The sequence below is a fragment of the Hordeum vulgare genome, chromosome 7H, assembly GCF_904849725.1.
Source record: "Hordeum vulgare subsp. vulgare chromosome 7H, MorexV3_pseudomolecules_assembly, whole genome shotgun sequence".
In the NCBI taxonomy this organism is placed as follows: Eukaryota; Viridiplantae; Streptophyta; class Magnoliopsida; order Poales; family Poaceae; genus Hordeum; species Hordeum vulgare.
Genome location: NC_058524.1, coordinates 43,483,134 through 43,554,932, shown reverse-complemented (window position 1 = coordinate 43,554,932; position 71,799 = coordinate 43,483,134). Strand labels below are relative to the sequence as shown.

The window sequence follows — 71,799 nt, the reverse complement described above, 5'->3', positions numbered from 1 at the left end:
CGGTGTCCTCACCCACTGACATAGTAGGGGTAGCGAGCCACGTATTTTATTGTTGCCATCAAGGATAAAAAGATGAGATTTTCATCATATTGCTTGAGTTTATCCCTCTACATCATGTCATCTTACTTAATGCGTTACTTTGTTTTTCATGAACTCAATACTCTAGATACAGGCAGGAGTCGGTCGATGTGTGGAGTAATAGTAGTAGATGCAGAATCATTTCGGTCTACTTGACACGGACGTGATGCCTATATGCATAATCATTGCCTTTGATATCTTCATAATTATTCACTTTTCTATCAATTGCTCGACAGTAATTTGTTCACCCATCGTATTATTTTCCATTATGAGAGAAGCCTCTAGCGAAACCTATGGCCCTCGTGTCTATTTTCCATATTATACTTTCAGATCTATAAACCAAAAATACCAAAAATATCTTGCTGCAATTTATTTACTTTTGTTTCCGCAATCTTTTCTATCTATCTCTATCAGATCTCATCCTTGCAAATAACTATGAAGGGATTGACAATCCCTTTTTAGCGTTGGGTGCAAGTGTTTGATTGTTTGTGTAGGTAGTACGATTGGGGCCATGCTTGTTCCTCCTACTGGATAGATACCTTGGTTGTCAACAAACTGAGGGAAATACTTATCTACTTTGCTGCATTATCCTTTCCTCTTCAAATGAAAACCAATGCAGGCTCAAGAAGTAGCAGTCGTCGACAATCTCTCCCGCTTCCGCCTTTGTAGGAGATCTTCACCGAAAGTAGGGTAATTATCTCGCCCTTCTTTGCGCTCTCTAATCTGATTCTTGCGCGAATAGGTTAAGGCCATCTATAATCCACGTTTGCAATGCTCCTATCCAGAAGAAATCTCCATTATATTAGAGAACAAGAGGTTTTTAGGTTTAATCGTCTGCAAACTGAATCTCGGTGTCACAAAGTCAGAAAAATCGGTCTGGTCGATTTATGTTTTAGGGCTACAGAGAACAATCTCGGTGAAACCGGGTTGCTCTTTTCGGTGAAGGCTGCCAAGTTTCTGTTAAGGAGGTTGTTTGTCTTGGTGGCTCGGAAATTCTTGACTGAGTGGTCAATCCCCCTCCGGGAAGGTACCGGAACGGAGCTCCAGATGGGATCACCATAGAACAGAGACTTGTGGCGGCGGAAAATGTGTTTCGCGATCGTCCTTTAGGGTTTTCAGAATATATGTGAAGTTATAGGCCAGAGAACGGAGGTAGAGGGGCCACGAGGGAGGGACAAGCCATCAGGGCGCGCTGACCACCCTGGTCGCGCCTTGTTGGCTTGTGCCTCCCTCGTTTGACCTCTTGTCTTCTCCTGTGGCTTCCAGATTTTATTTTGATCTAGAAAAAATCATAAAAAAGTTTCGGAGCAATTGGACTTCGTTTGGTTCTGTAAACCTGAAAAGTAAAAAACACGCAGAAAACAACAACTGACACTTAGCACTCGGACAACATGTTAGTGCTAAAAATAATATAAATTAGTAAATTACTACCCAAAAAGTATCCTAGGTTGATAATATAACAACATGGAACAATAAAAAAATATAGATATGTTGGAGACGTATCATCGGGGTGGCTCTCAGAATCAAATAAAGTTACATTAGAAACTTGGTGGAATATGTGTATTTCGAGAAGGAGGGAAGGATGGGATTATGTGATTTCACTGTTTTAATCAAGAAGTGTTGGCTAAACAGTGTTGGAGACTATTATATGAGCCTGACTCTTTGTGTGCTCAGATTGTCGGGGAACGTCGCATGGGAAACAAAAAATTTCCTACGCGCACGAAGACCTATCATGGTGATGTCCATCTACGAGAGGGGATTTCCGATCTACGTACCCTTGTAGATCGCACAGCAGAAGCGTTAAGAAACGCTGTTGATGTAGTGGAACGTCCTCACGTCCCTCGATCCGCCCCGCGAACCATCCCACGAGCCGTCCCGCGATCCGTCCCACGATCCGCTCCTATCTAGTGCCGAACGGACGGCACCTCCGCGTTCAGCACACGTACAGCTCGACGATGATCTCGACCTTCTTGATCCAGCAAGAGAGACGGAGAGATAGATGAGTTCTCCGGCAGCGTGACGGCGCTCCGGAGGTTGGTGGTGATCTAATCTCAGCAGGGCTCCGCCCGAGCTCCGCAGAAACGCGATCTAGAGGCAAAACCGTGGAGGTATGTGGTCGGGCTGCCGTGGCAAAAGTTGTCTTAAATCAGCCCTAAAACCCCACTATATATAGGAGGGAGGGAGGGGAGGAGGCAGCCTCAAAACCTAAAGGTTTGGCCGAAATTGGAGGTGGAGGAGTCCTACTCCAATCCTACTTGGAGTAGGATTCCACCTTCCCACTTGGAAACTCTTTCCACCTTGTGTTTTTTCCTTCTCAAACCTTATGGGCCTTAGTGGGAACTTATTCCAGCCCACTAGGGGCTGGTTTATCTCTTCCCATAGCCCATGAGACCCCTTGGGGCGTGACACCCCTCCAGATGGTCCCCGGCACCCCTCCCGACACTCCCAGTACACTACCGATGAGCCCGAAACTTTTCCGGTAATGCACGAAAACCTTCCGGTAACCAAATGAGGTCATCCTATATATCAATCTTCGTTTCCGGACCATTTCGGAAACCCTCGTGACGTCCGTGATCTCATCCGGGACTCCGAACAACATTCGGTAACCAACCATATAACTGAAATACACATAAAACAACGTCGAACCTTAAGTGTGCAGACCCTGCGGGCTCGAGAACTATGTAGACATGATCCGAGTGACTCCTCGGTCAATATCCAATAGCGGGACCTGGATGCCCATATTGGATCCTACATATTCTACGAAGATCTTATCGTTTGAACCTCAGTGCCAAGGATTCATATAATCCCGTATGTCATTCCCTTTGTCCTTCGGTATGTTACTTGCCCGAGATTCGATCGTCAGTATCCGCATACCTATTTCAATCTCGTTTACCGGCAAGTCTCTTTACTCGTTTAGTAATACAAGATCCCGCAACTTACACTAAGTCACAATGCTTGCAAGGCTTGTGTGTGATGTTGTATTACCGAGTGGGCCCCGAGATACCTCTCCGTCACACGGAGTGACAAATCCCAGTCTCGATCCATACTAACTCAACGAACACCTTCGGAGATACCTGTAGAGCATCTTTATAGTCACCCAGTTACGTTGCGACGTTTGATACACACAAAGCATTCCTCCGGTGTCAGTGAGTTATATGATCTCATGGTCATAGGAACAAATACTTGACACGCAAAAAACAGTAGCAACAAAATGACACGATCAACATGCTACGTCTATTAGTTTGGGTCTAGTCCATCACATGATTCTCCTAATGATGTGATCCCGTTATCAAGTGACAACACTTGCCTATGGTCAGGAAACCTTGACCATCTTTGATCAACGAGCTAGTCAACTAGAGGCTTACTAGGGACAGTGTTTTGTCTATGCATCCACACATGCATTGTGTTTCGAATCAATACAATTATAGCATGGATAATAAACGATTATCATGAACAAAGAAATATAATAATAACTAATTTATTATTGCCTCTAGGGCATATTTCCAATAAAGATACCATGTGTGAAGTATTATGTGGATGGGGACCTTTTCAAGGCTGAGCTAAAAAAAAGTCCTCGTTTACATGATGTAGTATCATGTTAGGACTTTAAACCCTAAGGATGGGTTTTATTTCGAGATCATGCAATGGGGGAAATAACAAGATTTGGTCTCATATATTGATCCTTGCGGCCCATGATAGGCTTGTGATGACCTGTCGCGGCGGTGTAGGATCTTATTGATCCCAGTACAAGCGAGTGGGATGTTCAGTTGTTCCATGACATTTTTTGGCCTATTCACATAGAAGGATTTTGCAAAATCTGTTGCTGCTAATCCAATAACGAAAGTTTCGTAAGGGGACTGGAGCAGGCTACCATGAGACAAAAGATCCTCTTTCTAAAGTGATTCGATTCGGAACTCTTATATGTCCAAGGTCAATATGGAAATTCTTCCAAAGGTTTTTCCTTACTTTGTCTGTGTCAACAAACAATTTGAAATACCTTGACTTTTTCAAAACAGGTCCGAGTCAAATAGCAATGATTCGAAGCACTTCTTTTTTCATTACACTATTTCAGAAACCTAAGGACTCGATCGTATGGATATGGAAACTATGGGATTTGAAGATCCCCCAAGGTGCATATTTTTATTTAGCGAAGTCTCCATGAAATTGTGCCCTGCTGTTGTACCTTGGCGAACAAACATGTGTAGATTCCGGTGACATATCGGTGTGAAAAGTAGACCCTGAATACCTTAATACTCTCTCCGTTCCTAAATATAAGTTCTTTTAAATGGTTCACTAGAAGACTACATACGGATGTATATATACATATTTTAGAGTATAGATTCACTCATTTTGCTTCGTATGTAGTCTGTTAATGAAATATCTAAAAAGACTTATATTTAGAAACGGAAGAAGTAGTATGTTGTTTGTTTGCCGACGAGCTTAGGAGATCTGGTCGGAATTGGGTTTTGAAGAGGATGTGGCGGCACTTGAGGGCACAATACATATCTGGGTCAATGATTCTTGATGAGATTATATGCTTCAGTTTATCAGGAGGTGTTCTTCCCCTTGGAGAATGCAGTAGAAATGGCGGCGTGCTGGTATATCTGGTTGGAACATCGTCAAGTGGCACATGAAGAGAGGATTATTACAACAGTACGATCAACATTACAAATTAGAGGCGTTATTGCTAATTGTGTTGTGGATAAGAAGCCGTTTACAGCACAAAAATTAGCTATTCTAGGGTGTATTAGACTAAATGTCGATGCTTCCTTCTTTTTGGATTCGGATGCACGTGCATGTCGTGCAGTTCTACGCGACTCAAAAGAAGGCTTCATCGTTGTTGCGATGGAATTAAAAAAACATGCACTCGATGCTCCTACGACGGATGCATTTGCGGTGTTACTAGGACTAGATTAGCTGAAAAGCTTAGTATTTTCTATATATCCATCGAGAGTCACTCTATGAAGATTGTCGAAGTTCTTGTGAACCTCTCAAAGTATCGAGCTTCGCGAACAGTTATCACTTATTAGTGATAATTGTCAAAAGTTGATTTGTTATTTTGATGAGGCGACTTTAAATTATCGTGGAAGGGAAGCAAACGAGTGTGCCCGTGTTCTTGCTTGTTTTAGTTTTTTCATGCAGGAATCAGGGATGTTGCATGGTCAACCTTCAGATTTCTTGGTTCCTCTCATTATAAAGGATATGATTATTAATTAAATAAATTCGCTTGCTGGAATTTAGATTATTCTCCTTATTTCTGACGACTATCGATTCTCCAGAAATATTATGTGGATGGGGACCTTTTCAAGGTTGAGCTAAAAAAAGAGTCCTCGTTTACATGGTGTAGTATCATGTTAGGACTGTAAACCCTAAGGTTGGGTTCTATTTCGAGATCACACAACGGGGGAAAGTAACAAGATTTGGTCTGATATATGGATCCTTGCGGCCCATGATAGGCTTGTGACGACCCGTCGTTGCGGTGTAGGATCTTATTGATCCCAGTACAGGCGAGTGAGATGTTCAGTTGTTACATGAATTTTTTTGGCCTATTCACATCGAAGGATTTTGCAAATCTGCTACATACATCGGGTGTGGAAGTTACTATGGGATTTGAAGATCCCCCAAGGTGCATGTTTTTATTTGGCGAAGTCTCCATGAAATTGTGCCCTGCTATTGTACCTGGCGAACAAACATGTGAAGATTTCGGTGACATAACGGTGTGTAAAGTAGACCCTGAATACCTTAATAGTATGTTGTTTATTTGCCAATGAGCTTAGGAGATCTGGTCGGAATTTGGTTTAGGAGAGGAGGTGGTGGCACTTGAAGCACAATACATATGTGGGTCAATGATTCTTGATGAGATTATATGCTTCAGTTTATCGGGAGGTGTTGTGTTCCCCGGGGGAGAATGCAGTGGGGATGGTGGCATGCTGGTATATCTGGTGCGAACATCGTCAAGTGGCGCATGAGGAGAGGATTATTACAACAACACAATCAACATTACAAATTATAGTCGTTGTTGCTAAATGTGTTGTGGATAAGAAGTCGTTTACAACACGACAAATTAGCTGGTCTAGGCCGGCTTTGGGCTGTATTAAACTAAATGTTGATGTTTCCTTCTTTGTGGATTCGGATGCACGTGTGTGTCGTGCATTTGTACGCGACTCAAAAGGAGGCTTCATTGTTACCACAATGGAATTAAAACGACATGCACTCGATGAGCCTACGATGAATGCATTTGCAGTGTTACTAGGACTGGTTTTGCTGAAAAGCTTGGTATATATCGATCGAGAGTCACTCTATGAAGATTGTCGAAGCCATTATGAACTTGTCAAAGTATTGAGCTTCGGGAACAATTATCACTTATCATTGGTAATTGTCAAAAGTTGATGAGTTCTTTTGGCGAGGCGACCATAAATCATTGTGCGAGGGAAGCAAACAGAGTGTGCCTATGTTCTTGCTCATTTTAGTTTTTTGAGGCAGGAAGGGGTGTTGCGTGATAAAGCTTGAGATTTCTTGGTCCCTCTTATTAAAAAGGATATGATTATTAATTAAATAAATTCGCTATTCTTCTAAATTGCTGGAATTTAGATTATTTTCTTTATTTTTAACAAGCATTAATTCTCCAGAAATTCTTGGTATTTTTTTTTCTTGCCATGGAACCAGCTAGTGCTATTTTTAGTCGAAGCTATTATGAACCTGTCGAAGTACCGAGCTTCGGGAACAGTTATCACTTACAGTGATAATTGCCAAAAGTTGATCTGTTATTTTGGCGAGGCGACCTTAAATCATTGTGCGAGGGAAGCAAACGAGTGTGCCTATGTTCTTGCTCGTTTTAGTTTTTTTAGGCAGGAATCAGGGATGTTGCATGGTCAACCTTCAGATATCTTGGTTCCTCTCATTATAAAGGATATGATTATTAATTAAATAAATTCGCTTGCTGGAATTTAGATTATTCTCCTTGTTTCTAACGACTTTCGATTCTCCAAAAATTCTTGGTATTTTTTTTCTTGCCATGGAACCAGCACAGCAGGGGCGCTCACCAGGCACACGGATCGCGATCCGCGCGACGGCCGCCAACCCGAGTCCATACCGTCCATTCTCCCACGATCCGACGGCGCCCGTCCCACCCACCCACCATCCGCCGCCCGTCCCGCCTGGCCGAAACCCGAATTGCCAAATCATCGCGTGCAAACCGCAGAGCATCCCCCGATCCCCTTTAAAATCCACCTCCACTCCTCCACGATCCACCACCGCCAAACACCAACCAGAGCGTAGCAGCAGCCGGATCCTTCCTCCCCCGCCGCCTCCTCCATCCCAATGGCCCGCACCAAGCAGACTGCCCGCAAGTCCACCGGCGGCAAGGCGCCGAGGAAGCAGCTGGCGACCAAGGCGGCGCGCAAGTCGGCGCCGGCGACCGGCGGCGTCAAGAAACCCCACCGCTTCAGGCCGGGAACCGTCGCGCTCCGGGAGATCCGCAAGTACCAGAAGAGCACGGAGCTGCTCATCCGCAAGCTCCCCTTCCAGCGCCTCGTGCGGGAGATCGCCCAGGACTTCAAGACCGACCTCCGCTTCCAGTCCTCCGCCGTCTCCGCCCTCCAGGAGGCCGCCGAGGCCTACCTCGTCGGGCTCTTCGAGGACACCAACCTCTGCGCCATCCACGCCAAGCGCGTCACCATCATGCCCAAGGACATCCAGCTCGCCCGCCGCATCCGCGGGGAGCGCGCCTAGGCTCTGCATGCGCCCTGTGATGTGTCAGCTGCGCCTGAATCCTGCTAGATGTTTATGACTCTGTAGTTGTTTGCTCCTCTTGTTGTTTCCCCTGCTTGTATGTCCGATGGATGCCATCAAATGTTCAAACCTCTGGTTTGATAAATGGAAATGAAGCATCTTTTATGATAGATCCGCCCACGTTGTTCTACCTTTTCTGTGCAGTTAGATCTTGTGCGTGCTGGTCCGACTAGGTGGGTTCACTGTGTGTAAGAATCAAATCCCCTGTTTGGTTGCTGCAAGCCTGCAACTACGAATTTCTTGGGGATTTTGTTCCTGGATTCTCTGGCTGGAACTGTTGGTCTGTACAGTTTAGGAGCACATCCAGGTCAAGTGAAATTGCAGATCTGTTGTTCTGTTTTGAGCAATTAGTAATCCCCTACACATTTGATCGTCTAAACAGATCTGCTACTTGCTGCAGATTCACTACTTGCTGCAGATTCGGTTATAATAATATGTATGCAGAAATGACAATCTGCTACTTTCTTGTGCAGCTACCAATCAATTCTGAAACAGCTCTTTCAGGAATTCAAATGGAAAGATGGAGTAGGTCCTGAGCTGGCTTGTGTAACCATGAGTACTAAGCACTAAATTGGATGCAAAATCAAAACAATACAAGGAGCCTGCATTTTTGCACATGCTTTTGATAAACAGCACATTCACTATAGTGTTGAGTCTGTCCGCAGGTATGTTCTTTATGAAGTAGTAGTACAAGCAAAGTCACAGTAAGTTTAGTAAGTGTATGAGTTCAGTCTAATGCTCGTTTCCCTTTCTTCCAGATCAGAAGCCAAGGATTTGTCAAGCGAGGACTCGTAGGCATCAAAAGATTGGACAGTAAAATGCAAATCAATATAGAATGATTGTTCAGCAGGAAAACTCTGGCTTGAGCGTGTTGTAATTGCAGAACATTCCTTTTGGCATTGCATAGAAACTGACAGCAAACTCGCAAAACAAAAATAAAAATAAAGAAGTGGAATGAATAAATATTCATCTGCATAGCCTTATTCTAGTTTGTTCGAATGTTGCAAGGCCCGGCTTCATCAGGAGGTAGTGGTCAGGTAACACAGGAGCTTCAACAACAGCTGCGAAAGAGAGGTTTGCGCATATGGACTGACAAATATTTCAGCATACCAGTTTCATCGTGAAGCTCCATTACTTCACTGAAAACTGTTTTCCCCTGTTATGCAATCAGATCCATCATCCATATCTTTCAATGTGGTATCTGAAGAGATTTATGAAAAGCAGCGTGGCTGGTCTGCTGTCTGTTCCAGATTCAGAGTTGCGCGAATCACCGAGACTTGTGGTTGCAGAAATTTTGTTGCCCGCACACAGATCTTGGCATGTACTATATTTTTCTTGACACAGCACAACAATCAATTCTGATGCACAAACCAGGACCTCAGGATCATGTCAGCACTTGCTCAGACTTGCTTGTTTCGATTCTTTTGTTTTGTTTTGTTTTGTTTTGGGGTTAACTAGATAGATGCCACTGCAGCTTTCGTCTTTTCAAAAATACCACTGCCATTCTGCATACATCTACAGATGCCACTAGAGCTACTTAAACGCATATACAGTGAAGATTGGAGGTAGGCGAATTTCCAATGCCGCCATGGAGAGGCGATGAGCGGAGGGGGATGCTCATTTTTTCGAGAGACAAGAAGGGGAATGCTCAGGAACTGCACTGAAATTTCGATCACCTCGCGTATGCTCCCTTTGCTGTCAGTTGGGCTGATCAAAGGCCTTAGAAATATGTTACTTCTCCTTTACTAAATATAAGATCTTTTAGTGATTTTACTACGAACTACGTATTTTACATACACAATCTTTAAAAGGTCTTATATTTAAGAATGAAGGAAGTACTTGTTGATTAGCACATTGAATTCTTTTCTTTCCTTTCCGAATTGATGAGGAGCAGTCGCCCCTGATTTTCATTTCCAAAAACCTGATAAGACAACGTTGTTCAGGATTACAATCCACTCCATCAGGGCGGCGTCATGACTAACCACCCAATCATCACGTTCTTGAATAGTAGACAACATCGACCATGTATGACTACAAGTTTCTCAGAGATCAGTGACAGAGCACAGATCACACATAACTACACGACTAAGGGCATGGCCAATGCATAACCCTCTCATGATGCCTCACAAATCATGTAGGATTGAATGTCAGGAAAAGAATTGCAACTCGCATCATGACCGGAGCATGAACTTGCTGAATACACCTTTAGAGCATGTACAACCGGATACGCCTTTAGAGCATGTACAACCGGACCTTTCATATATGTATCAAACGTCTGGTCACTGACAGGTCACAAAAACACGATTCAATCGGACCTCTTAAACCCGTTTCAAACGTTCGGCTGACTGACACCCCTCATATCCAACTCAAATCTAGGGCGGATATATGGCGGTCCGGTTATGTCTAGGCGTGTCTGTCACGTCCTAGCTAACAGGCCCAACCCATCACCGACCCCATAGATGTCCCACAAACACACTAAACCGGATGCCTCGCTCCGAACCCAAGCTCACTCTCTCTCGCTCCGTCCTCTCCTCTCCATCTCCAATTCCGATCCCATCCACTCTGATGTCCAGCTCTGACTCCGACCTCAACTACGACGAGGAGCTGCCCATCCGCATTGCCTTGGAGCGGTCTAAGGTGGACACCAGCGACAACTCCGGATCAGGAGTTTTGGCGTAGCTCCCGCGCATGTGCGGGGCGGACGCCGGAGCTGGAACCCCCGACCAACGCGCAGCTTTGCCAGGACAATGCAGTCCGCACCGTCTCCTTCCCCCGTTGGCCGCTCCTTCACGCGGGCAGCTGTGGGTGCTATTACCCGGCCCGCTGCCCCGTACGCGCACACCGGAATCGGAGGCGCGTGCCACCCGACGCAAGAGGCAGCGGGCAAGGGAGAGGGACGCGCCGGAGCAGTCTGCGTGCCGTCGCCGTGGGATGCAGGCGGAGTGCGATGAGGACGAGCGGCTCCTCACATGGGTCTACCGCCGGTCCCTCACGACGGCGGAGACAGACGATCGGTGCCTCCGACATAAGAACACCGAGGCGCTCCAGCTTGCTATTAAGGTGGGGTTCATCGGCTATCCCTCGGTTGGACATGGATAACCAATTTTCTAAGGGATGCCATCCGTTTGGTTTAGAGGGATGAGAGGATAGGGATAGCCAAGATGCTGAGAATATTCGTGAAAAAATTGGTTGGCAAGAGCGAGCAAAATAAGGCGGATGAGGGCAGCCACGTTGAGGTCCTCGTCTCCGCTAGCTCCTCCCCGCCTCCGCTAGCTCCATCGGCGGCCACTCCGGCCCCGACGTCCATCTACGCTGCTACTCGCCCCTGGCGCGGCCCCATGGCCTCTCGCTCCCCGATGGACTCCAGCCCGCCGCCATCGGACCAGTCCTGCGTAAGCTCCCGCTCCTTCCGAGATGTGCTCTGCGGCCCTCCCTTGTCGGAGCCTCGTGCTCCTCGACGATGGCCGCCATGCAATCAAGCTTTGTGTGCCTCTGCTAGGTTAGGTTGCGGTGGGCTCAATGCCTCTCATCCTTTGAACTAAACAACAAAACATGGATATTAATTCAACCAATCCAATCCCACCCAACCAAACAACGAAAAATGATTATCCCTAACCAACTCGTTGAGGATATCCTTAGCCAACCTAGTCTCGCCATCGAACCAAATGCCACCTAAGCAATTGGAGCGCGAGGCGAAGGAAACAGCGGCTCGGCGGCTCGGGCCGCCAAGTTTAAGCGGGAGCAGGGCAGGGCGGTCCGTCGGATGAAGGGCATCATTGTCCTCTCCGACTCTGATGACAGCGGCGAGGACAACTGCACCTCCTCCACCTTCAGGTTCTTTTTTCTTTATCTGGCTGAGCATCTACGTGAACGTGATCATTCTCATTATCACTAGATGCACGTTCACTACCAGATTATGTCTCCGCATCAGAAATAGAAACATCATTATGCTTCTTGACAAATTTTCTACAACAGGTTCATTAAAAGTATGCAAAGTCCTATCACTTTCCTTTTTCTTTCTCTTTTTAGTTGAACTAGGCGCATCTTCATCAATTCTCTGAGAATCTTGTTCTATTCTTTTAGGATGACCTTTAGGATAAAGGGGTTCTTGAGTTACTCTACGTCCTCTAGTCATTACTCTAACACCATAATCATTCTGTTTATACCTGGCCAAACGGACCGGGCAAAACAGGCCAGCTCGCGGGCAAGCTGGCACGACCCGGCATGGGCGAGGCACGACACGACCTAAACGGGCCGTGCCCGGCACGCGCCATGCCTTGGGCCGTGCCTCGGCCTGGAGGCTGGGCACACGGGCCGGCACGACACGAACCTTTTATTATTTTTATATATTTCCAATTTTTTTAATATATAGATACATAATATACAACCCAATATGCCAAAAATTAGCCAACGAAGCTAAAAATTGCGGCCCAACATGCTAAACGGGCCAACAGGACGACCTGTTTAGTAATTGGAGCCCACGGGCTGGCACGACACGGCCCGATTAGTAAATGTGCCTCGGCGGGCCAGGCACGTTTAGCATAGGCCGTGCTCATGGCGTGTCGGGCCGCCCGTTTGGCAAGGTATGTTCATGTTATCGTTCAATTCAACAAGAAAATCATTTTGTGACATAACAACTTTGTTTTTGAGGTGTGACATAGTAACTTGGTCTAGTTGAGTGTGGACCATAGAAGCATATTTACCTAAACCTATAACATCATTAGCAATTCTAAACATCAAGTCACCCAAGCGATCTATCATCATAGCATTACGTTGTAACTGATCTTTAACATAATTATTAAAGTGCTTTTGCTTGATAACGTAATTTTCAAATTCATTCATGCATTGACTAGGAGTTTTAGTGTAAGGTATATCACTTTCATTAAATCTATAGAGATAATTTACCTCTACCACGCGTGTCTGGGTATCAAGTCGATGTATTTTTTTGATAAGTGATATATTCTCAACGTCTTCATATTTAATACCTTTATCCTTCATAGTTCTCTTAGCTTCTTACATATCTTCTGGACTGAGGAATATAATGCCTCTTTTCTTTTAAATAGGTTCCGGCGCCCGTGGGTTCACGAAGCGTCCAATTATCAGCATTTTGTAATATACTATTCAATAATTCTTCAACTTGTCCAACAACTCGTTTCCTGAAAACACAACTAGCATAACTATCTAGGTAGTCCCTAGAAGGATCAGTTAGTCCATTATAAAAGATATTAAGTATTTTATTTTTTTCAATAGGATGATCAAGGAAAGTACTTAGTAGCTGGAGAAGCCTCCTCGAAGGTTGAGGGATATTCTCTTCTTCAATTTGCAAAAAAATAAATATTTTATGTAAAACAACTTGTTTTTTATGAGGAGGAAAATATTTTTTTAGAAAAGTAATATATCATATCCTAGGGCGACGCACACAACGAGGAGCACGATTGAGGAACCATTTCTTAGCATCATCTTTTAGCGAGAAAGGAAAAAAGCTGAAGGATATAGTAATAACGCATTTTTTGCTCATCAGTAAACAAAGTGGCAATATCATTCGATTTAGTAATGTGTCCCACAACTGTTTCAGTTTCATAACCATGGAAATGATCCGATTCTACTATAGTAATAAACTCAGAATCGACAGAGAATTAATAATCCTTATCAGAAACACATATAGGAGAAGTAGCAAATTTAGGATCATGTTTCATTTTCTCTGTCATAGGTTTTCTGTTAGTTTGCATAGCAGTTTCTTCAAATCATCTCTATCATTACAAGCAAGAAAAACTCTAGCTATCTCCCCATACATAACATAACCCTTAGGTACATCAGGCAATTCATATCTATTAGGCGAGGTAGGTACAATACGTGATTCATAACCTTTACCAATTTCAGAATTTTCAAGTTCCCTAGCTATTGCAATATGAGCCTGCTATCCCACAGACAACAGTGCCAGAAATTGACACGTTGACAGAGGCTGGGCTTGCGTTGATTTTTCCCTTGAAGAGGAAAGGGTGATGCAACACAGGAGCAGTAAGTATTTCCCTCAGTTTGAGAACCAAGGTATCGATACAGAAGGAGGGTCTCGTCAAGTCCACAGTACGTGCGCAAACACAAACAAGCTTGCACCCAACGCTTCAAAGGGGTTGTCAATCCCTTCAAGATTGTTTGCAAAGTGAGATCTGAAGGCGGAAAGTGCAACGAAGTAAAATGTGTAAGGCTGAAAATATGTGTGGAGTAGACCCTGGGGGCCATAGTGTTCACTAGAGGCTTCTCTCAAAATAGCAAGTATTACGGTGGGTGAACAAATTACTCCCGAGCAATTGATAGAACTGCGCAAAGTCATGACGATATCTAAGGCAATAATCATACATATATGCATCACGTCCGAGACAAGTAGACCGATACTTTCTGCATCTACTACTATTACTCCACACATCGACCGCTATCCAGCATGCATCTAGTGTATTGAGTTCATGACGAACAGAGTAATGCTTTAAGCAAGATGACATGATGTAGTGGGATAATCTCAAACCAATGATGAAAACCCCATCTTTTTACCCTTTATGGCAACAACACGATGCATGCCTCGCTACCCCTTCTGTCACCGGGTGAGGTCACCGCACGATATGAACCTAAAACCAAGCACTTGTCCCATTGCAAGAATCATAGATCTAGTTGGCCAGACAAAACCCACAACTCGAAGAGAATTACAAGGATATGAAATCATGCATAAGAGAGATCAGAAGAAACTCAAATAAGATTCATAGATAATCTGATCATAAATCCACAATTCATCGGATCTCGACAAACACACCGCAAAAGAAGATTACATCGGATAGATCTCCATGAAGATCATGGAGAACTTTGTATTGAAGATCCAAGAGAGAGAAGAAGCCATCTAGTTACTAGCTATGGACCCGTAGGTCTATGGCGAACTACTCACACATCATTGGAGAGGTCATGGTGTTGATGAAGAAGCCCTCCGTGTCCGAATCCCCCCTCCGGTAGGGCACCAGAACGTGCCCCAGATGGGATCTTGCGGAGACAGAAGCTTGCGGCGACGAAAAAGTACTTTCGATGATCTCCTGATTTTTTTGGGATTTTTAGGGAATATATAGGCGCAACCCCTCGATCAGGGGACGCTCAGGGGACCCACAAGCCTGGATGGCGCGGCCTCCCCCTCGCCGCGGGGTGGGGGCTTGTGGGGCCCCTGGGGCTCCCCTGCTTTGGCTCCCAAGCTCCCCGATCTTCTTCCGTTCCAGAAAAAATCTTTTTAGGGATTTTCTTCCGTTTGGACTCCATTTCAACATCTCCTCTGAAAGGGGTCAAAAACATGGAAAAAACAGGAACGGGCACTTGGCACTGAGTTAATAAGTTAGTCCCAAAAAATAAATAAAAGGCATGCAAAACATCCAAAGTTTGACAAGATAATAGCATGAAACCATCAAAAAATATAGATACGTTGGAGACGTATCAAGCATTCCCAAGCTTAACTCCTACTCGTCCTCGAGTAGGGAAGTGAGAAAGAATGACTTTTTGATGTGGAATGCTACCTAGCATAGTTGTCCTTTGCAACTTCTTTCATGTGACATGAATGTTCAGATCCGTATGATTCAAAGCAATAGTTTGCTATTGACATGAAAACAATAATACTTCAAGAAAACTAGCAAAGTAATCATGAACTTTCAAAATAACAAGGCGAAAGAAAGTTATCCCTACAAAATCATATAGTCTGGCTATACTCCATCATCCTCACACAACTAATGTAAATCATGCACAACCCCGTGACATGAATTGGCCAAGTAATTGTTTTCACACTCTTACTTTCTCAAACTTTTTATAACTATCACGCAATACATGAGCGCGAGCCATGGATATAGCACTATAGGTGGAATAGAGTCTGGTGGTGGTTGTGAGACAAAAAAGGAGGAGATGGTCACACTGACTCGGCGTATCAATAGGCTATAGAGATGTACATTAATAGATATCAATGTGAATGAGTAGGGATTGCCATACAAAGGATGCACTAGAGCTATAAGTATGTGAAAGCTCAAAAGGAAAACTAGTGGGTGTTCATCCAACTTGCTTGCTCACGAAGACCTAGGGCAATTTTGAGGAAGCCCATCATTGGAATATACAAGCCAAGTTATAAAATGAAGATTTCCACTAGCATATGGTAGTGACAAAGCAATAAGCTCTCAATCATGAAGAACATGGTGCTAACATGAAGCACAAGTGTGGAAAAAGATAGTAGCATTGTCCCTTCTCTCTTGTTCTTTTTTTTCATTTGGGCTCTTACGCCTTTTTTTTCCTTTCTCTTTTTTTGGGCTCTTTGGCCTCTTTTTTTATTTCCTCACATGGGACAATGCTCTAATAATGATGATCATCACACTTTTATTTACTCACAACTCAAAGATCACAATGATGATGACTCCATAGGAAATGCCTCCGGCAGTGTACCGGGATGTGCAATGATATAGCATGGCGTATGACGTTGAAACACATCGCTAGCTATCTTACGATCATGCAATGTCAATATGAGAGTGACGGCACAAGTCATGAGATAGAACGGTGGGAGTTGCATGGCAATATATCTCGGAATGGCTATGAAAATGCCATAGTAGGTAGATATGGTGGCTGTTTTGAGGAAGGAATTTGGTGGGTTTGTGCATCGGCGAGAATTGCGCCGCACTAGAGAGGCTAGCAATGGTGGAAGGTGAAAGTGCATCTATACCATGGGCTCACATTAGTCATGAAGAACTCACATACTTGTTGCGAAAGTTTTTATTAGTAATCGAAACAAAGTGCTAAACGCATACTCCGAGGAGAAGGGTTGGTAGGTGTAAACCATCGCGCGATCCCGACCTCAACACAAAGGATGACAATCAATAGATCAATTATGCTCCGACTTCCTAACATAGCGGTTCACCATACGTGCATGCTACGGGAATCACTAACTCCAACACAAGTATTTCTAGATTCATAACATCCTACTAACATAACTCTTAATATTACCGAATCCATGTCTCAAAACTAATTAAGAGGAATCAAAACTTCTATTTCTACTCAATGCACATGAAGATGCAGGTTTTTGCATCCTCTTTGGGTACCTAGCACATTTGGGACTACTTTCATAGCATAAGCCAACTACCAAATCATGCACCGCCGTGCTCTAAAAGATATAAGTGAAGCACAAGAGCAAAAGTATCTAGCTCAAAAGATATAAGTGAAGCACTAGAACATAAGTATCTAGCTCAAAAGATATAAGTGAAGCACTAGAGAAAAAGTATCTAGCTCAAAAGATATAAGTGAAGCACTAGAGCAAAAGTATCTAGCTCAAAAGATATAAGTGAAGCACTATGAGCATTCTAGCAAAATCACGATGAGTTCATGTCTCTCTCTCTAAAAAAAGGTGTGCAGCAAGGATGATTGTGACAAAAAAAAGACTCCTATGATACAATACGCTCCAAGCAAAACACATATCATGTGGTGAATAGAAATATAGCTCCAAGTAATGTTATCGATGGATTGAAGACGAAAGAGGGGATGCCTTCCCGGGGCATCCCCAAGCTTAGGCTTTTTGGTGTCCTTGAATTTGGCTTGGGGTGCCTTGGGCATCCCCAAGATTGAGATCTTCCCACTCCTTATCTCTTTGTCCATGAGAACATCACCCAAAACTTGAAAACTTCACAACACAAAACTTAAACAGAAACTTGTGATAACATTAGTACAAGAAAACAAACTACCACTTCTTTTGGTACTGTAGCAAACTTGAATTCCATATATATTGATGATGGGCTACCGTATTCTCACTTTTCCATGGCTAGTACCACCCGATACTAACCATAGTTTCATCAAAACAAGCAACCAACTCAACAAAAACAGAATCTGTCAAAAACAGACCAGTCTGTAGCAATCTATATACTTCGTATACTTCTGGTACCTCAAAAAATCTGAAAACTTACGACGGCCTGGGAACAAAGCATATCAATCAGAAGCAAAAAGAATCAAATCAAAAGCTCTTTCTGAATAAAAATGAAAAATCATCTCGTGAGCGAAAAGTTTCTGTCTTTTTCCAGCAGGATCAAACAACCATTACCAAGACTAGTCATAAAGGCTTTGCTTGGCTCAAACACGAAAAGAAACACAAAAAACACAATCACAACAGAATTATGGAAGTGTGGAGGCAACAAAACAGAAAGAAAAAGATAAATTCATTGGGTTGCCTCCCAACAAGCGCTATTGTTTAACGCCCTTAACTAGGCATATAATTGATATAATCACGTATCGTCGTCTTTGGTGCTCAAACCATAAGTGGCCCTCATTATCTTAAGGTTTTCATCTTTCTTGCTAGAAGATTCACCACTACTTTTAGGAACAAAAACAGACTTGGTGATTTTATTGTGGGCACAATTTGGAGTATTCTGCATAGCGGCAAAAGCGGAACCCAAGTTGGTTATTGTTGGGGAACGTCGCATGGGAAACAAAAATTTTCCTACGCGCACGAAGACCTATCATGGTGATGTCCATCTACGAGAGGGGATGAGTGATCTATGTACCCTTGTAGACCGTACAGCAGAAGCGTTAGTGAACGCGGTTGATGTAGTGGAACGTCCTCACGTCCCTCGATCCGCCCCGCGAACCGTCCCACGATCAGTCCCACAATCTAGTGCCGAACGGACGGCACCTCCGCGTTCAGCACACGCACAGCTCGACGATGATCTCGGCCTTCTTGATCCAGCAAGAGAGACGGGGAGGTAGAAGAGTTCTCCGGCAGCGTGACGGCGCTCCAGAGGTTGGTGATGATCTTGTCTCAGCAGGGCTCCACCCGAGCTCCGCAGAAACGCGATCTAGAGGAAAAACCGTGGAGGTATGTGGTCGGGCTGCCGTGGAAAAGTCATCTCAAATCAGCCCTAAAACCTCCGTATATATAGGGGGAAGAGGGGGAGCCTTGACTTGGGGCTCAAGGAGCCCCAAGGGGGTCGGCCGAACCAAAGGGGGGAAGGTCTCCCCTTCCAAACCGAATCCAACTTGGTTTGGAAGGTGGAGTCCTTCTTCCCTTTCCCACCTCCTCCTTTTTTTTTCTTTTCTCTTTGATTTTCTTCCTATGGCGCATAGGGCCTTCTTGGGCTGTCCCACCAGCCCACTAAGGGCTGGTGCGCCACCCCCAAGGCCTATGGGCTTCCCCGGGGTGGGTTGCCCCCCCCCCCCCCCGATGAACACCCGGAACCCATTCGTCATTCCCGGTACATTCCCGGTAACTCCGAAAACCTTCCGGTAATCAAATGAGGTTATCCTATATATCAATCTTCGTTTCCGGACCATTCCGGAAACCCTCGTGACGTCCATGATATCATCCGGGATTCGAAACAACATTCGGTAACCAACCATATAACTCAAATACGCATAAAACAACGTCGAACCTTAAGTGTGCAGACCCTGCGGGTTCGAGAACTATGTAGACATGAACCGAGAGACTCCTCGGTCAATATCCAATAGCGGGACCTGGATGCCCATATTGGATCCTACATATTCTACGAAGATCTTATCGTTTGAACCTCAGTGCCAAGGATTCATATAATCCCGTATGTCATTCCCTTTGTCCTTCGGTATGTTACTTGCCCGAGATTCGATTGTCAGTATCCGCATACCTATTTCAATCTCGTTTACCGGCAAGTCTCTTTACTCGTTCCGTAATACAAGATCCCGCAACTTACACTAAGTCACATTGCTTGCAAGGCTTGTGTGTGATGTTGTATTACCGAGTGGGCCCCGAGATACCTCTCCGTCACACGGAGTGACAAATCCCAGTCTCGATCCATACTCACTCAACTAACACCTTCGGAGATACCTGTAGAGCATCTTTATAGTCACCCAGTTACATTGCGACGTTTGATACACACAAAGCATTCCTCCGGTGTCAGTGAGTTATATGATCTCATGGTCATAGGAACAAATACTTGACACGCAGAAAACAGTAGCAACAAAATGACACGATCAACATGCTACGTCTATTAGTTTGGGTCTAGTCCATCACATGATTCTCCTAATGATGTGATCCCGTTATCAAGTAACAACACTTGCCTATGGCCAGGAAACCTTGGCCATCTTTGATCAACAAGCTAGTCAACTAGAGGCTTACTAGGGACAGTGTTTTGTCTATGTATCCACACAAGTATTGTGTTTCCAATCAATATAATTATAGCATGGATAATAAACGATTATCATGAACAAAGAAATATAATAATAACTAATTTATTATTGCCTCTAGGGCATATTTCCAACAGTCTCCCACTTGCACTAGAGTCAATAATCTAGTTCACATCACCATGTGATTCCAACGAATCCAACACCCATATAGTTATGGGGTCTGATCACGTCTTGCTCATGTGAGAGGTTTTAGTCAACGGTTCTGAAATTTTCTGATCCGTGTGTTCTTTACAAATCTTTATGTCATCTTATAGATGCTGCTACTATGTGCTATTCGGAAATACTCCAAATATCTACTCTACTATACGAATCCGTTTCACTACTCATAGTTATTCGGATTAGTGTCAAAGCTTGCATTGACGTAACCCTTTACGACGAACTCTTTAACCACCTCCATAATCGAGAAAAATTCCTTAGTCTATTTAGTTACTAAGGATAACTTTGACCGCTGATCAGTGATTCAATCCTGGATCACTCTGTGTACCTCTTTAACTGACTTGCCGCAAGGCACACATCAGGTGCGGTACTCAGCATGGCATACTTTAGAGTCTACGGCTAAGGCATAGAAGACGACCTTCGTCTATTCTCTTTATTCTGTCGTGGTCGGGTTTTGAGTCTTACTCAAATTCACACCTTACAACGCAACCAAGAACTCCTTCTTTGCTAATCTATTTTTGAACTCCTTCAAAACTTGTCAAGGCATGCATCTTGTTGAAACTTCCATTAAGCGCTTTCGATCTATCTCCATAGATCTTTGATGCTCAACATTCAAGTAGCTCAATCCAGGTATTCCTTTGAAAACTCCTTTCAAACAACCTTGTATGCTTTACAGAAATTCTACATTACTTCTGATCCACAATATGTCAACCACATATACTTATTAGAAATTCTATAGTGCTCCCACTCACTTCTTTGAAAATACAAGTTTCTCATAAACCTTGTACAAACCCAAAATCCTTGATCATCTCATCAAAGTGTATATTCCAACTCCGAGATGCTTGCACCAGTCCATTTAAGGATCGCTGGAGCTTGCATACTTGCTAGTATCTTTAGGATCGACAAAACTTCATGGTTGTATCTCATACAATGTTTGCTCAAGGAAACCGTCGAGGAAACAATGTTTTGACATCCTACATGCAATATTTCATAAATAATGCAACAACTACTAACATAATTCTAACAGACTTTTAACATCGCTACGAGTGAGAAAGTCTCATCATAGTCAACTGTTTGATCTTGTCGGAAACATCTTTGCGACAAGTCGAGCTTTTCTTAATAGTGACTTATCACTATCATCGTCTGTCTTCCTTTTAAAGATCCATCTTTACTCAACAATCCTATGACCATCAAGTAGTTCTTCCAAAGTCTACACTTTGTTTTCATACATGGATCCTCTCTCGGATTTCATGGCTTCCAGCCATTTGTCAGAATCTGGGCCCACCATTGCTTTCTCCATAACTCGTAGGTTCACTGTTGCCACAACAACATGACCTCCAAGACAGGGTTACCGTACCACTCTGTAGTAGTACGCGACCTTGTCAACCTACGAGGCTTGTAGTAACTTGATCGATGCTCGATGATCACCATCATCAGCTTTCACTTCAATTGGTGTAGGCGCCATAGGAACAACTTCCCGCGCCCTGCTACACACTGGTCGAAGTGATGGTTCAATAACCTCATCAAGTTCTACCACCCTCCCACTCAATTCTTTCGAGAGAAACCTTTCCTCGAGAAAGGATCCGTTTCTAGAAACAAATACTTTGCTTTCGGATCTGAGATAGGAGATGTACCCAACTGTTTTGGATATCCTATGAAGATGCATTTATCCGCTTTGGGTTCGAGCTTATCAGACTGAAACTTTTTCACATAAGTGTCGAAGCCCCAAACTTTCAAGAAACGACAGTTTAGATTTCTCTAAACCTCATTCTATACTGTGTCATCTCAACGGAAATACGCGGTGCCCTATTTTAAAGTGAATGCGGTTGTCTCTAACGCATAACCCATAAACGATAGTGGTAGCACCATACCAAATAGTAAGTGGCTATGACGTTCACACACATCATCACACTATGATGTTCCAGGTGGCATGAACCGCGAAACAATTTCCACATTGTCTTAACTGCGTACCAAAACTCGTAACTCGGATATTCATTTCTATGATCATATTGTAGACAGTTTATCCTCTTGTTACGACGAACTTCACTCCTGAAACAGAATTGAACTTTTCAATATTTCAGACTTGTGATTCATTAAGTAAATACTCTTGTATCTACTCAAATCGTCATTGAAGTAAGAACATAATGATATCCACTGCGTGCCTCAGCATCCATTGGACTGCATACATCAAAATGTATCACTTCCAACAAGTTACTATCTTGTTTCATCTCAATGAAAACAAGGCCTTTCTCATGTGGTATGATTTGCATGTCACTAGTGATTCAAAATCAAGTGAGTATAAAGATCCATCAGCATGGAGCCTCTTCATGCAATTTATACCAACATGACTCAAGCGGCAGTGCCACAAGTAAGTGGTACTATCATCATTACCTCGTATCTTTTCGCACCAATATCATGAACATGTGTAACACTACGATCGAGATTCAATAAACCATTGAAGGTGATTATTCAGGCAAATAGAGTAACCATTATTCTCTTTAAATGAATAATCGTATTGCAATAAACACGATCCAATCATGTTCATGCTTAACGCAAGCACCAAATAACAATTATTTAGGTTTAACACCAATCCCGGTGGTAGAGGGAGTGTGCGACGTTTGATCATATCAACCTTGGAAACACTTCCAACACGTATCGTCACCTTGCCTTTAGCTAGTCTCCGTTTATGCCGTAGCTTTCATTTCGTGTTACTAATCACTTAGCAACCGAACCGGTATCCAATACCCTCGTGCTACTAGGAGTACTAGTAAAGTACACATCAACATCATGTATATCAAATATACTTCTTTCGACTTTTGCCAGCCTTCTTATCTACCAAGTATCTAGAGTTGCTCCGCCTCAGTGACCGTTCCCCTCATAACAGAAGCACTTAGTCCAGGGCTTGGGTTTAATCTCGGGTCTCTTCATTAGTGCAGCAACTGCTTTGCCGTTTCACGAAGTATCCCTTCTAACCCTTGCCTTTCTCGAAACTTAGTGGTTTTACTAACCATCAACTATTGATGCTCCTTCTTGATTTCTACTTTCGGAGTGTCAAACATCGCGAATCGCTCAAGGATCATTGTATCTATCCTTGATATGTTATAGTTCATCACGAAGCTCTCACAGCTTGGTGGAAGTGACTTTGGAGAACCATCACTATCTTATCTGGAAGATCAACTCCCACTTGATTCAAGCGATTGTTGTACTCAGATAACCTGAGCACACGCTCAACGATTGAGCTTTTGTCCTTTACTTCGTGGACAAAGAATCTTGTCGGAGGTCTCATACCTCTTAACAAGGGCACAAGCATGAAATCACAATTTCATCTCTTTAGAACATCTCTTATGTTCTGTGACGTTTCAAAACGTCTTCGGCGCCTTGCTTCTAAGCCATTAAGTATTTTGTACTGAACTATCATGTAGTCATCAGAAACGTGTATGTCGGATGTTCACAGCATCCACAAACGACGCTCGAGGTGCAGCACACCAAGTGGTGCATTAAGGACATAAGCCTTCTGCGCACCAACGAGGACAATCCTCTTCAAAGTTTGCTAGTATCAACTTTCAACTAAATTTTCTCTAGGAACATTTAAAAACAGTAGAGCTATAGCGCAAGCTACATCGTAATTCGCAAAGACCATTAGACTATGTTCATAAAAATAAGTTCAATTAATCATATTACTTAAGAACTCCCACTCAAAAAGTACATCTCTCTAGTCATTTGAGTGGTACATGATCCAAATCCACTATCTCCAGTCCGATCATCACGTGAGTCGAGAATAGTTTCAGTGGTAAGCATCTCTATGCTAATCATATCAATTATACGATTCATGCTCGACCTTTTGGTCTCATGTGTTCCGAGGCCATGTCAGCACATGCTAGGCTCGTCAGGCTTAACCCGAGTGTTCCGCGTGTGCAACTGTTTTGCACCCATTGTATGTGAACGTTGAGTCTATCACACCCGATCATGACGTGGTGTCTCGAAACGAAGAACTGTCGCAACGGTGCACAGTCGGGGAGAACACAATTTCGTCTTGAAATTTTAGTGAGAGATCACCTCATAATGCTACCGTCGTTCTAAGCAAGATAAGGTGCATAAAGGATTAACATCACATGCAATTCATAAGTGACATGATATGGCCATCATCATGTGCTTCTTGATCTCCATCACCAAAGCACCGGCACGATCTTCTTGCCACCGGCGTCACACAATGATCTCCATCAACGTGTCGCCATCGGGGTTGTCGTGCTACTCATGCTATTACTACTAAAGCTACGTCCTAGCAATATAGTAAACGCATGTGCAAGCACAAATGTTAGTTTAAAGACAACCCTATGGCTCCTGCCGGTTGCGGTACCATCGACGTGCAAGTCGATATTAACTATTACAACATGATCATCTCATACATCCAATATATCACATCACATCGTTGGCCATATCACATCACAAGCATACCCTGCAAAAACAAGTTAGACGTCCTCTAATGGTTGTTGCATGTTTTACGTGGTGACCATGGGTATCTAGTAGGATCGCATCTTACTTACGCAAACACCACAACGGAGATGTATGAATTGCTATTTAACCTTATCCAAGGACCTCCTCGGTCAAATCCGATTCAACTAAAGTTGGAGAAACCGACACCCGCCAGTCATCTTTGAGCAACGGAGTTACTCGTAGCGATGAAACCAGTCTCTCGTAAGCGTACGAGTAATGTCGGTCCGAGCCGCTTCGATCCAACAATGCCGCAGCAAAACGCACATGACCGCCCACAAAAACTTTTGTGTTCTACTCGAGAAGACATCTACGCATGAACCTAGCTCATGATGCCACTGTTGGGGAACGTCGCATGGGAAACAAAAATTTTCCTACGCGCACGAAGACCTATCATGGTGATGTCCATCTACGAGAGGGGATGACTGATCTACGTACCCTTGCAGACCGTACAGCAGAAGCGTTAGTGAACACGGTTGATGTAGTGGAACGTCCTCACGTCCCTCGATCCGCCCCACGGACCGTCCCGCGATCAGTCCCACGATCTAGTGCCGAACGGACGGCACCTCCGCGTTCAGCACACGTACAGCTCGACGATGATCTCGGCCTTCTTGATCCAGCAAGAGAGACGGAGAGGTAGAAGAGTTCTCCGGCAGCATGACGGTGCTCCGGAGGTTGGTGATGATCTTGTCTCAGCAGGGCTCCGCCCGAGCTCTGCAGAAACACGATCTAGAGGAAAAACCGTGGAGGTATGTGGTCGGGCTGCCGTGGAAAAGTCGTCTCAAATCAGCCCTAAAACCTCCGTATATATAGGGGGAAGAGGGGGAGCCTTGACTTGGGGCTCAAGGAGCCCCAAGGGGGTCAGCCGAACCAAAGGGGGGAAGGTCTCCCCTTCCAAACCGAATCCAACTTGGTTTGGAAGGTGGAGTCCTTCTTCCCTTTCCCACCTCCTCCTTTTTTTCTTCTCTCTTTGATTTTCTTCCTATGGCACATAGGGCCTTCTTGGGCTGTCCCACCAGCCCACTAAGGGCTGGTGCGCCACCCCCAAGGCCTATGGGCTTCCCCGGGGTGGGTTGCCCCCCCGGTGAACACCCGGAACCCATTCGTCATTCCCCGTACATTCCCGGTAACTCCGAAAACCTTCCGGTAATCAAATGAGGTCATCCTATATATCAATATTCGTTTCCGGACCATTCCGTAAACCCTCGTGACGTCCGTGATCTCATCCGGGACTCCGAACAACATTCGGTAACCAACCATATAACTCAAATACGCATAAAACAACGTCGAACCTTAAGTGTGCAGACCCAGCGGGTTCGAGAACTATGTAGACATGAACCGAGAGACTCCTCGGTCAATATCCAATAGCGGGACCTGGATGCCCATATTGGATCCTACATATTCTACGAAGATCTTATCGTTTGAACCTCAGTGCCAAGGATTCATATAATCCCGTATGTCATTCCCTTTGTCCTTCGGTATGTTACTTGCCCGAGATTCGATCGTCAGTATCCGCATACCTATTTCAATCTCGTTTACCGGCAAGTCTCTTTACTCGTTCCGTAATACAAGATCCCGCAACTTACACTAAGTCACGTTGCTTGCAAGGCTTGTGTGTGATGTTGTATTACCGAGTGGGCCCCGAGATACCTCTCCGTCACACGGAGTGACAAATCCCAGTCAATATCCATACTAACTCAACTAACACCTTCGGAGATACCTGTAGAGCATCTTTATAGTCACCCAGTTACGTTGCGACGTTTGATACACACAAAGCATTCCTCCGGTGTCAGTGAGTTATATGATCTCATGGTCATAGGAACAAATACTTGACACGTAGAAAACAGTAGCAACAAAATGACACGATCAACATGCTACGTCTATTAGTTTGGGTCTAGTCCATCACATGATTCTCCTAATGATGTGGTCCCGTTATCAAGTAACAACACCTTGTTCATAATTAGAAGACACTGACTATCTTTGATCAACTGGCTAGCCAACTAGAGGCACTTTGTAGACTGGGCACGTAATCTTAAGCTAATCTTACAAGCTGGGAAGAAGGATTATGTCCTTAATGCTGTGCTAGGAGATGAACCACCCGCTACGGCTGATCAGGATGTTAAGAACGCTTGGTTAGCACATAAGGAGGACTACTCAGTAGTTCAATGTGCAGTCTTGTATGGCTTAGAACCGGGACTTCAACGTCGCTTTGAGCGTCATGGAGCATTTGAGATGTTCCAGGAGTTGAAGTTTATCTTTCAGAAGAACGCCCGGATCGAGAGGTATGAGACCTCCGATAAATTCTATGCTTGCAAGATGGAGGAGAACTCGTCTGTCAGTGAACATGTGCTCAAAATGTGTGGGTACTCAAACCGTCTAGCTGAGCTGGGGATTGAACTCCCGCAAGAAGCTATCACTGACAGAATCCTTCAATCACTGCCGCCAAGCTATAAAGGCTTTGTGTTGAACTACAACATGCATGGGATGAACAAGTCTCCGGCGAGTTGTTTGCGATGCTGAAAGTCGCAGAGTCTGAACTCCGTAAAGAGCATCAAGTGTTGATGGTGAATAAGACCACTAGTTTCAAGAGAAACGGCAAAGGCAAGAAGGGTAATTCAAAGAAGAGCGGCAAGCTTGTTGCCAATCCGACGAAGAAACCAAAAGCTGGACCTAAGCCTGAAACAGAGTGTTACTATTGCAAGGGTATGGGTCACTGGAAGTGCAATTGCCCCAAGTATCTGGCAGATAAGAAGGCGGCCAAAGAAAAATCAGGTATATTTGATATACATGTTATTGATGTGTATTTAACCGGCTCTCGTAGTAGTGCCTGGGTATTCGATACCGGTTCTGTTGCTCATATTTGCAACTCGAAACAGGAACTGCGGAATAGACGAAGGCTGGCGAAAGATGAAGTGACGATGCGCGTAGGAAATGGTTCCAAGGTTGATGCAATCGCTGTCGGCACAGTTTCACTTCAGTTACCATCAGGATTAGTTATGAACTTGAATCATTCTTATTTAGTGCCTGAGTTGAGCATGAACATTATATCTGGATCTTGTTTATTGCGAGACGGTTACTCTTTTAAGTCAGAGAATAACGGTTGTTCTATTTCTATGAGTAACATCTTTTATGGTCATGCACCCAATGTGAGAGGATTGTTCATATTGAATCTTGATAGTGATACACACATACATAACATTGAGACCAAAAGAGTTAGAGTTAACAATGATAGCGCCATGTTTTTGTGGCACTGCCGCTTAGGTCATATTGGTGTAAAGCGCATGAAGAAACTCCATGCCGATGGACTTTTGGAGTCACTTGACTTTGATTCACTTGACACGTGCGAACCATGCCTCATGGGCAAGATGACTAAAACTCCGTTCTCCGGAACAATGGAGCGTGCAAGTGACTTGTTGGGAATCATACATACCGATGTGTGTGGTCCAATGAGCGTAGAGGCACGTGGCGGATATCGTTATTTTCTCACCTTCACTGACGATTTGAGTAGATATGGTTATGTCTACTTAATGAAGCACAAGTCTGAAACATTTGAAAAGTTCAAGCAATTTCAGAGTGAAGTTGAAAATCATCGTAACAAGAAGATCAAGTTCCTACGGTCTGATCGTGGGGGTGAATATCTGAGTTTTGAGTTTGGTGCTCACTTAAGACAATGTGGAATTGTTTCACAGTTGACACCGCCTGGAACACCATAGCGTAATGGTGTGTCCGAACGTCGTAATCGTACTTTATTAGAGATGGTGCGATCTCTGATGTCTCTTACCGATTTGCCGTTATCGTTTTGGGGTTATGCATTAGAAACAGCTGCATTCACTTTAAATAGGGCACCATCAAAATCCGTTGAGACGACACCATACGAACTGTGGTATGGCAAAAGGCCAAAGTTGTCGTTTCTTAAAGTTTGGGGATGTGATGCTTATGTCAAAAAGCTTCAGCCTGAAAAGTTGGAACCCAAAGCGGAAAAGTGCATCTTCATAGGTTACCCAAAAGAGACAGTTGGGTACACCTTCTATCTCAAATCCGAGGGCAAAGTGTTTGTTGCTAAAAACAGAGCTTTTCTCGAGAAGGAGTTTCTCTCGAGAGAATTGAGTGGGAGGAAGATAGAACTTGACGAGGTTGTCGAACCTCTCATCCCTCTGGATGGTGGTGCAGGGCAAGGGGAAACCTCTGTCGTTGCGACGCCGGTTGAGGAGGAAGTTAATGATGATGATCATGAAACTCCGGTTCAAGTTTCTGTAGAACCACGCAGGTCGACGAGACCACGTGCTGCTCCAGAGTGGTACGGTAATCCCGTCTTATCAATCATGTTGTTGGACAACAATGAACCTGCAAATTATGAAGAAGCAATGGTGGGCCCAGATTCCAACAAATGGCTAGAAGCCATGAAGTCCGAGATAGGATCCATGTATGAGAACAAAGTGTGGACTTTGGAAGTACTGCCTGAGGGCCGCAAGGCTATTCAGAACAAATGGATCTTTAAGAGGAAGACGGACACTGACGGCAATGTGACCGTTTATAAAGCTCGACTTGCGGCAAAGGTTTTTTAACAAGTTCAAGGAGTTGACTACGATGAGACATTCTCACCCGTAGCGATGCTTAAGTCCGTCAGAATCATGTTAGCAATAGCTGCATTTTTCGATTATGAAATCTGGCAGATGGATGTCAAAACGGCGTTCCTTAACGGTTTCCTTAAGGAAGAATTGTATATGATGCAACCCGAAGGTTTTGTCGATCCTAAGAATGCTAACAAGGTGTGCAAGCTCCAGCGATCCATTTATGGACTGGTGCAAGCATCTCGGAGTTGGAACAAACGCTTTGATGAGGTGATCAAAGCATTTGGGTTTATACAAGTGGTTGGAGAATCTTGTATTTACAAGAAAGTGAGTGGGAGCTCCGTGGCGTTTCTAATATTATATGTGGATGACATATTGCTGATTGGAAACAACGTAGAGTTTTTGGAGAGCATAAAAGATTACTTGAATAAAAGTTTCTCTATGAAGGACCTAGGAGAAGCTGCTTACATTCTAGGCATTAAGATCTACAGGGATAGATCAAAACGCCTGATAGGACTTTCACAAAGCACATACCTTGATAAAGTTTTGAAGAGGTTCAAAATGGAACAGTCCAAGAAAGGGTTGTTGCCAGTTTTACAAGGTACGAGATTGAGTAAGACTCAGTGCCTAGCAACTGATGAGGATAGAGAGCATATGTGCACCGTCCCCTATGCTTCAGCCATAGGTTCTATCATGTATGCAATGCTGCGCACTAGACCGGACGTTAGCCTGGCCATAAGTATGGCAGGTAGGTTCCAGAGTAATCCAGGAGTGGATCACTGGACAACGGTCGAGAATATCCTGAAGTACCTGAAAAGGACTAAGGAGATGTTTCTCGTGTATGGAGGTGACGAAGAGCTCGCCGTAAAAGGTTATGTCGATGCAAGCTTTGACACAGATCCGGACGACTCTAAGTCACAAACCGGATACGTATTTATTCTTAATGGGGGTGCGGTAAGCTGGTGCAGTTCCAAGCAAAGCGTTGTAGCAGATTCTACATGTGAAGCGGAGTACATGGCTGCCTCGGAGGCGGCTAAGGAGGGTGTCTGGATGAAGCAGTTCATGACGGATCTTGGAGTGGTGCCAAGCGCACTGAATCCAATAACCTTGTTCTGTGACAACACGGGTGCCATTGCCTTAGCAAAGGAACCACGGTTTCACAAGAAGTCCAGACACATCAAACGACGCTTCAACCTCATCCGCGACTACGTCGAAGGAGAGGACGTAAATACATGCAAAGTGCACACGGATCTGAATGTAGCAGACCCGCTGGCTAAACATCTTCCACGGCCAAAGCATGATCAACACCAGAATTGTATGGGTGTTAGATTTATTACAATGTAATTCGCATGATGATGTGAGGGCTAGATTATTGACTCTAGTGCAAGTGGGAGACTGTTGGAATTATGCCCTAGAGGCAATAATAAATATAGTTATTATTATAATTCCTATATCAAGATAATTGTTTATTATCCATGCTATAATTGTATTGAATGAAGACTCATTTACATGTGTGGATGCATAGACAAAACACTGTCCCTAGCAAGCCTCTAGTTGGCTAGCCAGTTGATCAAAGATAGTCAGTGTCTTCTGATTATGAACAAGGTGTTGTTGCTTGATAACTGGATCACGTCATTAGGAGAATCACGTGATGGACTAGACCCAAACTAATAGACGTAGCATGTTGATCGTGTCATTTTGTTGCTACTGTTTTTCTGCGTGTCACGTATTTGTTCCTATGACCATGAGATCATATAACTCACTAACACCGGAGGAATACTTTGTGTGTATCAAACGTCGCAACGTAACTGGGTGACTATAAAGATGATCTATAGGTATCTCCGAAGGTGTTCGTTGAGTTAGTATGGATCAAGACTGGGATTTGTCACTCCGTGTGACGGAGAGGTATCTCGAGGCCCACTCGGTAATACAACATCACACACAAGCCTTGCAAGCAATGTGACTTAGTGTAAGTTGCGGGATCTTGTATTACGGAACGAGTAAAGAGACTTGCCGGTAAACGAGATTGAAATAGGTATGCGGATACTGACGATCGAATCTCGGGCAAGTAACATACCGAAGGACAAAGGGAATGACATACGGGATTATATGAATCCTTGGCACTGAGGTTCAAACGATAAGATCTTCATAGAATATGTAGGATCCAATATGGGCATCCAGGTCCCGCTATTGGATATTGACCGAGGAGTCTCTCGGGTCATGTCTACATAGTTCTCGAACCCGCAGGGTCTGCACACTTAAGGTTCGACGTTGTTTTATGCGTATTTGAGTTATATGGTTGGTTACCGAATGTTGTTCGGAGTCCCGGATGAGATCACGGACGTCACGAGGGTTTCCGGAATGGTCTGGAAACGAAGATTGATATATAGGATGACCTCATTTGATTACCGGAAGGTTTTCGGAGTTACCGGGAATGTACCGGGAATGACGAATGGGTTCCGGGAGTTCACCGGGGGAGGGGGGGGGGGGGCAACCCACCCCGGGGAAGCCCATAGGCCTTGGGGGTGGCACACCAGCCCTTAGTGGGCTGGTGGGACAGCCCAAGAAGGCCCTATGCGCCATAAGAAGAAAATCAAAGAGAAAAAAAAGGAGGAGGTGGGAAAGGGAAGAAGGACTCCACCCACCAAACCAAGTTGGACTCGGTTTGGGGGCGAGACCTTCCCCCCTTGGCTCGGCCGACCCCCTTGGGGCTCCTTGAGCCCCAACGCAAGGCTCCCCCTCTTCCCCCTATATATACGGAGGTTTTAGGGCTGATTTGAGACGACTTTTCACGGCAGCCCGACCACATACCTCCACGGTTTTTCCTCTGGATCGCGTTTCTGCGGAGCTCGGGCGGAGCCGTGCTGAGACAAGATCATCACCAACCTCCGGAGCGCCGTCACGCTGCCGGAGAACTCTTCTACCTCTCCGTCTCTCTTGCTGGATCAAGAAGGCCGAGATCATCGTCGAGCTGTACGTGTGCTGAACGCGGAGGTGCCGTCCGTTCGGCACTAGATCGTGGGACTGATCGCGGGACGGTTCGCAGGGCGGATCGAGGGACGTGAGGACGTTTCACTACATCAACCGCGTTCACTAACGCTTCTGCTGTATGGTCTACAAGGGTACGTAGATCACACATCCCCTCTCGTAGATGGACATCACCATGATAGGTCTTCATGCACGTAGGAAATTTTTTGTTTCCCATGCGACGTTCCCCAACACAATGGCGTCAAAAAACAGTCTTGATAACTCACAAGTATAGGGGATCATAACAATCTTCGAGGGAAGTATTTTTCCCAAATTTGTTGATTTGACACGAGGGAAGCCAAATAATATTTATTGGTCTTAGCAATTGAGTTGTCAATTCAATCGCACTTAGGGTATCCTCTGTAGCAAAAGTTTAGTAGCAAAGCAGAACAATAGTAGTAGCGATAGTAACTTTAGCAAGATTCAGTATATGAAAAGTGTAGTCCACGGATCAACAATGGATAAATATGGATGACATTCATCATGTAACGGTCACACACTAGAGTGACACAGAACTAGCTCAAATTCATCAATATCAAACATAGTGTATAGTACGGATCAAGCCATATCAAAATAACTCAATTACATGATCAATCTCATCCACACCCATCACCGCCGAGTAAGCCTACAAAGGAATTACTCACTCCTCGTGGTGAGCATCATGGAATGTTGATGGAGAAGGGTTGGTGATTGATACTTCTCCAACGTATTGGCAATTTATGAAGTATTCATGCCATATTCACCTATGTTTACAATAATTTTATATGGTTTTGATGCATTTTTATGATTTAATTAGAACAAACCTGGACTGACACTATTTTCAGCAGAATTATCGTGGTGTCATTTTGTGTGCACAAAACTTTTTGGTGATTTTTTCTAGAACATATGAGAAACATTGGAGTGAAGAACCACCGAATAGGGGCTCCCTGTTGTCCACAAGCCAACATGCCGCACCGGGGGGGGGGGGGGTTCAAAGGAACCTGTTAGCTTGTGATCCCTTCGTAACTCCATTTTGCGTGATTCCAACACCAAAAAATCCTATAAATAAAGAAATCCTCAGAAATTAGGAGAGACTCTCTGCCTCACTGCTGCAACTCTTTGTATTGACAAAAAACCAATCTGGAGAGAAAGCAATAACGGAAACACGAGAGAAACAAAGAGAGAGAGAGAGAGAGATCCAATCTCGGAGGGGCTCTCGTCCCTCTGGGAGCCATGAAGGCAAAGGACCAGAGGGGAGAACCTCTCCCCATCTAGGGAGAGGCCATGGAGGAGGAAACCTAAGGGGGGGGGACTCTCTCCTTCTCTCTCCCGGTGGCGCTGGAGTGCCACCAGGGGATCCATCGCCGCGATGATCGTCTTCATCAACAACATCGTCTTCATCACCTTCCTCATCTCCTTTCAGCTGCCCACTCTACCGCACCCCGCTGTAATCCCCTACTGGAACATGGTGTTTCATGACACATATTATTATTCAATGATGTGTTGCCATCCTATGATGTTTGAGTAGATTTATGTCATCCTTTGGGTTGATTGATGATCTTGATTGGTTTGAGTGTATGTTTTATTTTGCTGTTGTCCAATGGTTCCCTTCATGCCGCGCACACGTGTGGGATTCTCGATGTAGGGTGTTGCAATACGTTCATGATTCACTTATAGTGGATGGTTAGAGTGACAGAAGCTTACACCCGAGTAAGGGGATTGTTGCATATGAGAGTAAAGGAAACTTGATGTTTAATGTTATGGTTGGGTTTACCTTAATGATTTCTAGTAGTTGCGGATGCTTGCTAGAGGTCCAATCATAAGTTCATATGATTAAAGCATGGAAAGCATGTTAGCTCATGCCTCTGCCTCATATAAAATTGCAAGAATGATTACCGATCTTGTTATCAATTTCCTAGACGATTCCACACACCATACCATCAGTATTCCACACTCGCTATTGATATCGTTGCATGGCTCATACACTTATAGCTCTAGTGCATACATTGCATGACAATCCCTACTCGCATTGATATCGATTGATGGACATCTCCATATACTGTTGATCCGCCTAGTTGATGCAAGACTTTCTTCTGCCCTTTTACCTCTTTGAGACCCACCATAATATTTTATTCCATCTATATGTTATGTCCATGGTTCACTTTCATGTATTGAGTGAGTAATACAAAGTTGAAACGTATTAAAAAGTACAATCCAATTGCTTGACTTAACACCGTGGTGGTTGACATTTGTATTTATGTGGTGAAGACGGAGCCATGCTATGCCAATGTTATAAAATGAATGGGGGGGGGGGGGGGTAAACATTTTTAAGGATCGTATATTTTGAAAATTGATGAGTATGTTTATGGATATTACTATGTTGATGTTTGTTAATTCATTGTTTCTCAATGATCATACGTATAAGAGATACATGTTGGGTAGCATGTCACATCAAAAATTCTGTTTTTATCATTTACCTACTCGAGGATGAGCAGGAATTAAGCTTGGGGATGCTGATACGTCTCCAACGTATCTATAATTTTTTATTGTTCCATGCTATTATATTATCATTCTAGGATTCTCTTCACGCATTTACTTGCAGATTTATATTATTTTTGAGCACTAACCTATTAACCTAGTGCCAATTGTCACTTGCTATTTTCTGCATGTTTCTGGATTTACAGGTATACTGCACCGAACGAAGTCCGAATACCCCTAAACTTTTTCTGGACTGAATAAAGACCTGGAAGCTTTTTCTGGACTTTTTCATTATTTGATACCATATATGCTGAATCCCCCCCCCCCCCCCCCCCCCCCGCGATTGAATTGGATGGCCTACTAAACTTAGGGAGGGAGTAATTTCTTCGTAAAAGTTATGCATGTCATGGACCGAAAACACACCACATAATTACTCCAACAGAGTGTGTCTAAGTTGTCCAATAAGAGGTGTAAGAGTATATACTCCCTCCATTCCAGTTAATAGGGTACACACGTATTTCAAGATTTATACAAGTTAATTGGGTTTAGAAATGTACCATTTTAAACCTTTTTTGAATATGAATTCACCGGCATATATTTTCCGCACATAACCCACATTTTATTGGAAAAATTTATTGTCAAACTTGATTCTCGAAACGCATATTTGCCATATAGCAAATACAATAGGATGACGTAGACGGGCTGTAAGACTTAACTAGTATATTTTTGCTGAGCTGAAAGAGAAAGAAGAGGAGGGAGAAGAGAAGCTGACTACAGACTAACAGTCAGCTGTAACACGTGCTCCTAGACACTTTATAAGAGAGAAGGATGGGCCATGTATCTATAAAATAGTACTCATTTACATCTAACTATTGTTTTCTACCGGTTATAAGCTTGACTATAGATGACATGCCAACGTAGTCATCGGTTGGCTATTACTACTCCTGCTCTTATTCACTGCTGGCCTTTTCTCTATGCTTTGGAGTTTGTGCAATGAGTGTTGGTTCATATTGACAACTTTGATCTCTCCTTATTTAGTTTCCGCAATATCATCATATATTCTACGTGGCAAATTTTGAGGACAACTATTGAAAATGCTCTTGAAATATACTCTCGCCTTTCTCCATCCGTTCAGATTTTGGAAGTAACTAATTAGAGCATGAGTTCAATATAAGCGTCGAGGTGAAGAGCCAACCAGTGCATTATTAAAAATAATATTTACGGCCTACGTCGATGGCTCATCTATTGTCTTGAGGAGTCTAAGGTGTGATGAGGGTCTTGAAAACTTGAAATATAATGTGACGAGGGTGTTGAAATATAATGTTCGTCTTTCTACACCTGCTCAGACTTTTGAAGTATCCGGCTAAAGCATGAATTCAATAATGTTCTTGCCAAGTTCTTCACAGTTCAACAGTACCTTCTCAGACTTTTGGAGCAATTGACTGCAGCACGAATGTACGCCGAAGCATTTTCTTCAAAATCTCCTTATAGAAAGGAAAAAAACTAGCACCACGTGGCAGTGGCAACATGCCAACATCATTACCTGGGCCCTTTTAGAGCCTCCGTGTCACTGTGAACGCATGTGGCACATTCCAAACCGCCATTAATCTCCACAGTACTTTGTTCCAAAACGTGATGGGCTATGGAGGCAGCAGTACATGGCTATGGTTGGCCATGCCCGGCCCTGAGAATATTATCCATGATTGATCAATACAGGAAAGACAGCACGTAGGCGATGGCATCTATTTAAGGTGGCAACAATGAAGCGCCGCACAAGAAGCATGCGATCGAGCGCCGCTCTCTATATATTGACGGGCATATGCATATGATATGCATACCATACCCAACACCATGCAGCACCTTGCTACCAATATCGCGCCCCATGCCCAACACCCACCACCACCTTCCTTGGCCCATGCTGCATGGGCAAGGGCTAGAGCTAGGGCTACCTGTGCTCTCTCCGGACACCGCTCTCGCCATTCGTGTCGGTCCCGCCATGTGAAGGCTCTCGCCTCTTGCTCCCAGGGAATCTCCAACGGCAACATCATCGGCCAAGACACACAGCTAAGGTTCTTCCAAATTAAGCTGGTCTCTACGTACATACATTCGTTGGAGAACATTTGGTCCAATGTATAAATAGCTCGATATATGTGTTTGTGGTTTGTCGACATGCAACTCGATTAGGACGGACAAGTTCTTCCAACTGGAGATGACAGTCCATGACAGCGAGCTTGACCAGTATGGAGTCGTTCACAATGCCATGTATGTCGTCTACATCCACAAAGGTTGGCACCAAAACGATATATACTCTATCTAGCTACCAATTGATTGATGCACACGACAACTATATCTTACTAACTTTTACTTAAAATTAATTACATGAAGCTCGAGAGGAGATGGCTGCGAGCATTGGCTTCAGCATGACCTCCATAGCACGCACCGGCAACGCCATGGCAGTCTTGGAACTCAACCTCAAGTACTACAAGCCTCTCCTAGTATGTCACACATCCCATCCCAAACCTTTAAGGCTCAAGCTGTCCATTTTCAAACCCGGAAGCCAATCTCAGGCTTTGCAGAGCATTAACCGTTCTCTCTTGGTATGTACTGATTGTTGCCCAGCGAGGCGCCAAGTTTGTTGTCAAGGTGAGGCTTGTCCAGATAAAGGGCACGCGGATACTCGTCGATCACATCATCGAGACGCTGCCGGACCGCACGGTACGTACGCGCGCGCACAAACGATTACCACCCCTTCTACTCATCAGTCACAACATGCGTTGATCTCCTCCAATGCATGGCATGGCATGGCAGCTTGTTTTGGAAGCGACGGCGACCGTCGTCTGCCTGAACAAGGACTACCGGCCGACCCGCGTCTTCCCGGAGATGTCGTCCAAGCTGCAGCGCTTCTTCTCGTCCCAGGATGACGATCAGTTTACAAGCTATAAAGTGTTGTGCTAGTAATTAAATTTCCTGTGCATGGTACGGTGTTCTAGTCACAAGATGTTCATCCTGCTTGAACCTGTTAGAAAAGAGGTGTGCTTAGGTACACCCCCCTCACAAAACGTACGAAGGAAAACGTATATCCATCTTGTATTGTACATTACAGGTCGTCGTATGTATGTAATACAAGATGAATATACATATGACTATTAATATACAATAATGTATAATACGAGATGGATATACGTTTCCTCTTCTACGTTTTTTAAGGAAGGGGTGTACAGAAGCAAAAGTGGTTAGAAAATTGTAAACGATGGTTTGTATGGTAGCCAGTAGCCATGCATGCTCTGAAAGAAAGGGTCGAGATCAGGTGGCCAATATTTTACACCAGGTGCAGAGGTCCGTCGATGCCCAGTCGTTGGAGGGAAATTCTATAGCGTCCTCGCGATCCACGCCTGAATTATAGTAAAGAAATGGAACCTACTTTGGTACGATCCAATCCAAAGGAATTGATGGAGACATATTTCAACTGTCGCACGTAAAGAAAACAGGAAAGCGGGAGGCACGCATGTACGCGTGAAGAAAAATATTAGGACGGACGTGTTTTTTCTTTCCCCTCTCGCAATGATTGCACCTATGGAGAAGTTTCGTCCTCCATCTTCAATCATCGGTGAGTTGTGTGGATTCGTTCCTCTTCTGCCTAAGAACATCTCGAGCCGTTTCCTTCCAACAGGAGGCATTTTTCAGCCGGCTGGAATTGCGCCGGTGTATTTTTTGGTCTGGGAGGGGCAAAGTTTTTCAACCATGTCCCCGTTCAAGAAACGGCAAAGCTCGTTCAACGAATGTGTGGCGGCACTCTACGGCGACTACGGGACCGCGCTGATGAACGCCATGTTAGAACTCCCGACTGATCGATCACACCAAACCACGACAAACACTCGTACACAAAATCTTATAGTCAAGAGCCCTTGTTGTGTCCTAATTTTTTATTTTATTCCGTTTACTCCTTTACTCACGATACAATCCATGACGCACTCCTATGCCTGTGTATATATACCTTCGGCAAAGAGTAAACACAACCAAGCATAACTTGGTTTATAACTCGACTCGAACTCTTACGTGGAAACTAGTCCTAAATCTAGACCTACACGGACACATGCATCCTATCACGTAGTGACATACAAGCACCGTATGCTAGCTCACTAGTACTCATACATGGCTAAGAGCCAAGCCACGTACAGCCTGGACAAAGACTACATAACCCACTCAAAACTTTACAAAAACTAATTATCAAGATTACATCTAACACGCCACGACGAGTAGGAGGAAGAAGCGCAACAGACATGGCGAAGGAGGCATGCCTCGTGGTGCCGAGTTGGAGCAAGGGACGGCTACGCCGGAGCTGGCAGGCGTCGTGCCGCCGTCTGCTCCTTACCCAGCTCGCGCCGCCGTCCGCTCCTCGGCAAGCTTGAGGACACGCAGGCGGCGAGCTCCGCTCCGCCCCGCCCCGGTCACCGTGAACCGCGTGCAGCTCCGCCATTCGCGGGTTGACAAGGGCGCGACGCAGCTCCTCGAGCACGACCGCATCGCCGGCTCTCCGTTGGGGTAGTGTTGCCACCACGAGGCACCATGGATGGACGGAGACGACAACAAGGGCGAGCTCCGTGCCACGGCGGCCCACGCAAGCACGCAGGCAGCGCTCCCTCTGCCCCGATGGCTCCTCGGACGACCTCCGGTCGCACCTAGTGCCATGTGCGGTTGCTTCCCTACGCGGTTGGTGGGAGAGAGGAAAGAGAAAAGAGAGGAGAGAGATGGGTGGGTGGCCGACGTGGGCCAATTAGATTGCGTCAAAATAGAGCCGGCGCTTCCAGCTGCCCTCCAGGATCTTGGGTTTGGGTTGGAATCGTCGGCCATAATTTTAACTAAATTCGACGCTATTTGAGCTCGTGGGGGCGTGACTCGGGCTTTTTTTGTCTGCCGACACTAAAAAAGTGCTCCTGGGGGGCTTCCTGGCGGGACGGGTGGAGATGCTCTAAGGGGAATCTGGTGCCTCGTCTCCGACTTGTAATCCAGATAGGGGCGGTGCTCAGGGAGGATGGCGGTGCTTCACTCTAGCGTAGGTTCATGTCGCCTTTTCAGGGCGCTTCACAACGATGTAGGTTCATGTCGCCTTTTTAGGCGGTTAGGTTTGTTTCTGATCTCTCAGATCGATTCAAAGATATAAGAAAGACGAATGTGGATCTGAGGCACTCATTCTTAAAGGACACGGGCATGAGGACTTTCAGTTGTCACCGACAAAGTCAGCCGACTCCAATATAGTTGCGGTGATAACAACGAATCTGTTGTTTGTTTTGGTGGCAACAACGATCGTTCAGTGCTCGAGGGACCTTGATGTGATTTCTACTATGTTAAGACTCCTTGGGGCTCTGTCGCTGGTTCACCTTGAATCAGGTGGCCTCGGGGTTATGAAGACGCGGTGGACCCCGACCTTGCTGGTGAGCAGGATCCAGCTTGGTTTTTAATTATAGTTTTCAATTTGGATAGGGTTTGTGTCCTAGTCATGGAGGCGAGAACAGTCCTGGTCAAACGGGCTGTGCTTTTTGGGCTGGTCAAGAAGCACGGCGGCCCGCCACGCCACGGGCAGGCACGACACGAGCTAATCGGGCCGTGCGAGGCACGCAGCTCGCCTTGGGCCGTGCTTGGGCCTAAAGGCTGGGCATATGGGCCGGCACAACACGATCCTTATATATATATATATATACTAGTACAAATGCCCGTGCGTTGCACCGGGCTAGAAAAAAAAATGTAAAACCTACTTGAATTATTACAAAAGGATTTTTTATTACAAAATCATGCGCCCCTCCCCCGCACGCCCGCCCGGGGCATGGCCGGCATCGAGGGCTCGCCGGAGGGCCCGACCCTCGGCGGCGTCGACCCCTTCGAGCAGGCCAGGAAGGCGATGTCCCTGCGGACCCCGTTCGAGGGCGAGGAGACGGCGTCCAGGGCGCCCACCCTGCCCGCGCGCCTCGTCAGCTGGTCGGGCCCCAGCGACCGGCGCAAGAAGCTCGAGCTGGGGCGAGCGGCGCGAGCAGGCGAGCGGCGCGAGCAGGCGAGCGGCGCGAGCAGGCCAGTGGCGCGGCGAGCGGGGGAGGAGGCACGGCGCGACGAGCGGGCCGACCAGGAGGAGGCGGGTGAGAGTGCGAGCGAGGTATTGATTGACCGCGAGACGTGGGGCAATTAGCGCTAACGAAAACTGGCTAGTTTCGTTAACGACATTTTTAGATCCTTGATTAAGTGATTAGACGGTTGAGATTGTGATTTGGATCTGCCCTCTCGTGCTTATATTAGTAGAGATTCGTTCTCTCTTGTTGTTTTTCTTTTTTCTCGTTGACGCGGACCTTTTCTTAAATTGTGAAATATTTTTGTTCACCTAATTCGAAAAATGTTCATCTAATTCAAAAAGTGTTCATTAAATTATAATTCTGTTCACCGTATTCATAATTTGTTGACATAATTTAAAAATGTTCATCCAATTCAAAAAATGTTCACCCAACTTTGAAAAAGTCCATCCAACTTATAAAAAAAACTGTTTTTGAATATAGAATTTGTTTATCAAGTTACAAAAATGTTTGTCTTATTGAAAATTTATTCGGCATAATTTTTCAAAGTTTCATCAAATCCAAAAAGAATCATCCATTTTTTTAAATTTCATCCGATTTTTTCAGAAAATGTTTTTGAATTGAAAATTTCTTCATCAAGTTAAAAACATGTTCATCAAATTCAAAAATTGTTTTTCTCCTAAAAAATTGCTCATCAATATCCAAATTCAGGAACATATTTTGAAATCATGAACATTTTTTCAAATTTGTTAAAATTATTGAAATTCAAAGACATTTTTTTGGCTCCACGAACATGTCTCCAAAAAGCAATGGAAGAGAGGGGTGCTGCTAGTAATGAGAGCTCACCTCCCTGGTGGTTCAGTGACAACATGACTCACCGGAGTGCATTGCGTTACATGTGCTTGAGGACAAACATGCCGAAGGCGATGCCGAGGAAGGTGGCGATGGCGATCCCAAGGATGCCGGCCAGGATCCCGGGAACCACCAGGGAGGCCCAGCCCTTGGTGGTGGCCATCCCGCAGGCGGTGGTCGGGCCGCCGACGTTGGCATTGGACGCGATGAGCACGAGCTTCCTCTCCATCCCCAGCATCCTCCCGGCGCCCATGATCACCATCAGGTGCATGGCGATCTGCACGAACGCGAACGCCAAGATGCCGGGCGCCGTGTGGACGACGTTGCGGATGCTGCCGTTGGCCCCCACCACGGCGAAGAACACCTGCATGAGCACCACGGCCATGGCCTCGCCGGCGGGGGCGAGCCTGCCGATGCGGGACAGGAACAGCGTCGCCAGCGCCACCACGATCGCCGTGATGCAAGGGAGGCCGCCGCCCTGTACGCCCATCAGGGTTGCCATGTGCTTGCCCGCTCTGCATATCGCGAACGACACGGCCATCGTCGTCGCGCTCTCCAGGACCGGCAGCCTGTCGCCGCCGACGGCACCGGCAGCCGGAGCGGGCTCGCCGTTCGCGTTGGCTGCTTTCGGTTTCGGGTGCGGAGCCTCTTTGGCGGAGATCTTGGCGGCTAGCGCGAAGAGCGTGGTGAAGTAGAGCGCGCAGATGACGTTGTCGGCGGCCAGCCCTGCCGCCAGCACCAACGGGGTCACCTGCAGGGCCTCCGCGACGGCGACGTAGTTGACGGCTCCTCCGATGTGCCGGCTCATGAGCGCCGCCGCGATCTTCCAGCGGTCCTGTCCGAGGGACCGCATCGGGACCAGCACGAACGCCACCACCGTGCCCGCCGTCGTCGCCACTGCCAGCCCAAGATCCACGGACGGCCATTAGCTATAGCTAGCCGACGGCCACCGGAACTGCAGATCGACGAAGCGTACCGGATCCGAGGAGGAAGGCGAGGAGGAGGGCGCCGGAGGAACGGAGGACGCGGCGGAGGTCGGCACAGAAAAGGAGCAGCGGGACGGCCAGCGGGAGCTGGTAGTCGAGGACCACGCGGTAGGCGGGGGCGTCGACGGCGACGAGGCTGGCCGTGCTGGCGGCCAGGCCGAGCAGCACGGTCACCAGCGCGCCGCTCAGCGCCTTGCCCGCGCCGGTGCTTTTTCTCGGACCAGACGCCCAGCGCGGCCGCCGACAGGAGCACCGTCCAGTTGCCCAAGTGGTCGGAGGCCGGGACCAGCGGGAGGCCGCAGGGCGGCAGGGCTCGGGGGAGGCGCCGGCGTGCTGCAACAGCTAGGCGGGGGACAAGAGCGGTGCGGCCGGCTACGGCGGGGGAGAGAGAAGAGGGGTGGCGGGTTGAGACTCGGAAGTGTGGGGACACGACCACGAAGGCGGCCGTCGCCGTCGCCGTGCACGAGGTCGCCGACGAGGCCGAGCACGCCGCCGCGGTCACCGGGGACGAGGTCGTCGTCGCTCTACCCTCTCCTTTCGAGGCCGATCGGTCGAGATGTACCAGGCGATCCCGTATAGCGCGGGCCGGCTGCCGGCGTGGCCGCGACGGCCCGAGAAGGCCGAGGCCGAGGGCGCGGGCGGCCAGGAGGGCGCGCCGGCGAGGGGCGACGGCGGGGAGGCGGGCGGTGGCGGAGAGCCCGGTGCTGGTGGTGGGGAGGCGGGGAGGCGGGCGGTGGCGGAGAGCCCGGTGCTGGTGGTGGGGAGGCGGGGAGGCGGGCGGTGGCGGAGAGCCCGGTGCTGGTGGTGGGGAGGCGGGGAGGCGGGCGGTGGCGGAGAGCCCGGTGCTGATGGTGGGGAGGCGAGGGTGATTGCGAGGGGGTTCACGTAAAAATGAAATGTTTTTTAACTCACAAAAGGACCGCGGGTTGAATAGCCGAAAATATAAGGACTTTTTTGCAAAACCGCCAGCAACGTACGGCAGAAGCGATCCGTGGTTTATTATTAGGGGATATATATATATATATATATATATATATATATAGTTTATATTATATCCTATATATATAGCCCAATATGACGAAATCGGCCCAAAAAACAGCCTAAAAGGCCAAATGCCTAGTAGGCCAGCGGGCCTAGCATGCCGACAGGCCGGCCCGTATAGGATCCCGTGCCATGCCTGGGCCTAAAGGCTGCGCACGTGGGCCGACACAGCCCGGCCCCGCTAATATTCGTGCCTGGGCGGGCCATTGCCGTGCCGGTCCATTTGGCCAGGACTGGGCAAGAGGCTCCCTGAAAATTTAATGAGGCCTTTCCTTCTAGCTCCTTTTCGTCGATGTATCTAATGCCGTTGGTGTGCGTTTCGAGATGTGTCTCTCACAGATCTTGCGGGATTTAGTCGGTATAGATCTTTGATAGATTTGTTTGGACTTAGTCTTTATTCATGTGTTTAAAGGTTGAATTGATCCTTTCGACCAAAGCTTTTCTTCATCGGATTCTGATGCGTCAGTCCTGTGGGACTTTAGCACGACGATATATTGACTGTATATTACAACAAGATTTGTCCGATTCTCATGAGGCACGGGGTACCCAGAGGTCAACGCTGTGCACCATTCCTCCTTGCTTAGCTCTTCCCTGCCGATTGACGTTCACTGACGATCTCCACCTTTGGGTTCTTTTGTGCGGCTTTCCGACTCTTTTTGTTCCCAGCGAGCATTCAGATTTCCGTGTCTCCCTCCCCCTAGAATAACTCCATCCCATTTGTACTCCACGATGTTGCTCCATTACGAGCAATTTCAGTCCGTGTCTGTTCCTCCATGAAAAACAGTATCTGTTCTTCCGTCCTAACCCGTTTCATCTTCATGACCGGTGCAGGGCAGACGCAGGAGCTGCTGATCCGTCTCAGATCATCACCGGATGGGTTCCCTCACAAGTAAACTATGTCCTCAACTTCCTCATGCTGCATCGCTTTCGGCAACCACCTGAAGTCCGGATGACTCCAATACTCTGCAATCGCATTTCAGGTTCTTCCTGGGTGACGAGCTTGTGTGGGAGCCCGATATGCTCCGGCCAGGATGCCACCTCATGCGCTCTGAAGCAAATGTTCGACTCTTCCACCTGCATGAACCATCTGGCGGTGACTGGCGCCGCCGCGCTGCTCGGGTTTGTGCTCGCACTCCAGCTGCTTGTCAAAATTCCTCACAGCAGACCGTCGGCGCGGCAGCTCGTCACGCTCGGCTCACCGCTGCACTTGTCTGCCCTGGTGTTCGGTGGCACCCTCGGTTTGGTCTATTGGCTTAGGACTCTGGATGCTGGGGAGTAACTTCAGTCAGGACGCTTCTACTGTTTACCTTCCACATTGGTGACTTGTCACGTTATCTCTGGGTTTGAATCTGGTCCTTACCAGCGTGGCTTTCAGCATCAGGCCTCGGTTTCTCGGAGCGGCATCCGTCAGGTCTTGGTCTGTCTTGCTGACCGTCTATGCAACATTCATCTGTTGTTCTTCGGTCGGTGTCATTGTTGCAGAGAAGGCAATCACTATTAAGTCTTGTTTAGATGTTCTGTCCCTGCCAGGTGCGGTTCTCCTCCTCCTTTACGGCATTCGGCATGGTCATGATGAAGAGGGTTATGGAGAAAATGGAAATGGTTTGTACAATCCCCTGTACACGGAGACAGAAAGTGAGGTAGCTGATTCTGAGACTCAGGTAACCCCCTTTGCCAAAGCAGTTTTTTTCAGCAAGATGACTTATTGGTGGTTGAATCCTCTGATGAGGATGGGCTATGAGAATCCCCTTGAGGACAAAGACATGCTTCTTTTAGGCACCATAGATCGAGCGCAAAACCAGTACTTGATGTTCATGGGGAAGCTGAATTGCAGGAAGCAGTCGCCGTCACACGCCACGCCATTGTTCTTTTGGACTATTGTTTCTTGCCACAAGCGTGCCATCTTGGTCTCGGGTTTCCTTGCCTTGCTAAAGGTTCTCACCTTATCTACTGGCCCAATAATTCTAAAGGCATTCGTTAATGTATCACTTGGGAAAGGGACCTTTAGATACGAAGGCCATGTGCTGGCTGCATTATTGTTCGTCTCCAAATGCTGTGAATCATTGCCAGAGAGACAGTGGAATTTCCGCACTCGGAGATTAGGACTGCAGGTGAGGTCACTACTGTCAGCAGCTATTTATAAGAAACAACAGAAGCTATCAAATGCAGCAAATATGAAGCACTCTTCTCGAGAAATTGTGAACTATGAGACCGTCGATGCCTATCGGATTGGAGAATTCCCATACTGGTTCCATCAAACATGGACGACAAGTGTTCAGCTTTGCATTGCTATGGCAATTCTATACAATGCGGTTGGTGCTGCAATGATTTCATCGCTGGTTGTCATCATTCTCACCGTACTCTGCAACGCTCCACTAGCCAGATTCCAACACAAATTTCAGAGTAAACTTATGGAAGCACAAAATGTCAGATTGAAGGCCATGTCTGAGTCACTAGTTCACATGAAGGTATTGAAACTTTATCCATGGGAAGGCCACTTCAAGAAGGTCATTGAGGGGTTGAGGGAAGTTGAGTACAAGTGGTTGTCAGCATTCCAGCTTTGGAGGGCATACAACAGTTTCTTGTTCTGGGCTTCTCCTGCTTTGGTTTCTGTGGCAACATTTGTCACATGCTATCTTTTGAAAATCCCTCTTGATGCTAGCAATGTCTTCACCTTCGTGGCAACTCTACGTCTAGTGCAAGACCCAGTTAGGACGATACCGGATGTTATTTCAGTTGTGATACAAGCTAAGGTTGCTTTCACTCGGATATCAAAGTTCCTTGATGCACCTGAGCTATGGTGGCACTGATTACCTTATAGCGATGAATTCGTGTAGCTTCTCGTGGGATGAGAATCCATCAAAACCAACTCTAAAGAGTATAAACCTGGCAGTCAAAGCTGGAGAGAAGATTGCAATTTGTGGAGAGGTAGGATCAGGTAAGTCGACACTTTTGGAATGTTATCTTGCACAAACACACTCGTGAGGTGCTCGTTGGTCAAGGACCTTGGAATGTTGCCATATGGAGACTGTACTCAAATTGGGGAGAGAGGAGTAAATCTTAGTGGTGGTCAGAAGCAGCGGGTCAGCTTGCTCGTGCACTATACCAAAATGCAGACATCTATCTTCTTGACGACCCTTTCTGTGATGTTGATGCCCATACAGCCACAAGTCTCTTCAATGTAAGGATCATATCAAATATGCATACTGTATTACTATTTGATCATGAACGGTTTAATACTCTTTGTAACAGGAATATGTCATGGGTACTCTATCAGACAAGACCGTTCTTTTGGTGACCCATCAAGTGGATTTTCTACCTGTATTTGACTCCATTTTGGTATCTCTCTCCACATAAAAAACAAGTCACCATATGATAATATTTGTGTTGATATGCATGACTTATCTTTATCTGTAATTAGCTTCATTTATTTGTTGATGTCATCTAAAACTAGTGATGTCTTTTGGCAGTTAATGTTAGATGGAGAGGTTATACGGTCTGCACCTTATCAAGATCTATTGGCAGATTTTCAAGAATTTAAAGACCTTGTAAATGCCCATAAAGATACCATGGGTGTTTTGCATCGTAAGAACAACATACCCCGCCAAAGAGTCAAGGAAGTATCAATCAACGAGACAGGCGGTATTCATGAGTATACAGAGTCTGTCAAGCCATCACCGACAGATCAACTGATCAAGAAAGAGGAAAGAGAAACAGGGAATGCAATTTTGAAGTCTTATCTGCTTTACCTGCGCCAGAAGAAAGGCTTCCTGTATTTCTCATTGTGTATGATTTCTCACATAATTTTTGTAGCTGGGCAAATAATACAGAATTCATGGATGGCTGCTAATGTCCAAAATCCTCATGTTAGTACACTGAAGTTAATTTCTGTATACATTATTATCGGAGCTTGCACAATGATCTTCTTGCTATCAAGATCTTTAGCAGTCATTGTTCATTGTTATTTTCCCAGCTACTCAATTCATTGTTCCGTGCACCAATGTCCTTTTTTGATTCTACACCTCTAGGAAGGGTTCTTAGCCGGGTAAGAGTTCTTAGAAGGAATGGTGATACAACAAGTTACAGTTTTGTTTTACACCCAGAGATTTTCTCATGAGGGATTAACTTGTTCCCTTTTTCATCTAATGCAGGTCTCTTCAGATTTGAGTATCGTTGACCTTGATATTCCATTTGCAATAGTGCTTAGCCTTGGTACCAGCTTAAATGCATGTAGCAATCTAGTGGTATTGGCTGTTGTTACATGGCAAGTTCTGTTTGTCTCCGTGCCAATGATAGTTTTGGCAATTAGGTAATTGGTATGACTTGTTACTTTATGGCTAGTCCTCATTTCTTTCACTATTTGTTTCGTTCACACTTGATGTTCTCTGCTCCTATTTTTGTCTGAGAGCGAATGAGCCTACAGTTTTGGACTCAAAGTTTTGATAAGTGAAACCTATTATATTTGGTCATGCAGAGGTACTATCTAGCGTCGGCCAAGGAATTAATGCGGATCAATGGTACTACCAAGTCTGCTCTAGCGAATCACTTAGGTGAATCGATTTCAGGGGCTATAACAATAAGGGCCTTTGAGGGAGAAGATCGTTTCTTTGCTAAAAATTTGGATCTAGTTGACAAGAATGCCAGCCCATATTTCTGTAATTTTGCAGCAACTGAATGGTTGATTCAACGTATAGAAATAATGAGCGCCGCAGTTCTTTCTTCTTCTGCCTTTCTCATGGCTATTCTCCCTCAAAAAACTTTTAGCCCTGGTAGGCAATTATATGAGCTTTTGCTATGAGAACGTGCTTGATACTCCCTCCAATCTTGAATATATAAAGTTTTAGACATGACATGGATCTCAATAAACTAATTTGACCATTACTATATGTATATGTTTGTAGATAACTAGAAGAGAGTTATGTATGAAAATAATATTGATGAGAAAAATAAATCAAATGATAGTATTTTGACCTTAGTAGATCAAATACTCCCTCTGTCCCAAAATAAGTGTCGTTGATTTAGTATAAAATTTATACTAATTTGATATTAAATTTGTGTCACTTATTTTGAGACGAAAGAAATACATTATATATCTTTTGAGCGATCTTTTAATATAATAGTAAAGTTAGGAAAGTGTTCAATGAGAGGCCCATGTCCATGTACCCCGGTGGCCTAGGCCCAGACGAGTTAAGTGGCTAACCTAAACATGAGGGGGTTAACTAACCAGAGGGTACCCCTGCAGAGGGCTCCCAGCGGGGGCACGTCACGTAATGTGCCCTGGGGCACCCGCGGGAGCACAAATTTTTTCTTTTTTCACATGCTTTTTTGAGTTATTTTTGGGTTTTTGGATTTTTGCTTTGGTTTTTCCTAGGTTTTCTTGAAGAAACTAACTGTTTTGTTTTTCTTGCCTAATAAAGCACATCATGTGGAAAGTACATATGTGCTTCCCCGTGCTTCCGCATGAAGCATAGTTGTACTTCTCGAAAAGTGAAAAGCACAGTTGTGCTTTACGGTCATGGTGAAACACAGTTGTGCTTCTGTGTGACGTACAACTGTGTTTTCTCAAAAGTAAAAAGCATAGTTGTGCTTCCTGAAAAGTAAAAAAACCCGTAAAATATGCTTCCATGTGGAGCATAGTTGTCCTTCCGGTATTTTTTTTAATTCTTGTTTTTCTAAAAAAGAAAATCACCCAAACCTATTAACATGGGATCTACTTTCGAAGATTTTGATGCAAGAAGCCCAACAATGAAAACAATTTGTGATTCAAACGCATGGTTTAAGAGATAAAAGGTTTGAATAAATCAATCTACAAAAAAGCAGGTTGTGACGAGTGTCACACATACAATATACACATACAATATGTCACCTGTCACCACCACAGAAGATGGGAGTGAGCTATGCAAGGGGTATCCTTAATTAGTGACTTAGAGACATGAGGGACTTCAGACCAAAAAAATACATGAGAGTCTTGAGGTTGTCTGGTTGTTGCACGCGCGCCGCCGGTGCTGTCGACCATGCCTAGTATGCCTCTCTTTTTTGCGAAATGGTACGCCTCTCCTACCCTACATGGTATCAGAAGAAGGGGCTATAGGAGCGTCTCCTATAGTCTTCGATGTTCAAAATGAAAGAAGGTGGGGCTGAGAAGACGGCTGTGACGATGGTGTCATCCAGCGGCCAGGCAGTGGGGTCTCGGGTGAAGTCGGCGGCGGCATTGCGGGGCTACTGAGACGCGGAGGTGGCAGGTGGGTTGCATCCATGGCGTGCCTCAAGTGGCGTGGCTATGCATGACATACAACGATGGCGGGCTTGGTCCTGAAGATTCCCCCTCCTGGTTGCTGGTCTCCGCGACATAGTCTACCAAGGGGATTGCGCTATCTTATTGAAAGTATACTTCAGATCTCCTAAGTGATGTAGGAATTCTAGGATTTGGGCAACCTCAACCCCAGTTGATCAAAACCACAAATTGACAACTTAGTGAGGAAAGTCGATGGATAAGAAGAGCTATCAAAGATTACTTGGGAGGTTGTTGTACTTACGGCATACATGTCCTGATATTGCCTTTGTAGTAAGTGTGGTAAGCAGATACATGGACGAACCTAGGAGTGATCATCTTGAAGCAATATATAGAATTCCGAGGTACTTGAAGGGAACTTGAGGAAGGGGAACTGTTATTTGAGAGTAACATGCTTCTCATGGTGGATGGCTATTGTGGTGCAGATTGGCCAAGTTTCCTAGATGATCGTAGATCTACCTCAGATTTTGTGTCTTTGTTGTTGGGAACTTAGCATCGTGGAGAACAAACTGGTTGTTGTGTCCAAGTCAATTATCGAGGCAGAATATAGAGCTATGACTCAAGGGCTAAGTGAGATGCTGTGGACAAGAAATTTATTTGAAGATGTTGAAGACTAGTTGTTTGAATGTGTGATGTGATCACAAATCAGCAACAAACATGGCAAACAACCTGGTGCAACATGATAGAACCCATCATGTGGAAATAAACAGATTCTTCATCAAAGAAAAGCTAGATGTTGGGATCATCAAAATAGAGCATGTGAGTTTAGGGCAACAGGTTCCAAACTGCTTGACTAAAGGATTGGAAACAAAAGAATACAGTTTGACGTGTGACGAGACGGTAATGATAGATATCTGTCACCCCTCCTGGGGAGGAAGTATTGAATGACAGGCCCATGTCCATCTGACCCAGATGGCCTAGGCCCATACCGATCAAGTGGCTGACCTAGACATGAGGGGCTTGGCGATGTCTGGTTGAATGTGCCGCTAGTGCTATCAACCACGACTGGTATGCCTCTTCTCTCCTACAAAAAGTTTGACAGAGTGCTTTTTAAAATGTCACGCTTTGAGGTAGTAATGTTTATTATTGCAAGAAAACTATATGTAAATATAGAACTCCCGTACATTTCTCAAGCCACCACTTGGTCTTTTTATTTTATGAATATGTTTGTATCTTTTATGAAGATGCAATTCTAGTCCTGATGCTTATACACACCAAAGTTAAGTAAATAATATTTGATACCATTCAGTTTGTGCCATTACAGATAGTAGAACTAATTAGTTCCTTGCTTTCATACTTGCACAGGTTTTATGGGAATGGCACTGTCATATGGTCTTTTGCTGAATACATCATTTGTTTTCTTTATTCAAAGCCAATGCAACCTTGGGAATCAAATAATCTCGGTGGAATGGGTGAGCCAGTACATGGACATATCAAGTGAAGCAGCAGAAGTCGTTGAAGAAAATCGACCGTTACCAGATTGCCCCAAATATGGCAATGTGGAAATTAGGGATTTGAAGGTAATCAAATGTAAATATTTACACATAAACCTTAGTAGGTAAAAGAAAATCCGGCTCCCTCCGAAAATCCGCAGCCAGACACCAGTAGTTTGTAAGATTTATATCTCGGAAATCCGGCTCCCTCCGGACGACCGACGGCCGGACGTCCGGCCAAGCTCCGGAAATCCGGAGGTCAACACCAGTAGTTTGTGTGCACTATATCTCGGAAATCCGGCTACCTCCGGACGTCCGAGCGCCGGACGACCGACACACATCGGAAATCCGGAAGACACCACCAGTAGAAATTGTGCTGTATAACACAGACTTCCGGGCCACTCCGGACGTCCGTATGCTGATGAATTCAAACATGTTCAGGCACATCTACAGGCCTCGGACGACCGACCCCTGTCGTACGTCCGGCCGCTGATAAACTCAGAAGAGTTCCAGTCATGCCTACAGGTCTCGGACGTCCGACCTCTGTCGGACGTCCGGCCCCTCGCGGACGCCCAGACGTCCGGCAAGTGTCGGACGTCCGGACCCTGTGTGACTTATTGCACCTCCAATGGCTGGATTTCACTCCACACTATAAATACTCTTCTCCCACCTCGTGAAAGGGTGTTCAACACAGCTAAGACACACCCAAGAACACCTTTCCTCTCACTCACTCTTGTCTACACTAAATCCTAGATCCCAAGAGCATTTGTGAGTCCTTTAGAGTGTTGTTCCAATCAAAAGATAGATCGTCTCCCTCTCCTCCTTCCCACCAAAGTGATTTGTGATTTGAGCAAGTTTTGAGAAATCCCCGTGATCTTGTTACTCTTGGAGGTTGGAGATTCCTAGGCGGTAGGAGTCTTCGGAGAGGAATCAAAGCATTGTGATATCCCCCCGGAAAGTTTATGAAGGTTTGGAAGCCACCTCAAGGCTTACCACTAGTGGTTGAGAAACGCCTTCGTGGAGTTATCTCAAAGGGAGAATAGGGTGAGCCTTCGTGGCGTTGGTGTGCCTTCGTGGTAACATCCGCCCCTCTAACGGTGACGTAGCTTCCCTCCAAGGAAGTGAACATCGGGATACATCCTTGTCTCTCTCGAAGTTTGGTTATTCCTAACCCTAACTCTCTACTTGTGTTAATCCTTATTACATACTTGTATTTGCTTATTGTTTACCGCTTGTTTTGCTTCACTTCTAATAGCTTACTCTTTGTCATAGCAATTATTAGGCTTACACTTATATTCCGCACTTTAGCCTAAAATTGCTAAGTAATTGTTAAAATTTGGATTTGGACCTATTCACCCCCCCTCTAGGTCCATCTCGATCCTTTTCAATTGGTATCAGAGCCTCGTGCTCTATTTGTGTGGCTTAACCGCCCTAGAGCGAGATGGACGTGGATCCAGCTGCAGTAGCTCCAGTGCAGAGGGACGGGACTTCCACGGAAGTCAAGTCTTTCACCTCTGAGGACCTGGAACGGGCCCTTGCCAAGCAAAAAGAGGAGCATGATGCTTCTCTTGAGTTCATAATTCAAATGAGACTAGCAGCACTAACCACGGGGACAACCACGTCCCCGAGGGCCTCAGGGCCCCACGTGCACGGTACTTCATTTGGCCAACCTCCTCCGGAGAGGAACCAAACCAGTGTTCCATGGCTTTATGCTAACTCTCAAATTGAGAAACCTAAGTACAATCCTGGAGGAAAACCTCCCTTGCTTGATGACAATTCCGATTTTGCTTTGTGGAGAGTTGGTATGCAGGATCATCTTAGGTACGCCAATGATGAGATGCTGGACATCCTCGAGCATGGGTACAATCCTGTTGATCCAAGATGCCTCACGCCCAGAGAAACTTATGACAAGCATCTCAATGACACTGCGATCATGTGCATAAGAAAGGGGATGAATGACAAGCAACGAAGACCTTACATTCACATCACAAGTGCCAATGAATTGTGGGACAACATCATAAGGACCAAGACCGGTACCTCCACTCTTCGGCTTTCTCAATATGAAATTGCCAAGGGGCAATTACAGAATTTATGTATGGAAAAGGGTGAATCTCCCAAGCAACTACTAGAACGGCTCATGACTCTCGCCACAGACATTGAGTCATGTGACTGTGACAAGACGCAAGATGGTTTCAATCTGACCAAGAGATTTCTTGTGGACAAGTTACTTCACGCTCTTGCTCCATATCACCATCAAATGGTATGGGACATGAGACAACATCATGCTTTCAAAGAAATGACTCCAGATGACATCATATCCACTTTCCAATTATTTGAAGAGTCAAAGGCAAATGCAACAAAGCACCTAGCCATGCATGGCACCTCAACATCAAAGATCAATCTTGCTTTGAAAGCCAAGCATGAGTATGACGAAGAAGAAAGTGAAGAAGAAGAAGGTGATGATGACTGTCAAGATGGTGATGATGTTGACTCTGATGAAAGCCCATCGTTTGAGGGCATTTCTCTCTTTGTGAAGAAGTTCAGTGCAGGAAAGTTCAAGGGAAGATTTCCAAAGAAGAAGGTAAGGAAATGCTATAACTGTGAGGAAACCAACCACTTCTCCAACGACTGCCCTTATGAGAAGAGAGAAGACAAACCAAGGTTTCCAAAGACCTTTGTAAAGAAGAAGTTACCAAACCCTATGAACTCCAAGTCCAAGAGGACAGATGGAAGAGCAATGGTTGCACAAGAAGAATCAGATCCAGAAGATGTTGGTGGAGTTGCCGGAGTAGCTCAGGATACACAGAGTACCTTGAGGCTAGTCAACAAAAGTGGTGATGTTGTTCACTACAACTATATGAAGGACTACAAGGGCAACGCTCACAAGTGTTTGATGGCAAAGACTGCCATGGGAGATGGGGAAGACCAAAGCTCCCATGATAAGGTTAGGGCAACCCCACGGTTAAACTCCTTCAGTCTAGTTTCTACCCCTTCTGATGAGTATCTTAATGCGGAAGATCATTATGAGGATAATGATTTAGATCATCCCATGTTTGCTAAAATGAACAAATTTATGTGCTCTCTCAAAGGAAAGAATCTCACTATGTTTCGCATACTTATGGAAATGGTGAGTAAGCACACCAATACCTTTAAGGAACTCGAAACCCTCGTCGCTGAGGAGAAGGAGAGAAATGAATCCTTGAGCAGAAAGTCCTTTATGAGGAAGCACAAAATGATGCATTATGTTCAAAAGTAGGTGAAAACCTTGATAAACATGCTAATGATCTTGCCTCTTTGAAAAAGGCTGAAAATGTGTGCAGAGAATTACTAAATGATAAAGATCGACTTGTGAACTCTCATTCTTCTCTTTCTAAGGACTGTGAGCGTCTATCCTTGTCCCTCAAAGACAAGGAAGAGAAACTCACTGTTCTTACAAAGAGCTTTGAGGCACTTAAGGTCACTTATCTTGACACTCTAGCTAAGGCATACTCCTCACCTATTATCAATGTTGATACCTGCACTACTAACCCTAGTAGTGAACTGACATCTATCCTTGAGAAAAACTGTTCGTTAAGGGCACAGCTAGACAGAGGTCTCATGACATGTGCACAAGGACAAAAGACTCTCAATGAGATCTTAAGTCGACACAATGAAGGTGCCGCCAAGGAAGGGCTTGGGTTCAATCCAAGCACTGCCAAGAAAAGTGCATCTCCTCTGAAGTGTACCACTCCTCTTAAGGAAATATTTGTACCAGAGGGACACACGGAGAAAGGTAAGGTTGTGAGTGGATCGGCCACTAGGGGTCCGTCTACTCACAACAAAACAACCGAATTCATGCCTCCATCCTATGTACTACGCAAATCAAAGGAAGGAGAAGACTATGCTAAATTCGTTGGTCCCCGTAATGCATTTCGATTCTATGCCATTTGGGTCCCTAAGACTCTTATAACTAATGTGAAAGGCCCCATGACAAAATGGGTACCTCAAACCAAGTCTTAATTCGTTACAGGTTGTTTTCTCCGGTGGAGCAAAATGGGTGATCGACAGTGGATGCACCAATCATATGACCGGAGATAGTAACTTGCTCTATGACTTCATGCAAGCCATTCGACCATACATGAGCATTGTATTTGGTGGAGGGTCGAAAGGGCAAGTAATTGGGTTGGGCAAGGTGGCAATCACTAATGACATGTCTTATTGCAAATGTCATGCTTGTCCAATCTCTTCAATATCATTTACTTTCAGTTCGTCAATTGGCTTCCGTCGGTTATGACACACTATTTGGACTAACGGATGTGAAAGTCTTTAAGAGAGACACTCTTGAAGTGGCTTTTGTTGGAGAGTTGAATGGCAACCTTTACACGGTTGATTTCTCGAAAGAGAGCACTTTCCATGCAACTTGTCTAATGGCCAAGGCCGACATGGGATGGCTGTGGCATCGCCGGCTCGCCCATGTTGACATGAAAAATCTTCAAAATCTCTTAAACGGTAATCACATTCTTGGACTAACAAATGTATCTTTTAAGAAAGATCGTGTGTGCAGTGCATGCATAGCTGGGAAGCAACATCAATCAAGACATCCACCCAAGAACGTTGTATCCACTTCGAGGCCGTTAGAGCTCCTTCATGTTGATCTATTTGGGCCTCCTTCATGGGCAAGTCTTGGAGGGAAAAAGTATGGCCTAGTCATTGTTGATGATTACTCAAGATATACATGGGTGTTCTTTCTCAAGTCCAAGGACGAGACGAAGGTCACTTTCATTGACTTTGCCAAACAAGCCCAGCGGAAGTTTGACAAGGATATCAAGGCAGTAAGAAGTGATAATGGCTCTGAGTTCAAGAACTACACCCTAGAAGAATTTATTAGTGATGAGGGGATTGAACATCAGTACTCCGCACCTTACACCCCCCAACAAAATGGTGTGGCAGAGAGGAAGAACCGGACACTTGTGGAAATGGCAAGATCCATGTTAGATGAATACAAGTCACCACATAGCTTTTGGGCTGAGGCCGTCAACACAACATGTCATGCATCAAACCGGCTCTTCCTCCGATCAATATTGGAGAAAACTCCATATGAGCTCCTAACTGGGAACAAGCCCAATGTTAAGTACTTTCGTGTGTTTGGATGCAAATGCTTCATCCTCAACAAACGGGAACGGTTAGGGAAATTTCAATCCAAAACAACTGAAAGGATTTTTGTTGGCTATGGGTCAAACTCTCACGCCTACAGAGTCTACAACAAATCCACTGGATGTGTTATAGAAACCTGTGACGTGACGTTTGATGAATTTAACCGCTCCCATGGGGAGCAAGTTGATCTAAATGTTGCAGGTGAAGAAGACTCCCCACAAGATATCTTAAACATGGGTGTAGGTGCACTTTTGCCTATGGAACAACGACCCCATGATGATGATGAAGATGATGAGAACATCTCACATCCTCAAGACAGTTCACTGCCCGTACCTCCACAAGATATTAGCACACCCATCATGCCAGTTTTTGAGGATCAAGTGGGAGATGACACTCAAGAACAAGTTGATCTTCAAGAGGTAGACTAAAGTATGGGTATGCTTGATGATGAACCTCAACAGGTGCAACGCGAAGAGGAATATCTTCCTCCGCACATAAATGATCCATATGTTGAGGACATTGATGATGGAAACGAAGTTGAACCTCGTGAAACCTTGACCTCCATCATGCCACGTGTGGCCGGTCGTGTTGATATTGATCAAATCCTCATAGGCGTATCGAAAGGTAGAGTAACTCGTAAACAATTAACAAACTTTTGTGCTCACTTTTCGTTTGTCTCTAGTACCGTGCCACACAGGGTTCAGGATGCACTATGTGACAATGACTGGCTACTTGCTATGCAAGAAGAGCTAAACAGTTTCACACGCAATGAAGTATGGTCATTGGTAGAACGACCAACTGAGGAACATAATGTAATTGGAACTAAATGGATTTTCAAGAACAAGGAAGATGAGAACGGGACTGTTCTACGCAACAAGGCAAGGTTAGTAGCAAAGGGGTACTCCCAAGTTGAAGGTTTGGACTTTGGTGAAACTTTCGCCCCTGTTGCTCGTCTTGAGTCCATTCGCATTTTATTGGCCTATACTGCTTTTAATGGTTTTACCTTGCATCAAATGGATGTGAAAAGTGATTTTCTTAACGGTCCTCTACAAGAAGAGGTATATGTATCACAACCACCTGGGTTTGTTGACCCTCATCACAAAGACCATGTATATAAACTTCACAAGGCACTTTATGGTCTTAAACAAGCACCCCGTGCTTGGTACGATCATCTTAATAAGTTCCTACTCGATGATGGCTTTGTGGTGGGGGTGATCGATCCCACTCTTTTTACTAAGAGGGAAAAAGGTGATTTGATCTTATGCCAAATCTATGTAGATGACATCATTTTTGGTTCTCCTAACATCCATTTGTGCAAGAAGTTTGCGGCCTCCATGACCAAGACCTTTGAGATGTCACTCAACACGGACTTGAAGTTCTTTCTTGGTTTTCAAATACAACAATTTCAAGAAGGGATTTTCTTCTCTCAAACTAAGTATCTCAAGGACATTCTTGAGAAATTTGATATGACAAATGCTAAACCAATGAAGACACCCATGGCCACCGATGTAGTTATAAATGAAGACTCAAACGGTATTCCTTTTGACCCATCTACTTATCGCTCCATGATTGGTTCGCTGCTTTACCTTTGCGCATCTAGACCGGACATCATGTTAAGTGTAGGAATATGTGCTAGATTTCAAGCTTCCCCTATGGAAAGCCATCACACGGCGGTTAAGCACATTCTTAGATACCTTGTTCACACCCCAAAGTTAGGCTTATGGTACCCTAAGGATGCAAAGTTTGATCTTATTGGGTATTCTGATGCGGATTGAGCCGGTGATAAAGTGGGACGGAAATCCACTTCCGGTGCATGTCAGTTTCTTGGACGCTCGTTGGTAAGTTGGTCCTCGAAGAAGCAAAACTGTGTTTCTCTCTCCACGGCCGAGGCCGAATATATTGCAGCCGCAAGCTGTGCTACTCAATTGCTATGGATGAGGCAAACACTGAAGGATTATGGTATCATGTATCGACACGTTCCTCTTCTCTGTGATAATGAAAGTGACATAAAGATCTCCGTAAACCCCATTGATCACCCTCGCACAAAACATATTGATATTAGGTATCATTTCTTGAGAGACCATGTGCAAAAGGGTGACAATGATATTACCCATGTGGGTACCGACATGCAGTTAGCCGACATTTTCACCAAGCCACTTAGCGTAGCTAGGTTCTGTCAACTTAGGCGTGAACTTGGTATCTTGGAGCTTGACAATATATCTTGAAATCTTGCACACATACATACACTCACATTATGGTTGTGTCTTGATGTGCGCATATATTTAGGGGGAGTGCGTAGTAATTCTATGTGTTTTTAAGCTTACAACGTACTCACAGATCATTTCATGCATGTAATGCTTCTAGGAAAACAGTGCTCATAGTTTGTCTTATATATATATACCATGCAAGTCATCATCATCAAAACACTCCTCTCCTCTATCTCTCGGACGTCCGGCTCATCTCGGACGTCCGGCGCCAGAACATCCTCCGGACGTCCGACACCTCCGGACCTCCGGACGTTCGATGCCTCTCGGACGTCCGACACCTCGGGGCCCCTATATAAAGCTGGGCGCGGGGCTGGGGCCTTTTGCCCTAATCCCCAGCGCCCCATTATCCCCCAGCTGCCGCCGCCAGCCCTGGGAGCTGCTCGAGGAGCACCTCCCCTGCGCCGCCACCCACGAGATCGAGCCGATCTCCTCCGCGGATCCCCTACTTCTCCGTCCGTACTCTTCACAGGATCCATCTCAGGTTGCTCCTCCGTCTTTTCTCGCGTTGGATTTGATTTCCCCCATGTCTCTCCTTGTTCGTTCCTCATTTGGGGATTCTTCATCCGCGTAGGGCTCAATGGGAAAGACCAACCACACCGCTCGGAAGACCGTGGCCGGCTCATCCTCTCGCATCCCTATGAAGACGGGGTCAGAATCGGATGAGCCACACCGTCCCTTCAAATGGGCTGCCCGGCGTTCTCCGCCCCGGCGGTCGCCGTCTCCCTCGCCGTCTGATGATGCTGACCCCGACTTCGAGGAGGAGCTTGCCGCCGAGGAACTTCCTCAACCTGTCGCTCGAAGGTCCAAGCTCGGGTCTCGCAGGGCATCCTACATGCCACAACCGCCTCCTGCCCAGCCTGAAGGTGAAGCTCGCCGCATCTCCTTAGAGCCTCCTGCCACGTTAGGTCGTAATATCACAAACTTTACCACACTTGGGGCATCTTCCTATCTTACTTTCTGCCGCGACGTAAATCAATACGAGGTCGGCAGTGATTCTATGGATTCATGTTTTCGCACAAACGTCCAGGCGGACATCTTCTCCACCGTCATAGTTCCTAAGGGGTTATCTAATCATCTTTACATTGATATTGAGCATATTCGCAAGCACCCGGCGAAATATCCGGGTGCGATTGAGCTTATTGAATCATGGGGGCTTGCCGCTCCGTTTTCTTTTCATTGCGACTATAATGCTGCTGCCATTCACGAGTTCTATGCCACATGCCATTTTGGCTCCGACAACACTGTCACCTGGATCACCTCTGACGTTTGTTTCAAAGCCACTTATGCTACTTTTGTTGCTGCACTGGGTTTTCCCCATTCCGGTTATAAAATACATAAGGATGATCCTAACCATGCGCCTAAGACTATTGACGTGTGTGGACACCTCCTTAAACCACTACGTGAGCTTGATGAGGATGAGCACCAGAAGGACCTTAACCAGGTATCCATCTGGCGCTCACCTTACTTCATTATCTTTAAGTGTGTCATCCGCACCATCTATCCCAAGATGGGTGATAAGGGTTCTTGCAGTGGCTATTGTATCGACATCATGTACCACTTGTTCGAGAACCCCAAGACCGAAATCAATGTGCCCCATTTCCTATGGCATGAGATTCGGCTTGCTAGCTTTCAGTACAAGCGAGCCTTTCCTCATGCTCCTTTCATCCAGGCACTTATTAACCATGTTGCTGATTTCTCTGTGGCTACCACTCACATCCATCGCAAGTGGTCCATTCCCGCTCACATGGCAAATGATTTTGCTCCCAAGCACGCCCCTTCTTCCTCTACTACCACTCGCCGCACTGCTGCACGGGCCGCCACCCCTTCATCTAGCTCCGCGTCTCTCGGTCGCATTGCCAAATTCCTTCGCAAAGCTCACTCTGCTTTGATGAAGGTTGTCTCCTTTCAGTGTGGTCAAACCCATGATGTGGTTTCCCGCTTAGTTTCCTCTCAGAATGCCCTCAAGGCTCGTCTGAGAGCCTCGGGCGATCTTACTGTGAGTGATGATGAGGCCCCTCCTGCTGCTCCTTCCATTGATTTTGGCTTCCCTTCTGGTCCTGAGTGGTCTGAGTTCTTTGACGAGGCTGGGGGCAATGGTTTGGCTGATGATGCTGATGATGATGGTGATGAGCTCTGAGTTTGGTTGGTGTTATTGATGGCTCCCTTTTTGGTACTTGGTGCCAAAGGGGGAGTAATGTATCGTAGTTAAAATTTTATTCTCGTCATTTTCAATCTTTGGAGATTTAATGTAATGGATAAAACTCATGTATGGCTACTTATGAATGGTTGTGATTTGCTATGATATCATCATAGACTATTATATCTTGCTCATTTACTTCTATGATGATCTATTATCCTTCCATGTTGATCCATTTGGAGCTTCGATTTCTGTATCATGCATATCCTAAGGGGGAGCTCCGTACTAAATATCTCCTAGACTATAATGTATGGTTAATATTTTTGAGACCTATGTATATGTTGTCATCAACTACCAAAAAGGGGGAGATTGAAAGTGCATGCTATGCCCCTAATTGTCTTTTGGTGTTAATGACAACACATACATAGGAAACTAATCCTATTTGTTGAGTGTATCTCAGGACGGCAAATACTTTAGTAGATTAAGATTTATGTGCCAAAGGTTGCCTGAAAAGATTGGTGATTCATATTTCGAGAAGACTCGGGATTAAGAAGAGATGCTGTAGAATAGTATTTTGAGTTTACTGATATTGAGTATAGGGATCCCGCACTATTAAGAGGGGATCACACGCTTTGCGATAAACTTGCTCATACCACATCTCTACAAACATATCAAACACCACATACTGTCCACTGTCTACAATTCAACATATGTCCAATTACCTCGGACATCCGGCTCCCTCCGGACGTCCGAGGGCTGGACATCCGGCTCCCTCCGGAAATCCGCAGCCAGACACCAGTAGTTTGTAAGGTTTATATCTCGGAAATCCGGCTCCCTCCGGACGACCGACGGCCGGACGTCCGGCCAAGCTCCGGAAATCCGGAGGTCAACACTAGTAGTTTGTGTGCACTATATCTCGGAAATCCGGCTACCTCCGGACGTCCGAGCGCCGGACGACCGACACACATCGGAAATCCGGAAGACACCACCAGTAGAAATTGTGCTGTATAACACGGACTTCCGGGCCACTCCGGACGTCCGTATGCTGATGAATTCCAACATGTTCAGGCACATCTACAGGCCTCGGACGACCGACCCCTGTTGGACGTCCGACCGCTGATAAACTCAGAAGAGTTCCAGTCATGCCTACAGGTCTCGGACGTCCGACCTCTGTCGGACGTCCGGCCCCTCACGGACGCCCGGACGTCCGGCAAGTGTCGGACGTCCAGACCCTGTGTGACTTATTGCACCTCCAACGGCTGGATTTCACTCTACACTATAAATACTCTTCTCCCACCTCGTGAAAGGGTGTTCAACACAGCTAAGACACACCCAAGAACATCTTTCCTCTCACTCACTCTTGTCTACACTAAATCCTAGATCCCAAGAGCATTTGTGAGTCCTTTAGAGTGTTGTTCCAATCAAAAGATAGATCGTCTCCCTCTCCTCCTTCCCACCAAAGTGATTTGTGATTTGAGCAAGTTTTGAGCAATCCCCATGATCTTGTTACTCTTGGAGGTTGGAGACTCCTAGGCGGTAGGAGTCTTCGAAGAGGAATCAAAGCATTGTGATATCCCCCCGGAAAGTTTGTGAAGGTTTGGAAGCCACCTCAAGGCTTACCACTAGTGGTTGAGAAACGCCTTCGTGGAGTTATCTCAAAGGGAGAATAGGGTGAGCCTTCGTGGCGTTGGTGTGCCTTCGTGGTAACATCTGCCCCTCTAACGATGACGTAGCTTCCCTCCAAGGAAGTGAACATCGGGATACATCCTTGTCTCTCTCGGAGTTTGGTTATTCCTAACCCTAACTCTCTACTTGTGTTAATCCTTATTACATACTTGTATTTGCTTATTGTTTACCGCTTGTCTTGCTTCACTTCTAATAGCTTACTCTTTGTCATAGCAATTATTAGGCTTACACTTATATTCCGCACTTTAGCCTAAAATTGCTAAGTAATTGTTAAAATTTGGATTTGGACCTATTCACCCCAACGCTAGGTCCATCTCGATCCTTTTCAGACGCGTCGCGCCGAGTTTGCCAAGCCCGGGGACACATCATGGACGAAGGCACACATCGGTGTTGCCAGCACCGCGCATGCGTAGACGGACGAAGTCGATGTTGACGATGCGTCGCTCCAGGTTTGCTAGGCCTAGGAACACACTGGGGACGAAGGCACACGTCGGTGTTGCCAGCACCGGGCATGCGGAGACGGGGACCTGCACACAAACCTGTACACCATGTCGAGGAGGCTAGCAGAGAACGACTCGACGACGGTTGCGGCGCAAATCGGCGGGGGCCGATGTTGCCCGCGGTGGTTGGAGTAGATGAAGCGATCGGGGAAGACGACGGTGACACCGACGATGGGCTGGTGCTGGACGAAGATGAAGGAGGTGGACGGACAGTGCGACTCGGGTGAGCGAGCTGCAGCAACGCCAAAGAAGAGCGGCGCGGTGGCCTGATGGCGGCGATGGCGGCTGGTTAGGAGCGCGACGGTGATGCTCGAAGTAGTTGAGGAAGAGCCCGACAACATGACAAAGACCGGCGCGGTCGATGGCGTTACCGCGCCGAAGGAGACGGCGCGGCGCATACCACAGGAAGTCTACGCGCGGGGACGACGGTGTGGACCATGCGCCGCGGCGCTACGACCCGAAGGGGTGACGACAGAAGACCTCGCGGTGGTGGCGTAGACCGCGTGCCACAACGCTACGGCCCGAAGGGGCGATGCAGCGGCGGTGCGCGGGTCGGTGCAGCCACGGGGACGGCCTCAGGCGGCGGCGGGGACCGCGTTCCACGCTCGCTACGGCCCGATGGGGATGCAGCGGCAGCGCGAGGGTCTGTGCGGCCACGGGGACAACCTGCAAAGGACGGCCTCGAGGCGGCCGTAGATCGCGGGCTGCGACAGTGCGGCCCGAAGGAGCGACGCAGCGGTAGCGCGCGGATTGGGGCAACCGCGGGGAGAACCACTGGGCGGCGGCGCTGCGGCTCGATGGGGCGACGCAGCGGCAGCCCGATGCTCGATCGCTGGAGGGGCGCCAATGCAGGGGCCGACGAGGGTTCCGAGGAGAGCGCCCGCCTCGAACACTATATTTAGGAGAGCAGATTACAGGACGATGGAATCGGAGCTGATCTAGGGGTGGGGTCGGGTTCGGGGCAGGCGCTCTCCTCGGAACCCTCGTCGGCCCCTGCATTGGCGCCGCGACCCTGCTCTTCCTGTCCCTAGGATAGCGTCGGCGGCGGGGGTGGCCGCGCCTGGTGTCCCGCGGCTTCAGGCTCACCGCGTCCGCCGCGGCAGCGACAGCAGTGGGGTGGCGGTGGCATTATCGAGAGAGCAAGGCAACCCCCTCCTCCTCGGTGCCTTGGTTGTGCTCCTTCCTCTCTCTGGCAGCGATGATTTTTGGCAGGAGAGAGACAAGATCGGGAACGAGGGGTGGGGAGAGGTGGGGGTGGCACGATTTGTGTGGTGGCAGTTTTTTTCTAGCGACAAGGGGTGGGAAACGTGGACTCGTTCTCTCGTGCGGCGGGATCTAGCGATTCTTTTTTACTACGTGCGATGACGAGAGGTCGAACCATCATGACAGACGACATATTCCCCTTTAATAGTAGAGAGATAATAAGGATGCACAAATATGACAGCAATTGATCCCCTAAATATAGTGTTGGATATTGACCACATTCATTCAGAACTTATAACATCAAGGACGAGCGCAGCTGCGGCTTAAATGAAGTTAATAGAGAATATACTTCAATTATGAAAGTTTTTCGAGCTATAGAGATATACAAGCTGGAAAATGAGAACAACTATTATTTCCTACTCAATCAAGTGACATCAGTGAAACAAAACAAAGTGTTTTCATGCCTCGCATCAAATCTTTCCCGCAAAAGAAAAACTTCCTAAGCATAAAACTGCATTTAGTCAATAACAGTATATGAAATTATGGAACTACTATCTATCACGAACATGGATTTTCAAACTAAAAATCACAAGCACTTGTCCATTATAAACCATTTACCTTACTGAAATGTCAAACAGACAAGAATAATACAAAGACATATGAAGTACAGTAGTTACCACATGGTGGAGGGGCCAAGAGGCCTGCGTTATTCTCATCAATAGGAAGAGCAAGCTTGAATTGAATCAGCGTGTGCCGTGTGGCCATCAACCTATGACCACTATACTTCCATCATATCCCCAACTATATGACGTGCCCAACTCACAATAGGCATCTATTCTTTTCAGGAAAAGGCAGGGTACATATCTGGTATGTTATCCAAATATACTTAACTCAGTTTTTTTAAACATATGAATTAAAAATAAAATTCATACTCTTGCCCTGCATGATAGGTTTTCTTGCTGTACAGAGACATATGTGGGGCACATACATTTTTAGAGAAAATTGAATATATTAGTCAAGTGGCAATGTATATGAAGAACCAAAAATTGGGGCATACAATTCAGAGAAAGAGACATATGTATCAAAGAAAGTAGTATGTATATATTAAAATAGGTCGAACCATCAAGACATAGCTCACTAACATCTATCGTGGCCATGCTATTCTAGAATTAATAAAAATTACCTTCCAGGCTTCTTTCTTTGTCCAACTGATTGCCTCCCTATTGAGCACCATTGTGATCTGAATTTGGACGTATATATAGTCCTAATAACTTGATCTTAATAGACAAGCAAAACTCATGAAAACTTCAGGAGAAAAGCATACATACATGGAATGAGGGGCAAGGGCTCTTCAGCTAGACACATGTTGATGGTACTATCTACTATGTAGTGCTAGCTCCATCAATACACATAGTACTTCCTATCATGGTTGCAAAAAAAAATGACACACAATGTTACCTCTGAATATGATGGATTTATACAATATCCATTGTTTGACTACATATATATTCAGTTAGAGGCATCAAATCAAGTCTTCCTTTTTGTGGGGGGGAAATCAAATCTATACAATATCCATTGTTTGACTACATATATATTCAGTTAGAAGCATCAAATCAAGTCTTCCTTTTTTGTGTGGGGGAAAATCAAATCTTTCTTAAATCATTTAAACTGAACACGACAAGTACTGTTCGGCTCTATTTGCCACCACTCAGGCAAGAAACATGACATGCTGGCTTCAGATTGCTTGCAAAATCCGATTAAATCAATCACCTGTAAAAATACAGCATGCTAGCTTCAAATCGCTTGTCAAAACATGCCAGTGTATTTCAGGGTAGCACGTATCAATGATGGCAAATTGCAGAATAAGCTTAGGAGAGCAAATTCAGACAAACATGACATCCTCTCTCAACACCTGTATGCATATATTCTCGTGGTCGAGGTGAGTGATAAATTGTGAGCGTACACCTACATATGACTAATGAATCATAATCGCACATACATAAGCAATGCTTTAATCCAAGGCCAAGGTGGGACCCCCCGGACAGAGTCACACGTAGGGAGGCGGAGCTGGACCTGGCTACGAGCAATGAGGGATATGGGATGCTAGCTGGTGACTGAGAAGCCAGCGGTGGAGCTGCTGCACAACTTCCGAGTGCCGGCGAGAGGCATGAATTGGCCTCGCGGGGCACATGGCAGCGAATCGCGAACTTGACCTATGAGGTGCCTGGGGTTGGGATCTAAGAGGAGCGGAGGCCGGAGGGGAGGTTACTCACCAGCGTCAAATGAGCGGGCTGGGACTGGGTGGCCTTGGCAGACGCATCCGGCCGTGAGGGCGGGGCGAGGTGGCGCAGAGGCGGGTCATGTCGGTGCCCGACGTCGGGCGAGTGAGAGGCGGGGAAGGAGCTGTGGTGCAGAGGCGGGTCATGTCGGTGCCCGGCGTCGGGCGAGTGAGAGGCGGGGAAGGAGCTCTGCAGCGTAGAGGGGCCAGAGTTTTGGCGGCGAGGTCGGCGTCTCGCATCCGGTGAGCAGGATCTGGTGAGGCAGTTGTGCAGGAACCCTATCGGTCGGCGAGGCGAGGCGAGGCGATGCCTTTCTTGGAGCGACGTGAGGAGCGTGTGGGTGGAGCGATTTTTCTTCGTGCGCGGGGTTGCGGTTGGTTTTCGGAGGGTAATTGAAAAAAAACAGGACGGGATGGGTGGGAGGTAGCGAGAGGAGGGGTTGATCGAGCCTGGTTGAACCATCACGACGACTGCAGATCCCCCTTTAATAGTAGAGATATGAGGGGCTATATACAGAAACAAAGCGCACAAGCAGGCTAGGCAGCAGAGCTCTAGCCTCAAGCGAATCTAACCAAATATTTAAGAGAGGTGGAAGCTCTTCCTTCATTCTGTAAGAAAGAAAGAAAAGATCACTCTTGAAATTAAAAACAATGAGGCCCAACAGGGGGATATGTTATTAAAAACTTTTGCGTTTCAACGAATTCTTCCATGGGCGGCAAGGGAAGATCAGGATAAATATCAAGAGAGTGGTAACAACTGAAGCTGAAGGAGTTCCAGAGCCAAGAGGTAAACTGCTGGCTAAACAAAATCAAAAGAGCATGCAAATTGAGCCAGGAGTCACACCAATGATAAAGCTGGAAATTACTCTGTGAATCATATGCAAGCTACGAATAAATTCAAGATGGGCAACCGGGGAAAAAGTTTCACCGAAGTCCAAACCTTCGAGTTGAGTGAAAGCCACTAACCTTGCCTTGTTCCTAACAACTTGTCCATTTTCATCTTACTCGTTTTGGAAGATCCAATTGGTTCCTATGACATAGTAATCTCTTCCTTAATTTGGGCCTCTGCAAAACAGATCAAACCTGTTCTCGAAACAGGCTTTCGTCCCGCTTTATATATAAAGCAAATTTTTCACCATCCAGACAACACAGCCCAACAGAGTGATAAAACATAAACAACACAGGGGCACCAACACAGTCATGCCCAAGAAAAGAAAGAGAAACAAAAAATGACATCATAGGGGCAGGCTAAGCAGCATGCGAGGGAGCGGAGAGCCGTTGGGCGGACGCCATCAGCGCGTCCAGATAGCACTGAAGTCGGTCGTGGTCTCGGGTCCTAGCGAGCGGATGCCAGTGCTGCAAGAAGGCAAGGAATTTGAAGAACGAGTCAGGATGCACGCTGCTGAAACACCCTCTCAATCACCATTTTGTTGCGAATAGTCCAAAGAGTCCACATCATAGCTGCGAAGACAAGCCAGAACAATCGGCGTTTACGGCCGACCTGGGTGGCCCTTACCTGCAGAAAATCTGCAAGGTCATGGGCCTCCCACTCCGGTCCCAGAGCCTCACGTTCAAAGCACCAAAGGGCCTGTGCCGGCAGGAGAACAGAATGTGAGATCCAGTCTCCGGGACGTGGCACAAGGGACAGATGCCGTTACCTTGACCATGGTGTTTCAGCACCTCGGTCCCTAAAGGCAAACGGTCACGGAGAAGCTGCCAAACGAAAATCTTAATCTTCAGGGGCAAAGGTGCCTTCCAAAGTGGGGATAACCACGGAAGGACCGGCATCTTGCACAGAGCCAGATAAGCCAAACTAACGGAGAATTCTCCCAAGGGAGAAAGACTCCAGGAAACACTATCGTGACCGACGATTCTGGGAGGGGAACCACTACGTGTAGTAATTCCCAATCCTGGACCTCTGCTGGACCGAGGGGGCGGCGGAACGCAACATGCCATCCGTCCTCCAAAGCAGATGCAGAGACAAGGACAGCTGGGTCATCGCAAATAGCAAAGAGCCTCAGAAAACGTAAGCGTAAAGGTTCTCCATCCAGCCAGGGGTCCAACCAAAACTGGGTCCCTGACCCATTGCCCAATGATACCCGCAGACCCAATCTAATATCGTTCTTGATGCCCTGGATAGATTTCCAGAACTGCGACCCATTCGCGAGCGAGCAGGCCAAGAGGGGTCTGCCCCGTAGGTACTTGGCCTCAATCAGTTGAAGCCACAAACCCCCATCTCCCTTCAAGATCCGCCATACCCAACGTAGCATGAGGGCAACGTTCATGCGGCGGGACGCCGGGATGCCCAAGCCCCCTCGGTCTTTTGGCAAGCAAATATCGGCCCATTTCACCATGTGATATTTGGGTCTACCATCCCCTGCCTGCCAGAAGAACCTAGCCAACTCCTTGTCAAAGGCGCTATGCACACCTTCGGGCAAGATATACATCCCCATCATATACATGGGGAGGCTCGCAAGGTTAGAGTTAATGAGGACGGTCTTGCTGCCCTTAGACGTGAACCTGCCGCACCAGGGCTCCACACGGGGCGCTACTCATCCCACAAGCGGATCAAACCCGCTAACTAAGATCCTGGATTCAGCCAGGGGCATCCCCAAATAAGAGATGGGGAAGACAGCCAGCTTGCAGTTAAGGTTGTTGGAAATATGCCCTAGAGGCAATAATAAATTAGTTATTATTATATTTCTTAGTTCATGATAATCGTTTATTATCCATGCTATAATTGTATTGATTGGAAACACAATACTTGTGTGGATACATAGACAAAACACTGTCCCTAGTAAGCCTCTAGTTGACTAGCTCGTTGATCAAAGATGGTCAAGGTTTCCTGGCCATAGGCAAGTGTTGTCACTTGATAACGGGATCACATCATTAGGAGAATCATGTGATGGACTAGACCCAAACTAATAGATGTAGCATGTTGATCGTGTCATTTTGTTGCTACTGTTTTCTGCGTGTCAAGTATTTGTTCCTATGACCATGAGATCATATAACTCACGGACACCGGAGGAATGCTTTGTGTGTATCAAACGTCACAACGTAACTGGGTGACTATAAAGATGCTCTACAGGTATCTTCGAAGGTGTTCATTGAGTTAGTATGGATCGAGACTGGGATTTGTCACTCCGTGTGACGGAGAGGTATCTCGGGGCCCACTCGGTAATACAACATCACACACAAGCCATGCAAGCAATTTGACTTAGTGTAAGTTGCGGGATCTTGTATTACGGAACGAGTAAAGAGACTTGCCGGTAAACGAGATTGAAATAGGTATGTGGATACTGACGATCGAATCTCGGGCAAGTAACATACCGAAGGACAAAGGGAATGACATACGGGATTATATGAATCCTTGGCACTGAGGTTCAAACGATAAGATCTTCGTAGAATATATAGGATCCAATATGGGCATCCAGGTCCCGCTATTGGATATTGACCGAGGAGTCTCTCGGGTCATGTCTACATAGTTCTCGAACCCGCAGGGTCTGCACACTTAATTCTCGGGACGAGAATTCTTGTTAGTAGGGGAGAATTGTGACACCCTCGACTTTTGCTACAGTAATGATTGTAATTAGGCTACAGTGATCAATCGCTAATGATGCCACGTCATCGAATTCCCATCTCAGACCCGCGTTGATTCGAGTCTGTCCGGATCCAAACTTTGAGAACAAACAAAAAGTATTTTATAAATTCATGTTAAGTATCGAAAGAACATATATGTAAAAAAAGAAAGTATTAAAAAAATCATAAAAGAAAGAAAAGAAAACTGAAAAAAAGAATTAATAAAAAGAAAAGGGAAAAGGTAAAACAAAACAAAACAAATCAAAAAAAAAGGAAAGCAACCCACCCCCCTGGCCCAACTGGGCTCAAGGCCCAGCCGCCCCCCCCATCCCGCAACCCTAGCCCCCCCTGGCGGTCAAGCCACTCCCACGCCAGCTCCCTCCCCCCCAGTGCGCCGCCGCCAGCCACCCCCCCTCGTGGGGGGCCCCACCCCACGACGCCAGGCCCCCCCCCCCCCGCGCCTCCTGCCCTCCCACGCTCTCCTCTCCTCCCGTAACTCCCTCTCTCTCTCGCCCCCCCCCGCCAACCGAGAGCCCCCCCATCCCCACGATCCCTCCCTCCTCCCGTGGCCTCCTCGCCCCAGATCTCCACCTCGCCCCCTCCCTCGGCCGGCGGCCTCCCCTGCCTCCCGCCGGCGAGCTCCCCCGCCGGCCTCCTCCCTCCACCGACCCCCCCTCTCCCGGCGGCCCCTCCCCTCTCTCCGCGGCGAGCCCCCTCTCGGCCTCCACCCCGCCGGCAGGGGTGCCGGCCACCTCGGCCCCCCCATCTCGGCGGCCGGCCCCTTCCGGGAGGTCCCTCTCCGGCGGCCCTCTCTACGGTGGCCGCCCCTCCCCGTCGGCGGCTCCATCTCCGGGGGCCCCTCCTCACCGGGGCCCCTCTCGGCGAACCTCCGGCCGGCTCCTCCTCGCCGGCACGCCCGTCTCCACCGGAACCACGCCGTCTCCACCGTCACCTTCGTGCGAACTCCGGCTTCACCGGGCCGTCACGTCACCGTCGGTGAGCCCCTCCTCGGGCTCCTCCCACCTTGTCGTTCTCCTCGACGTCCCGGTTCCGTTCCGGCAAACGGGGCCTCGATCCGTCGACGGTGGACTCCGGTAGGAGGATTTGAAGTTTAGGTTCTTCTAGGTGGAGTTGGAGCAAAGTGAGTTCTCTGTCTCTGTTAACAGAGAGAGAGATGAGAGTTTTGAGAAAAAAATAAAAATAAAAAGCATAAGTGGTGTATTAGATGCGTATGTATGTATGTATGTATGAGATGTGATGTATGTATTTGTGTATTTGGATATTTAAAGAAATACGGTATTTGCACGGTTAGGTACCTAATAATAAAATAGGAAAAAAACCTTAGGTCACTTACCGGTGGGGCCAATGCACCCGGGTCTATGACAGGGAGGCCCCAAGCGATAGTTGATATAAATTAGAAAAATAATGTTTTTATTAAATAAATAAATAAATAGATATATTTAGTTAAATTAATTAATTAGAATAATTAGAGTATGACACGTGGGTCCCTCGTTGAATTAATCTGATTAATAAATAATTAATCTTAATAAAAACTTGTGCCTATGACGTTCGGGACCCGTTGGTCAG

General features: G+C 46.2%; 3 protein-coding genes and 2 pseudogenes across 3 annotated transcripts; 3 read left to right on the top strand and 2 right to left on the bottom strand.

Annotated features, from left to right (window-relative positions):
- The first annotated feature begins 7,369 nt into the window (after nucleotides 1-7,369).
- LOC123407840 (histone H3.2) lies at nucleotides 7,370-7,979 on the top strand. Its single transcript, XM_045101068.1, has one exon. It carries the CDS (start codon nucleotides 7,399-7,401, stop codon nucleotides 7,807-7,809), a length of 411 nt encoding a protein of 136 aa, XP_044957003.1. The 5' UTR covers nucleotides 7,370-7,398; the 3' UTR covers nucleotides 7,810-7,979.
- Nucleotides 7,980-36,590: 28,611 nt separating this feature from the next.
- LOC123412427 (acyl-acyl carrier protein thioesterase TE3, chloroplastic-like) lies at nucleotides 36,591-37,922 on the top strand. The gene is made up of 5 exons (XM_045105373.1): nucleotides 36,591-36,838; nucleotides 36,954-37,054; nucleotides 37,155-37,264; nucleotides 37,389-37,484; nucleotides 37,578-37,922. The coding sequence occupies exons 1-5, from the start codon at nucleotides 36,600-36,602 to the stop codon at nucleotides 37,722-37,724; spliced, it is 693 nt and encodes a 230-aa protein (XP_044961308.1). The 5' UTR covers nucleotides 36,591-36,599; the 3' UTR covers nucleotides 37,725-37,922.
- A 3,795-nt stretch (nucleotides 37,923-41,717) lies between these two features.
- Nucleotides 41,718-43,927, bottom strand: LOC123408207 (annotated as a pseudogene).
- A 399-nt stretch (nucleotides 43,928-44,326) lies between these two features.
- Nucleotides 44,327-47,982, top strand: LOC123407182 (annotated as a pseudogene).
- Nucleotides 47,983-65,653: 17,671 nt separating this feature from the next.
- Nucleotides 65,654-67,096, bottom strand: LOC123408206. The gene is made up of 2 exons (XM_045101372.1): nucleotides 66,629-67,096; nucleotides 65,654-66,125 (listed from the first exon to the last, which is right to left on the bottom strand). Exons 1-2 carry the CDS (start codon nucleotides 67,094-67,096, stop codon nucleotides 66,015-66,017), a joined length of 579 nt encoding a protein of 192 aa, XP_044957307.1. The 3' UTR covers nucleotides 65,654-66,014.
- Nucleotides 67,097-71,799: the final 4,703 nt, after the last annotated feature.

What these genes read in the sequence shown, in the direction of transcription:
- LOC123408206 (XM_045101372.1), bottom strand. Translation starts at nt 67,096, where the DNA reads ATGGTTCAACCAGGCTCGATCAACCCCTCCTCTCGCTACCTCCCACCC. An exon ending in AGCCCGCTCATTTGACGCTG is followed by an intron (nt 66,126 to 66,628) that starts GTGAGTAACCTC and finishes GTATTTTTACAG; the next exon opens with GTGATTGATTTAATCGGATT.
- LOC123412427 (XM_045105373.1), top strand. Translation starts at nt 36,600, where the DNA reads ATGCATACCATACCCAACACCATGCAGCACCTTGCTACCAATATCGCG. An exon ending in TGTCGTCTACATCCACAAAG is followed by an intron (nt 37,055 to 37,154) that starts GTTGGCACCAAA and finishes AATTACATGAAG; the next exon opens with CTCGAGAGGAGATGGCTGCG. An exon ending in AGTACTACAAGCCTCTCCTA is followed by an intron (nt 37,265 to 37,388) that starts GTATGTCACACA and finishes ATTGTTGCCCAG; the next exon opens with CGAGGCGCCAAGTTTGTTGT.
- LOC123407840 (XM_045101068.1), top strand. Translation starts at nt 7,399, where the DNA reads ATGGCCCGCACCAAGCAGACTGCCCGCAAGTCCACCGGCGGCAAGGCG.